The sequence below is a fragment of the Trachypithecus francoisi genome, unplaced genomic scaffold (genome assembly GCF_009764315.1).
Source record: "Trachypithecus francoisi isolate TF-2019V2 unplaced genomic scaffold, Tfra_2.0 Lachesis_group12, whole genome shotgun sequence".
In the NCBI taxonomy this organism is placed as follows: domain Eukaryota; kingdom Metazoa; phylum Chordata; class Mammalia; order Primates; family Cercopithecidae; genus Trachypithecus; species Trachypithecus francoisi.
Window position 1 is genome coordinate 111,726,898 of NW_022681457.1, and position 71,884 is coordinate 111,798,781.

Sequence of the window (71,884 nt, forward strand, 5' to 3'; positions counted from 1 at the left end):
TCATCATTAACAGTTCGGAATAAGTTGATTCCAACCCTCATGGATGACTCTGAGGGGTTCATGACTTCAGTGGAAGATGTTAACTGCAGATGTGGTGGAAATAGCAAGAGAACTAGAATTAGGAGTGGAGCCTGAAAATATGACTGAATTGCTGCCATCTCAGGAACAGACTTGGGCAGATGAGGAGTTGCTTCCTACGGATAAGCAAAAATCGTGATTTCTTGAGATGGAATCTACTCTCGGTGAAAATGCTATGAGCACTGTTGAAATGGCAACAAAAGATTTAGAATATTACATAAACTTAGTTGATAAAGTAGCATAGGGGTTTGAGAGGACCAACTCCAGTTTTGAAAGAAATTCTACTGTAGGTAAACTGCTATAGAACAGCATCACTTGCTACAGAGAAATCTTTCATGAAAGGAAGAGTCCACTGATGTGGCAAATCCACTGTTGTCTTATTTTAAGAAATTGCCACAGCCACCCCCACCTTCAGCAACCACCACCTGCAGCATCAACATGAAGGCAAGACCATCAACCAGCAAAAAGATTATGACAATTTAGACATTCCCATGAATGTAATATACACATCTTTGGAATTTGGGAGAAATCTGGAGGACTCAGAGAAAACCCACGCAGACTTGGGCAGAATGTGCAAACGATATAGACGGTAGTAGCCTAGGCTACTGCAATCACTGAAGGCTCAGACGATTGTTAGCATTTTTAAGCCACAAGGTATTTTTAAATTAAGGTATGTACATGCTTTTAAAATACATAACACTATTGCACACTTAATAAACTAATATAGTGGAAATGTAACTTTTATATACACTAAGGAAAGAAAAAATTCATGTGACTTGCTTTATTGCTGTGGTCTGGGACTGAATCTGCAATATCCATAGGTATGCCTGTACCTACTCTGTAAGATTAATATGAGGAACATAAGAGGTGGCAAATTTAAATGGTCCAGTACAGTGCCTAGCATGTAGCTGGCCCTGGGTGAACATTCATTCCTATCCCTTTTCCACTCAGTGAGTCTCGTGGATGGATTGCAGGAAGGATAGTGGTGATGTGGTAAAGGAGAGGAGTGGAGAATTTCATCCCAAAATCAATCATCTAGCCATTAGGTGAAAGTGCTTGATTTCTCCCATGATCTGCAGAAGGAAGCTGCCATGGGCATGAGCCCAACCAGGGGTGCTCTCAGCCTCTTAAAATGTTATACATTCCTCCCTACTGGGCACGGCCCAGCAGTGCCTCAGCAACTCCTCGCCAACCTAACTTCCCAGAAGGTCAGCTCATGTTCCTCCACCCATCTCCAGAGGCAGGGGTGAAACAAGAAAAGCAACACTCCAGGGAGGGAGCCTCTCCCAGCCTCAACTCAGAGGCCTGTCTCAGAGGCGGCCTCACCCCTTGGACTCCAGTGCTCTTCAACAGTTGAGTGGCTACCACAGTGTGTGTTTTCAGGGGATGGTTACTGTTTCTCCAACAAACCATCTGCTGGTCAACTGTGAATAGAGCAAGGAGTCACCCAACAGGATTCCTCTCTGTCTCATAGTTCAACCCAAATATTCAACTGAAAGCAAGTTAAGGGCATGCACAGGGTTTTTTGTGCAATGGCCTTGACCTTGACCTGTAAAGACCACTAACTAACCAAGATCAGAGCCTCCAGAAGACCAGGTGGGGCCAGCACGGGAGCCTGACCATTCCTTTCAAATGAATTTTCATTCCTAAGGAACAGTTGGCCAACTTGCCCAGTGGTCCTTGATACCTCTTGCCACTTTCACATATCCTGCCTGAGGGTTCAATTTAGCTTCTGTAGTAGAATAAGTGTTGGAGTCCACCCAACAACAATTTACCCTTCAATTAGGGAAGTTGTCACTTACCACCCCATGTTTAGTCCAAGCACCAAGGTGAATTGACTCCACCCTCCACTCTCAAGATGGCATAGGACTTGGGAATGGTCAGTTAGATCATTCCATTCCCTTGGCTGTGGCAACTGGACACATTGCTCAGAGAGCCAACAAAGCCATTAAGTTGCAATGAGTTTTTTTTCTGGGACTACTGAGAATGAGGCAAGTCCATGATAATGAACTTGACCCTGGGAGAAGGTAAGCATCAAGCTGATCAGTGCCACCATATGGAGAGGTGAAAGTGGCATTAACACAGAGGAGAGAAGAGCAGAGCAGAGAAGACAGGACAGCTGATGGCACTGTGTGAGTTCCTGGATCAAACCTTGCCCAATGTATGCCTAGCATGCATCGCTACCTAAGCCAATCTATTCTCTTTCTAATGGAGGCCAATTTGAGTTGGTTCTATGTCTTAAAAAAGAAATAGTTCTCACGAATACATTTTCTGTCCCTTTGGCTATCTTGACTTTGCACTGTGGACAGGGTTATCCAGTTAGACTCAGCCTTCACGGTTCTCTAACTGAAGACCCCACTTCCCTCCCAACTTCTCTCCTCAAACTCTTAGAACATTGTTTTGGGGCTTCTGGTTAGAAGCCAGGCTTTGATTCCAGGAGCTCCAGAGCTCCCCAAGTCGGGCAGCTGCAGGCTGTCTTCATCCACCACTCGATGCCAACAACTGTGGAAGCTCTATCCATTCTATCTTAACGTTTCCAGCCCAGGCAGTCAAGACTCTGATCCCAGAGGCTGAGAAACAGCAGGAAAAGTCACTACTGTTCACAGAAGAGAAGGTGGTGAAGCCAGTTTCTCCACCACCACCACTACCTCACAGCAGCCGAGAGCATCAGAGCTCCTGCCTCTGAGCCACAATGGGAAAGCCCCGTGAGGTTGTGCGTGATGCCCTTGTGCTATTTCAAAGTCCAGCCAAGTGGACACAAGTCACACACAGTCTGGATCAATCTGGAGAGCCTGAACTGCCCCATAGGAAGGCTGAGAACAGCTCTTACCTGCTGATTCACTCCCACAAATGGCCACTGAAGATTGTCAGCCTGGATTTTCCCAACAGAGAACAGAGACAGAGACCCCCACTCCCACCCCCAAACCTGTCTTTTCTACCACATCCTCTGGACATCAGGAGCATGCATTGTGTGGTTCTAGAACCTGGACTAGAAAGGTGACAGCAACCTCTACCCCTTCCCTGGCCCCACTATGCACCACCTAAATCATCAACAGAGAGCCCTGTGGGAGGCTGGATGCCAGTGGAATCCACACCGCAGTACCAGCAGAGAAGAAAGATGGTCACAGCCCCTTCATGAAATGGACTAACGCATTCAGAATTCTCGTGGAGCACGGAAAGTGAAAGAAGCTCATGTCAATGGTGCTGAGCACTCCATGGAAACCATCCTTCATATGGCGCCAGGTCACGGGCACTCCCAGGTCTTCCAGCCTCTTCTTGTACAACAGCGAATCGTCCCGGAGAACATCATACTCACAGCTCACGATGCAAGTTTCCGGGAGCTGAGACACTACGTCATCTTCTGCAATCAGAGGCGAGCACATCACATCCAGGACAACACTTACTTCCAAGTAAGCAGCTTCATTTACAGGCTCACGGGGCATCGGTTGGTAGCCCCTCTTCTTAAATCTCTCGGGGATGTTTTCTGGGCCCAACCACTTTCTGTACTTTTCCCAGACTTTGGCAGGCAAATGGGCGCCTTTCATGATGACCTCTTGCCAGGAGGAACTGAAATCCAGGTATCGAGAAAAACAGTAGCAGCCGAAGCTCCAGTTGAGCAGGGGGATGTTTTTATTCTGTTGAAAGGAAGGGGTTTGTAAATCCAGGGCTTGGAGACCGGCGTATATCAGGATCTGAGCTCGGATCCGGGGCAGATCTGGCCTGTCCACAAGTTTTTGACAAACCACCGTGGCTATTCCCCCTCCCAAACTGTCACCACAGACCACAACCCGAGCTGGATCCACTCCGTATGCATTCAGGGACTTCAGGAAGTGGATGGTGGCCACCAAGCAGTCTCTTACTGGCACTGGAAACTTATGCTTAGGTAACTGGCGGTAACTAAAAAGGAATCAAGAAACACAGTTGATACCCAACGCCCCAGCAGATCCAAAAATATCAGCGTCTAGCATCATGTAGCCCAAATTAGTTCATTCACTTTCCTTTCTGAAACTTGAGCAGGTAGTTAGGTGTGAGGCTTAAATGAGACGAGACACATAAAGCCCACATACCTAGGCAGGTGCCATTCCTACTGTCTCAATGCCCTAATGGGGGACTTGTGTCACGAGACATCCACCAATTGGCCAACAGTGTAAATATCACCCACACTAGCCCCATCTTCCTGAACCTATCTCATGTTGCTTCCCTGACTCACCTGCTCCTGCTTCCTGTTTCATGATTCTTGTATGAGCAAATTCAAGGCCTGCTTGGGTTTTTAATTAATCATGCCATACCTACAGATTTTGTTAGGGGGGATCTTATAGACTTAAATACAGCAGGTCAGCCAGGCCGGTGGCTCATGCCTTTAATTTCAGTACTTTAGGAGGCCGAGGTGGGCTGATTCCTTGAGTCCAAGAGTTCAAGGCCAGCCTGGGCAACATGGTGAGACCCCATCTCTACAAAGAATACAAAAAATTAGCTGGGCGTGGTGGTGGATGCCTGTAGTCCCAGCTACTCAGGAGGCTAAGGCAAATGGATCGCTCGGGCTTGGGAGGTTGAGGCTACAGTGAGCTATGATCACGCCACTGTACTCTAGCCTGAGCGACAGACAGAGTGAGACTCTGTCTCAAAGAAGAAAAAAAAAAACAGCCCTCAAATAATGTCATTTCGTTTAACATTGTTTCATTATATTGATGAAAGAAAGAAAAATGACTCCAGCCTAGGCTACTACTGTTTGTGTGGAGTCTACACATTCTCCTCACGTCTGTGTGGGTTTTCTCCCGGTCTTCCAGTTTCCTCCCACATCCCAAAGATGTGTATGTTACATTCATGAGCATGTCTAAATTGTCCTGGTCCAAGTGAATGTGGGTGTAGGTGTGAGTGTGCCCTGCGATAGGAGGGTGTCCTGTCCAGGGCTGGTTCCTGCCTTGTTCCCTGAGCTGCAGGGATAGGATCCAGCCCCCCATGATCCTGAATTAGAATAAGTGAGTTGGAAACCGAATAGATGAAGGAATATACATTATTGCAAAATGAAAATGCATAAAGCCAGCCAGGTGCGGTGGTTCACGCCTGTAATCCCAACACTTTGGGAGGCCGACGCAGGTGGATCACCTGAGGTCAGGAGTTCAAGACCAGCCTAACCAACATGGAGAAACCCTGTTTCTACTAAAAATACAAAATTAATCGGGCATGGTGGCACATGCCTGTAATCCCAGCTACTCAGGAAGGCTGAGGCAGAAGAATCCCTTGAACCCGGGAAGTAGAGGTTGTGGTGAGCTGAGATTGCGCCGTTTTACTCCAACCCGGGCAACAAGAGTGAAACTCTGTCTCAGAAAAAAAAAAAAAAAAATTTATAAAGTCAGCCAAGCACAGTGGCTCACGCCTGTAATCCCAGCAATTTGGGAGGCCAAGGCAGATGAATCGCCTGAGCTCAGGAGTTCAAAACTAGCCTGGGCAACATGGTGAAACCCTGCCTCTACCAAAAATACAAAAAACTAGCCAGGCGTGGTGGTGTGCATCTGTGGTCCCAGCTATTCAGGAGGCTGAGGCCCAAGAATCACTTGAGCCCAGGAGGCGGAGGTTGCAGTGAGCCGAGATCGCACCACTATACTCCAGCCTGGGTGACAGAGGGAGAGCCCATCTCAAAAAAAAAAAAATGCGTGAAGTCTACAATAATCATACATCTGCACAAAAATAAATGATGCAGTACAGAAGCTCTCAGTGAACCTGCCACATTTGTGAGTGCTTGGTTTTGAACTGGGAGATGGTCAGAGGTACTCCTGACAATTTTCACCTTGCAAACATTTATTCCTAGATTTAACCCACCACCGGAATGATCACCATCACTCACTGATTCACCAAGAATTGGGTAAACAATTATCTTTTTGTTTTTATCAATCTTTTAAAAATATATGTATAGCTCACGTTTATTTCAATTTTTAATATTAGCAGGTTTTGGTCTTTATTTAGAAGCTTATGGCAGGCATAGTGGCTCACGCCTGTAATCTCAGCACTTTGAGAAGCTGAGGAAGAAGGATTGCCTGACCTCAGAGGTTTGAGACCAGCCTGGGCAACACGGCAAGCCCTCATCTCTACTAAAGAAAATGATAAAATATAAAAGTAGTAAAATACATTTTTAAAAAATTTAATACATTTGCTGGTGTTTTGTGACCAGGATTATACCATCAGAGCTTAATTCTGTTTATATCAATTAGCCTAGGTTTTGTAATAGGTAAAATTGGTTTTACTCCAAGTCATAGTTCCAAGAACCTGTCAACAGGGTTGAGGACTGACTGTACCACCAGAGGCCAGAGATATACAGCACTCTTCCAAACAAGCTATGCACACTCAACACCATTGCTGCCATGCCTACCTGATATTGCTAAGAGATTCCAGAAATCCAGATTTTGTGAGAAAGTTCACTATTTTTCAATGATGGCCACAAATAAAAAAGAAAAAGAAAAAGAAAGAAAGAAAGAAAGAAAGACAGAAAGAAAGAAAGAAAAAGAAATACAGACAGACTCTACGGGACTAACAAATGGCTGATGCTATTTCCATTCCATACCCCATTTCAGGCCACCTGGGAATAGGAAGTCCTGGAGAGCAATGCCCTTAACTCCAAAATCCTGTCTACCTTGGATTTAGAAAATAACTTTCTAGCGGAGACTTGCTAGCATGTTCTACTGACAATCTCTTGGTTTGGCACAACCAGAATGATAATGTGTCCAGCAACATCCCATGGTAGAAACCCTTCTGGAGCTAAGAATTGTAAAGTCAGGGAAGTCAGGGGTTTATCCAGTTCTCTTTCTCATCTCATCTCTTCATTTTGTTTTTCTTTTCTTTTTTTTTTTTTTTTTTGAGACGGAGTCTTACTCTGTCATCCAGGCTAGAGTGCAGTGGCACCATCTCAGCTCACCGTAACCTCTGCCTTCCCAGTTCAAGTGATTCTCCTGCCTCAGCCTCCTGAGTAGCTGGGACTACAGGTACATGCCACCATGCCTGGCTAATTTTTGTATTTTTAGTAGAGACAAGGTTTCACCATGTTGGCCAGGCTGGTCTTGAACTCCTGGCCTCAAGTTATCCACCCGCCTTGGCCTCCCAAAGTGCTGGGATTACCAGCATGAACCACTGTGCCCAGCTTCATCTCTTCATTTTCTACTCTCCTCAGGTAGCTGTGCCATAAGAAAGTTGGCATGTGTACCCCCACTGAGACGCAGAGAACTGATATTTCTTTAGAGCGTGTATCTTTACATGAAACTACAGGGAAACTTAACCAGGAGGAACCACATGTGTGATGCTGCGTCAGGCAGCAGGACAGGGGACCCAATGCCCACCACGCCCTCTTTGAGGCTCCAGGCTGGGTGGTGACTGTCAGAGATCCGTTAGGAGAGACAATGGGTTTGTTTTTGTTCTTGTTTTTCTGGCTTTCTTCAGTGGGTCTCTGCCAGAGGGACCTCCCTTTTGGGAGCACTTGGAAGTGGATGTGGCAGCATTTCGGGTTGTTTGAGTGATGGTACAGGGTACCACAGGCATTTAGCAGAGGGAGGCGCAGGGCTCTTTTACTCAAAGAAGAGCTATGTCGCCCAGGTGTTCGTGCAGTGAAACTCTGCACCTGATCCGCTTAAAAAAGACCACCTCCTACCCAGCTTCCAAACGCACAAAACGCCTCTGTTTAAACAAACCCAAGGCCCACATGCGCAGAGGAAGGGGTTCCCCATTCTCTGTCTCTCCATCTGTCTTCACCTCCCCTTATTTTTCTCTCACTCTCTTTTTCTTGTTTTGTTTTGTTTAAGACAGGGTCTTGTTCTGTCACCCAGGCTGAGTGTAGTGGTGCAATCACGGCTCACTGCAACCTCCCAGGCTCAGGTTCTTCTTCCACCTCGGCCTCCCAAGTAGCTAGGACTACAGGCATATACCACCACATCTGGCTAATTTTTGTATTTTTTGTAAAAATGGGATCTCACTATGTTGCCCAGGTTGGTCTGAACTCCTGGGCTCAAGGATTCTACCCGCCGTGGCCTCCCAAAGTGTTGGGATTACAGGCGTGAGCCACCGCACCCAGCTGCCTTCTCTTTCTCTCTTCACTGGCTTCTCCCAGCCCATTCTCACCTCTGGGCTTCCTCCAGCACCAATCTGCTCCCACCCCCCACCCCCATTTCTTCTTCCCACCCCATCTCTCCACATCAGAGCCTTGCTCCCTGCTGGCTCCCTGGAATCTCCCCTTTACTCACCCAACTGCCAGAACCACAGAGTCACTCTCCTTGCACAAACGAGAGCATATGCCATGGTGGGTTTCTAGAAAATAAATGGTTTTTAACATTCACTAGGGAGGCTTCCTTTGCCAGCCATTGTTGCTGTCTTCTTCTTATAGACATAGCCCTTGGGCCAACGGTGACTAGGTTTTCCTCTACTCCAGCAAAGCTCCGGTCAATCTTCTCACTGATTCTCCTTTGTGGTACTGCCTGAACAACTTTCTCTAAGATGCCCACCCTCTGATCCATCCTACAAGTCATTAAAAATATCTGCAAGCCGGGCGCGGTGGCTCAAGCCTGTAATCCCAGCACTTTGGGAGGCCGAGACGGGCGGATCACGAGGTCAGGAGATCGAGACCATCCTGGCTAATACGGTGAAACCCCGTCTCTACTAAAAAATACAAAAAACTAGCCGGGCGAGGTGGCGGGCGCCTGTAGCCCCAGCTACTCGGGAGGCTGAGGCAGGAGAATGGCGGGAACCCAGGAGGCGGAGCTTGCAGTGAGCTGAGATCCGGCCACTGCACTCCAGCCTGGGCGACAGAGCGAGACTCCGTCTCAAAAAAAAAAAAAAAAAAAAAAAAATCTGCAAAGCTGTTTGACTATAGAGTGCGGAGGTTTAGGGTGTGAGCTCTGGATTCAGACAGACTGGAGTTCAAATCTCATCTTTGCCTCCTTCTAGTTTGAGATGACATAGTGCCTAGCATGCCTCTTAACCTCCTGAGGCTTGATTTCCTCATCTGTGAACCGGGGTAATGATAATATCTAACTCATAGAGTGCTGGAGTTAGAATGAGATCATCCACATATAGGGTTCTCACAGTGCCTGCCTGTAATTAGTAATATTAATAAATATTGCTTAATGAATATTGGCTGTTACTATCATTCTCATACAGACAAAACCAACATCACCATTGCATTAAATCCTGTATTCTCAAAGGCTGCCATACTGGGACCCTGGCATTCCACAGGTTAGAAAGCATATAAAGATGTTTCTCCTCCCCCAATTCCCTGGGAGTAATAATTAAGATAGTAAACTTGTCTCAATAGTGACTTTTTCCTCTCGTTGATTTTTCTCAAATCTTCCTATTTGTCTGTACCAGAATTTGTCTTAGCAACACCTGATGTGAAACAAAATGCTGTGTTTTAATTCTTTTCATTTAAAATATCCTTATTTCCAACTAAATAGAGGTGGTGATTATAAGTAAAGTAGTGATATATACATGTATATATTTATATGTATATACATATGTACACATATAAATGCAAGTAAGGGTACATTTCAGGCTCTTTGCCTTACAGTATCCTTCCTTATATTACAGTATTATTACATTTAACTAAGGATTACGTTTAGGTAAATAAGAGATACATAAGAGGGCAATATACTCCATATTTTTGCCCCCTCAATGATCTGTAGACCATGAACTGCCCTGGTGTTCCCTGGTAATAATGGCAGACTTTAAGCCCCAGGAAGATGCCCATTCTTTCAAGTCATGTTAAGGCGTGCTACCACCCTTTGGGAGGTCTGAGAAAAGGGTTCTTACTCAAGCTCCCCATGGCGCCCCCGCCACCATGGTAGTACACGATGCCAGGCTTCAGGGTGCAGGTGGGTGCCTTGGGCTGATACAGCTTCACAGGGATTGTCCCAAAGTGGAAATCTGTGACCACAACATCGGGGTCGTACTTGAGCAGCGGCAGATCGTGCACGAAACGGATAAATTGGGGCGTAGAACAGATTCTGAGCTTCTCAAAAATCATCCCCTGTTGGAGAGAGAAGAAGAAATCTGTCGAGATGGGTTTCTTCACAGGCCATCTGGAGTCTGGCCTTCCAAACCTACCCTCCACAGGTGACGAAAGGAGTTTTTGGAAACTGCGGTCAGATTGGATCCCAGCCCTGCTCAAGCCCTCAGTACCCTCAGGACACCTGCAGGAAAACCCACTCTCATGCAGGCCCAGGTGACCACAGCACCAGCCAGCTCCTCTCAACCCACTCTCCTGACACCTTCTACCGCAGCCACTACAAGCCAGACTTCTGGGCACCCCCGATGGCCCCTGTACTTGCAACACCCACCTCCATCACAAGGCCCTGTTCCACCTCAGCCTGGGCACGACCACTGTTTCCAGGAAGGCCTTCCTGTGCCATCCCAGCCAATCTGGCCACCCCAAGCCTGTGTAGCTAACTATAGTGTGGGTACATCTTTTAAAAACAGGAAGGGGGAGTTCCTATCTTTTGAAAATGCCTACTGAACAATTTTAGGATAAAATAATATGATGTCCAAAATTGGCTTCTTGAATAAATGAAAATGAGGGAAAAGTTAGGGACATTTAGGGACACAAGGAAGGGAGATGGGCCAGGAGTCGGTGACGGCGACACTGGAGAGTGGGCACCCTGTTCCCCTTTGGTATATGTCAAGGTTTCATAAAAAGTTGAAAATACAGCCGGGCACAGTGGCTGACGCCTGTAATCCCAGCACTTTGGGAGGCCAAGGCGGGTGGATCACTTGAGGTCAGGAATTCAAGGCCAGCCCGGCCAACATGGTGAAACCCTGTCTCTACTAAAAATACAAAAATTAGCCAGGTGTGGTGGTGGACTCCTGTATTTCCAGCTACTTGGGAGGCTGAGGGGGAAGAATCTCTTGAACCCGAGAGGAAGAGGTTGCAATAAGCTAAGATCATGCCATTGCACTCCAGCCTGGGCAATGAGAGTGAAACTCCAGCTCAAAAAAAAAGTTAAAAATACGTAAATAAAGAGGGCTCTCCCTCTGGGTACGCTTTCCAGTGTTTCCTAATCCTTGTCTGTGCCACAGCAATTTTGACCACGGGTAAAAGACTGCAGGCCTCCTTTGAGAACTTTTGTTTTGTTTTGTTTTGTTTTGTTTTTCTGGAGAGACAGAGGCCTCACTATGTCGCCCAGGCTGGTCTCAAACTCCTGGACTCAAACGATCCTCCCACCTCAGCCTCCCAAAGTGCTGGGATTACAGGTGTGAGCCACTACACCCAGCCCAGAACATTTTTAAATACATAAAATAAATACATGGGATTATAAAGAAAAGCAGTTTTATTTAAATATAATTATCAAAATATAAAAATGTATGACATAATAACATAGGTGCTTCCTTACTAGCACATAGAGTAATAAGATCTAACTGCTGCCTGACGCTACCCTAGTTTCAAAGAAATGAGGAGAATACATGAGTTTTCACAATATCTAATAGGCTATGCAAATATGTCTGACTCCTCTTTGGTGACAAAGTCGAGGTCTGGCTTTCAGAGCTGTGGTTTGTTGCCTTCATTCCTCATAGAAAGAATTTCAATTGGAAGTTAGTTGTGAAAATGGGGTAATTTTGACCCCATCCAAATCCATGACCCCCTTGTGTTCTGTGACCCCAGAGGCTCAAGGAGCCCAAGGAGAGAAGCCCTGCTCGACTCCCCTGATGGGTTTTGCTGTCCTCTTTGCATTCTCCACTTTGGGAAGCTGTTTATCTGTAGCTTGTTCACTTGTGGGTTTGGTCCTTTATGGACCACTTCCCCGCCCCCCCACTGCCTGGACCCTACAAACTCCCTCAAGGCAGACCTGTGGGAACTTTATCTCTCTCGCCTGTCATTGGCCCTAGGGCCCAGAACTGGAACAGGACACACAGCAGTTGCATGACACATCTTTGCATAAAAAATAAATGAATCAAGAAAGAGTAACAATGGCTACTATTTAGAGAGGGCTCCCTCTGCGCCAGGTGTTATAATAAGCCCTCTGGAGAGGGTTATTCATGGAGTCCCCACAAAATGCTGTGAAGCAGGGCAATTTTCCCTACTTTGTAAAGGAGGAAATCGAGTCACTGTGTTTGGGAGCCTGGACTACAGAATCTGAGAGTCAAGGGCAGGAAAACCTAGGACCTAATCACTGCATCTTATAAAAGCTGACTCTGGCGATCAGAAGACTTGAGTTCCCGGGATCTTCTCTTTTAGATAACAGCTACATTCTTTTGAATAGCATAGAAGTTATTTTGAATAACGTAGAAGAAACACCTAGGGTATCTCTTGAGAAGAGACGCTGGCAATTGCTTTTCGTTATGTAAGAAACTTACAAAAAATATTTTGTGTATTCAATTTCTGTCAAAGTACAAGAAATCCATACTGGCAAAACCTACACAGTTCCATTTACAGGTATTTGAACAAATTACACCAGATATTACCTAGGCAGCTTTCTAGCTCTCAAAAGCAACAACATATTTTTTAAGTCATATTCTGTAGTTTTGCTCACCGACACTAATTTACTCATGTGCTATCTGTTTACTTTGTGGCTTGCTGACTCTAGCTAGCAGGCAGATAGCAATGGGGGCCCAGAGACTCAGGAAAATTCATTCGTATCTTCACAACTTCAGAGAGTGGTGAGTGCTGTGAATAATATGGACGCATTTATGGACACATGAACTGTACACTTAACAATGGGAAAGGTGGTAAATTTTATATGCATGTTTTACCTCAATTTAAAAAATAAAAGAAACCAGCAACAAAAAAGAAATTCAGATGGGAGACACACAGGTGGATAGAACCAGACTGGTTTTCTCCTTCTGTTAACTGAGAAAGCAGATCATTCTTCGAATTTTGTGGATATTAGCCAGGGCCAGCTTCAGAAATACCCAAAGAGGCTGAGAACCACCTAACAGAGATTATGCAGGTTTCAGAAGGTGCAATCCCCCGTCACTGCGGGCCCCATGATACCGGTGTTCATTCAGCTAGAAGCTTCTGGTGTGTGATTTTTCCTGTTCCCTTCCTTAATGCTCAGCTGGAGGGGACACATAAAACACAAAACTCACCCATGTCACCAGCAGCTGGAAGATGCAATGCAGGACTCTCAGTTTCACAGGGTGGCCAACCGCTGCCGGGATGTGCACAACAAAAAACTGGCTGCAAACGACCCACAGAGTGACCCCTAGTGAGAACACACAGGCTGCTGCGAGGAAGATCAGGGCCAGGACCCACATGCTGCTTCCAGCTCAGAGCGGGCTGAGAGGAAGCTGTGCGCAGTGTAAACCATTTAGGACACGGTTCGGAGCCGCAGAGCTCTTCCATTTATAAGTCACACCTGCCCTTCCCCACCTCCCTCCGTCCCACAAACCCTGACCCAGCCCAGGTGAGTCACAGACTCAGGTGAGGATGTGGTTCTAGGACAGGGCCCATGCAGAGGAGAAAGTGGCCCATCCAGCCTGATCCAGCCAGAAAAGAAAGTTCTAGAGTCTCAGCTTACAATCTGGCACTGCTAACTAGAAACAGTCTTGGGTAAGCCACCAAGTCACAATGGACATCACAAACACAATTCCTCCCACCGGTCCTTAGACCTCATCCCCCCACTCCCTGATTCAACTCCAGCTTATCATCCATCCATCAGCCTGTGGAGGAGGTCCCAGAGCTGTTGTATAGCAAGCCATTTTCTGTATGCCATTCTTCCCCTAGACCTTGGCTAGGCTCCCCTCTTGCTGGTCTCTGCTCAAATGTTGCCTTCTCAGTGAGGGCATCCCTGGCGATCTTATTTAAATTAACGCCCGCCAGCATGACTACATCCACCTTCCCCATCCCCCACCTTCCCCATCCGCCACCTTCCCCCATCCCCCGTCTTCCCCATCCCCCACCTTCCTCGTCCCCCCACTGCTTGGTTTTTCCCTGTGACCTTTATCATCACCTGCCTCACTTGTCTGCTTATTGTCTGGGAAGACAGGGATTTTGTTTTTGTGCCATTTTATCACCGGAGGCTGGATCAAGGCTTGGTACTTTGTAGGTGCTCAGCAAATGCCTATGGAGTGAGGGAATGAATAGACAGGCTTTGTCCTCTTTCTTGCAAATCCAGGAAACTGTGCTTGCTTGCCTTTCCAGGTCAGGTCAAATGTTGATGTCACCATTGGAAATCTTCCCCTAACAACCAAGTCCCACATCTGCAGTAACAATAGCAATATCTGCTGTGTCTCCCACCTCCCTGCTTGAGTGAGAGAGCAGTGGTTCTCAGACAGGGGAGATTTTACCTCCCAGAAGATATGGGAATATCTGGAAACATTTTTGTTGTCCCCACTCAGGAAGGGGCAGAGGGCTGGTGCTGGAGTGCCATAGACAAGAGGTCAGGGACATTGTCAAACATCCTGCAATGCACAAAGACTTATGCAGTGCAACAAGCTGATAGTAAGGTGGTTGAGAAACCCTGCGTTTGCAACACTTGGATTTAAATCCTGGCTCTGCCAAATGCCAGCGTGCTGATCATGAGCAAGTTATGTGCACTCAGCCTCAGTTTCCAAGTCTGCCAAATGGGTATAATAATAGTACTCCCCACTCCATAGGACTGTTGGCTGCCTCAAGAACACCAGCCTGTGTCAAGCACTAGTATGAGTCTGACACGTGGGAAGACTTAATTAGATGTCAGGAAGCCAGCCTGAAGCTTTCTTTCTTTTCTTTCTTTTCTTTCTTTTCTTTCTTTCCTTCCTTCCTTCCTTTTTTTTTTTTTTTCTTTTTTAGAGATGGGGTCTTTTGCTGTCACCCAGGCTGGAATGCAGTGGTGCAATCTTGGCTCACTGCAGCCTCCATCTCCCAGGCTCAAGTAGTCCTCCCACCTCAGCCTCTGGAGTAGCTGGGACTACAGGCATGCACTACCATGCATGCCCATCTAATTTTTATCATTTTTTCTTATTTGTGTGTGTGTGTGTGAGACTGAGTCTCACTCTGTCACCCAGCTTGGAGTGCAGTGGCACAATCTCGGCTCACTGCAACCTCTGCCTCCTGAGTTCAAGCAATTCTCCTGCCTCAGCCTCCCAAGTAGCTAGGACTACAGGCGTGTGACATCACGCTGGCTAATTTTTTGTATTTTTAGTAGAGATGGGTTTTCACCATGTTGGCCAGGCTGGTCACGAACTCCTGACCTCAGGCGATCCACCCGCTTTGGCCTCCCAAAGTGCTAGGTGTCACGCTCGTCCATTTGAAGAGACCACCAAACAGGTTTTGTGTGAGCAACAAGGCTATTTATTTCACCTGGGTGCAGGTGGGCTGAGTCTGAAAAGAGAGTCAGCGAAGGGAGATGGGGTGGGGCTGTTTTATAGGATTTGGGTGGGTAGTGGAAAATTACAGTCAAAGGGGGTTTTTCTCTTATGGGCAGGGGCAGGGGTCACAAGGTGCTCAGTGGGGGAGCTTCTGAGCCAGGAGAAGGAATTTCACAAGGTTAATCACTCAGTTAAGGTGGAGCAGGAACAAATCACAATGGTGGAATATCATCAGTTAAGACAGGAACCGGCCATGTTCACTTCTTTTGTGATTCTTCAGTTGCTTCAGGCCATCTAGATGTATACGTGCAGGCTTGGGCTCAGAGGCCTGACACTGGGATTACAAGCATGGGCCACTGTGCCTGGCCTATATTTTTAATAGAGATGTGTTTTCATCATGTTGCCCAGGCTAGTCTTGAACTCCTGGACCCAAGCGATCTACCCACCTCAGTCTCCCAAAGTGCTAGGATGACAGGCGTGAGCCACCTTGCCTGGCCAGGACTGAGCATCTCTATGTGTTCTTCAAACTCCCTCATTTTTCTCATCTGCACGCAGAAAGACAATGTTCTATCCCCTAAGGCATCTAGGTGGGACCAAGTAATGCATTCTGTCCACTGGAATGTGAATGAGAACACTGTGGCCATTCCCTGGCTATATACCATGTCCATGTGATCCCCCAATGGCTGGCCACAGAGTCTCCACAGAATCTTCTGTGCTCCCTTGCTCCAGAGTACATGACAAGGACTTCAGAGGGTTGAGCCTCACAATGGCAGAGCTCAGATCCTTGTATTAGATATGAATTTTAAATTTCTCTTCAAAGAATCATATGTCAGTATGTTCAGTTCTTTACCTTCTACTTTTAAACTTAACTTCCTCAGAAAGCAAACTTTTTCGATCACCTGCTCCACCATGACTCATTCGAATTACCTTCTCTGCCCTAACTCATTCTGATAACCTCCTCCACCCTGACTAATTCCGATTACCTGCTCTGCCCTGACTGATTCCGATTACCTGCTCCCCCTTGAATCATTCTGATTACCTGCTCCATGCTGACTCATTCATTTTTCCCGCCAAACCACTCACCCTGTCACTCTCTTTAAATTAGCCAATCAGAACTAGTTAGCCTGTGTGGTCTAACCCTAGCCAATAGGGCGATGCCACAGCAGCAGGGGCCATGTGAGTCAGGGATAAGAACCTCTTCCCCTCCCTTGTCCGAGTGTGCGCTCACCATTGTTCCATTTGTAAGGGCGCATCCTTCTATACAAGTAAATCACCTTGCTGAGAAGAAAACATTTGTATTTTAGTGCTATTTCTTTTGCAGCACCAAAACTTTATGTATAACAATTTTGGGGCTCGTCTGGGATTACATTCCCCTCCAGGAGCGGTCTCTGGTTCTCTCTCAGGAGGAGGTGCACCCTGCCCCCTTGTGACGGCCTCAGGAGTGAGAAATCAGGACCCACCCAGTGTAAGAAATAACCCGAGCTCAGTAATATGGAAAGAAACCGGCCAGCAACCTGGGGTAAAGGATCCTCCATAATGGCCAAGCAAGTCTGTGCATGGACTGAGCAAAAGACACCACAGGAGCTGGTAAAGTATTTCCTTGTTGGTGGGCACCAAGGTAAGAAAGCCACAGGGGGGCAGTGAAGTACTCCTTGGTTGGGGTGGTTTAGAGGTTAAAAAGAGGTGAGACATCCCCATTAGTGGGGATTGAACCTCACACAAACCTCCAGTAGTAGAAAAGGCAAGAAATTTCCAATAGGGGAAATTGAGCCTCACCCCAAAAGGCAAGAAATTTCCAGTAAGGGAAATTGAACCTTACCCCAAAACCATCAAGATGGGAAATACCCTAAGCAAGACAGGGAGCAAGATGGATAAAGATGGTAGCAAAGATATCCCCACCGGATAGCCCCCTAGGTCTCATGCTAAAATACTGGAAGGATAATGGAAGGACTAAACATAGGAAAAAGCAAAAAATGATAAAATGTTGCTATTTGATTTGGACTCAGGGACCCATCCTCAAACCCTCAATCTTCTGGCCAAAATTTGGGTCGAATGAGGATGTAACATGTCAGCTTCTAATCCAAAATGTTAATTATAAAAGTCCAGTGTCTCAAGAAGAACTAGGCTATGCTCTTTGCTGGAGGCAAGGGCTTGCCCTCCTTTTTCCCTTAAAAACAAATAGGGAAGAACCTAATCTGGCACTCAAAGTGAAAAGTCAGAGGAGCCAGCTCTCACACCTAAAGATTCCAGTGTGTGGGATCCCCTAAACTATCTTCCCCTGCTCAGTATCCCCAATCCTTCCCCTCAGGCAGCCACTGCCGCCTCATATCCCATTCCAAATCCTTCCTCTACTCACGTTATCCCTCCTCCTTATAACCCTGACCCTAGGGAATTACCATCCCACCAGCCTGTTTCCTCCCAACCTAAATACCCCTCTCTAAAAGGAATCCAGTGTGAAATAGAACAACGTAAAAAAGATATTCAGAATTTCCCATTTCCCTCCATACCTAAGGGGTCAGCCCCGATTCTCTTCCCTTTGAAAGAGGTACCACAAGGAGGAGGGAGTCATTGACTTTGTAAATGTTCCCTTAACCAGTTCATAAGTCCGGAATTTTAAAAAGGAGCTTAAACTGCTACTAGATGATCCTTACAGAGTGACAGACCAAATTGACCAGTTCTTAGGACCTCAGTTACACACTTGGGTCAAGTTAATGTCCATCTTGGGCACCCTTTTTTCAGGGGAAGAAAGGAGTATGATTCATAGGGCTGCTATGGTAGTTTGGGAATGTGAACACCCTCCCGGTGAAAACATTCCTACAGCAGACCAGAAATTCCCTGCCTGAGACCCCCAGTGGGACAATAACAATGCAGATCACCAGGAAAATATGCAGGACCTAAGGGAGATAATAATAAAAGGAATTCAGGAATCAGTACCCCGAACCCAAAATCTTTCTAAAGCATTTGATATACAACAAGAAAAGGATGAAGAGCCTGTGAGATTCCTGGACAGACTGAGGGAGCAAATGAGGCAATAGGCATGCCTCAATTTGGATGATCCCCTTGGGCAAGGATTGTTGAAACTCAAATTTGTCACTAAAAGTTGGCCAGACATTTCAAAAAAAGCTACAAAAGATAGAGAGTTGGGAAGACTGTCCCCTAAGTGAGCTTAGGGAAGCTCAGAAAGTATACGTGAGAAAGGATGAAGAAAAATAGAAACAAAAGACAAAACTTACGTTATCCACCTTCCAACAGATGGCTCCAAACCCAGGGACTTCTAGACAGAATTTCCAGGGAGCCAGAAACTATAAAGGGTCCAAACCCTCCTTTAAAGGACCCCAGCCTCCATCTGGAGGACCAAGGCCCTCTCTACCAGGTCCTCGAAAGAGTATGGGGGAGCAGGGTTAAAGAATCCCAAAACTAAGAGCAAGGAAAGGAAAGATAGGTGCTATAGATGTGGAAGAACAGGCCTTCAAGAGAGGATGTCCTGAACTAAGAAAAGAAAAAGAAGTCCTTCCACTCATGACTTTTGAGGAAGAATAGGGGGATCAGGGGCTCTGTCTCTTTTTTCTTGAGTCCCACCGGGAGCCCTTGATAAATTTGGAGGTGGGACGCAAACATGAGCTTATCGCCTTTTTAGTCAATTCAGGGGCCGCTCGCTCCTCTGTTCCCCCCCATCTAATGTCTCCTCCTCAGAGGAACTTTTAATCTCTGGGGTAGAAGGGGAAGGATTTAGAGCAAAAAATTTAGAAGTTAGGAACCAGGATCACTCAGCTCATATTCAGTTCTTGTTAATCCTTGAAGCAGGAACTAATTTATTGGGAAGGGATTTAATGTTAAAGTTGGGCATAGGTCTACAAGTCAGCCCAAGAGGATTCCTCACCTCATTAAACCTACTCACCACTGCAGATGAAAAATATATTAATCCTAATGTGTGGTCCAAAGAAGGGAACCGAGGGAAACTGAGTCCCTCCAATCCACATCAAGTTAAAAACCCCTGGAGAAGTAGTAAGAAGGAAGCAATATCCTATTCCCCTAGAAGGTAGGATAGGGTTGAAACCTGTAATCGAAGGCCTTATTAAAGATGGGCTTCTCGAGCCCTGGGTGTCCCCTTATAACACCCCAATACTGCCAGTCAAGAAATCAGATGGGTCATACCAACTAGTAAAGGACTTTAGAGCTATTAACAAAATGGTCCAGACTACCCACCCTGTTGTCCCCAATCCTTACACCATTCTCAGCAAGATTCCATATAATCACCAATGGTTTACTGTAATAGATTTGAAGGATGCTTTGGGGACATGTCCCCTGGCTGAAGATAATCAAGATATATTTGCTTTTGAGGGGGAGGATTCCCACTCGGGGCGGAAACAACAATATTGATGGACAGTCTTACCCAGAGGATTCACAGATTCCCCTAATCTTTTTGCCCAAATTTTAGAATAAGTATTAGAAAAAGTTGTCATCCCAAAACAAATACACCTTCTCCAGTATGTGGATGACCTTCTTATATCTGGTGAAAATATAGAGAAAGTAACTAACTTCACTACACATATTCTTAACCATCTGCAGTTTGAGGGCCTACAAGTCTCAAAAGGAAAGCTTCAATATGTAGAGCCCAAAGTTAAATATTTAGGCCACTTAATAAGTGCAGGTAAGCAAAGAATAGGGCCTGAATGAATCAAGGGAATCATGTCCCTACCCTTGCCTCAAACTAAACAAGAACTCAGGAAATTTTTAGGCTTAGTCGGATACTGCCGCTTACGGATTGACTCATATGCACTGTACAGTAAACTGTTATATCAAAAACTTGCCCAGGAGAAGCCTAACTGTCTCCTGTGGACTTCTGAGGAAGTTGATCAAGTCAAGGAGCTGAAAGAAAAGCTCATAACTGCCCCTATTTTAGCCTTACCCTCCCTAGAAAAGCCATTCCACCTTTTTGTTAATGTGGACAGTGGTGTAGCTTTAGGAGTGCTGACTCAAGAATACGGAGGCCTCTGGCAGCCTGTGGCCTTCCTATCAAAGGTCTTAGATCTAGTCACTTGTGGATGGCCTCAATGCATCCAGTCCATCGTGGCTATAGCAATTTTAGTTAAGGAACGCAGAAAGTTAACCTTTGGAGGAAAATTGATAGTAAGTACACCTCACCAAGTTAGAACTATCTTAAACAAGAGAGCAGGGAGATGGCTTACTGACTCAAGAATCTTCAAGTATGAGGCCATTCTGTTAGAAAAGAATGATTTAACATTAACCACTGATAATTCAGTCAACCCAGCAGGTTTCCTAACAGGGAATCCAAATTTAAGGAGGGAACACACATGTCTAGATTTAATTGATTACCATATAAAGGTTCAACCAGACCTAGGAAAAACTCCCTTCTAGACTGGACAGCACTTATTGATAAATGGTTCCTCCCAGGTGGTTGAGGGAAAAAGACACAATGGGTATTCAGTGATTGATGGAAAAATTCTTGTAGAAATAGAGTCAGGAAAATTACCCAACAGTTGGTCTGCTCAAACCTGTGAGCTGTCTGCACTCAGCCAACCCTTAAAGTACTTGCAGAACCAGGAAGGAACCATCTTATACAGATTCAAGATATGCCTTTGGAGTGGCCCATACATTTGGGAAAATTTGGACTCAACAAGGTCTCATTAATAGTAAAGGTCAAGACCTTGTTCACAAGGAGCTGACACCCAAATATTGAATAATCTTCAGTTGCCAGAAGAAATAGCTATTGTCCATGTTCCCAGACACCAGAAAAGCCTTTCTTTCGAAAGTCAAGGAAATAACCTAGCAGATCAGGTAGCTAAGCAGGTTACTGTGTCTTCTGAAATGCATATTTTTCACTTAACTCCCTACCTGCCTCCTCCTACCGTAATCCCCATTTTCTCTTCCACTGAAAAAGAAAAACTATTAAAAATAGGTGCTAAAGAGAATTTAGAAGGAAAATGGGTGTTGCCAGACCAGAAAGAAATGTTGTCTAAACCCCTTATGAGGGAAATCTTATCCCAGCTACATCAAGGGACCCATTGGGGGCCCCAGGCCATGTGTGACACAGTTCTCAGAGTTTATGGTTGTATAGGAATTTATACTCTGGCCAAACAGGTTACAGATAGTTGCTTAGTATGTAAGAAAACTAATAAACAAACTATAAAAAGATTACCTCTCGGGGGAAGGAATCCAGGCCTAAGGCCATTCCAAAGTATCCAAGTTGATTACACAGAAATGCCTCCAACAGGGTCGTCTAAAATATTTACTAGTGGTAATAGACCACCTCACTCACTGAGTCAAAGCTATCCCCTTTTCAAATGTGATAGCCAATAATGTAGTTAAGGCCCTAATTGAAAATATAGTACCCAGGTTTGGACTAATAGAAAATATTGACTCAGACACTGGGACTCATTTTACCACACACATTATTAAAAGGCTATCCCAAACATTAGACATTAGATGGGAATACCGTATTCCCTGGCACCCGCCCTCATCAGAGAGAGTATAAAGAATGAATCAGATTTTTTTTTTTTTTGAGACGGAGTGTCGCTCTGTCGCCCAGGCTGGAGTGCAGTGGTGCATTCTCAGCTCACTGCAAGCTCCGCCTCCCGGGTTCACACCATTCTCCTGACTCAGCCTTCCAAGTAGCTGGGACTACAGGCACCCGCCACCATGCCTGGCTAATTTTTTGTATTTTTAGTAGAGACAGGGTTTTACCATGTTAGCCAGGATGGTCTCGATCTCCTGACCTCATGATCCACCTGCCTCAACCTCCCAAAGTGCTGGGCTTACAGGCGTGAGCCACTGCAGCTGGCCAAGAATGAATCAGATTTTAAAGAACCACTTGACCAAATTAGTCTTAGAGACTCCATTGCCATGGACCAAGTGTCTTCCTATCACCCTGCTGAGAATTCCAACTGCACTATGGAAAGATATTGGTCTTTCTCCTTATGAGATGCTCTACAGATTGCCTTCTTTAAACTCTACTACTGATATTCCTACCTTTGAAACAAAAGATCAGTTTCTCAAAAATTATATACTTGATCTATCTTCTACTTTCTCTTCTCTTAAAACTAAAAGTCTATTAGCATAGGCGCCACCCTTGGAGTACCAGGTGCATCAACATCAGCCTGGGGATCACATCCTCATCAAAAGCTGGAAAGAGGAGAAGCTTGAGCCAGCCTGGGAAGATCCCTACTTAATGCTCCTAACTACTGAAACCACAGTCCACACGGCAGAGAGAGGATGGACTTACCACACCCGAGTCAAGAAAGTGCTGCCCCCTCCAGAGTAGTGGGTGACAGTCCCAGGGGAAAACCCTACCAAACTAAAGCTAAGAAGAATTTAACTCTCTTTCATCTATTCTATTACTCCTTCTTTACCCACTCTATTGCTGACCATGTAGTGATTAACATAACCAAGTCAATTTCGCCTCAAACTACTGCATTCGATGCTTGCCTTGTTATACCCTGTGGGGACTTGCCAAGTCAAAGACAGCTCTCCACTTCAGAAAAGTACCTCTGTCCCTCCTGGCTCTCCTCAGACTCGGCATTAGTGAATTGGGACCATATAATCCAGGGAGAATTTGGAAAGACCCCAGTGTCAACCAGGAATGTTGCCCCCACAATGCAGAGCTTTTATGCCGTAGTTGGTCCAACGTTCTGTGGACCACTAAAGATCAAGGATGGACTGCCCCAACCGGTTTTTGTAACTTCCTAAAACCATACATTCGTTTTACTAAAGGGACAGCCCCCCTAACTGTCAGCTAAACCAGTGCAATCCTATACAGGTTATTATCTCAAACCCTCAAAGGTTTTCCCCTTTTCTAAGCCAGTTCCCTTCTTTAAGCTGGTTTTAGGGTATGGGGGCTGAGGTTTTAGGGACAGACCATACTGGATTCTTTGAAATGCATTTTTTTGATCCCCTGCCACCTGCACCTTCCTCTAAGCCTTCTTCCAAAATCTCTCACAACAGAACAACTGCTCCTCCTCCATCTCACGACAAGACCAAGGTAGCTATCATAGAAGTTAAAGACTTAAAACAAACTTTGGCAATTGAGACAGGACCAAGATGCAAATGTCTGGTTGGAATGAATCAAATATTCCATTTGCATGTTAAACAAAAGCAACTGTTATGCTTGTGTGCATGGCAAGCCAGAGGCCCAGATTGTCCCCTTTCCACTAGGGTGGTCCTCCAGTCGACCAGGCTTGGGCTGCATGGTAGCTCTTTTCCAGGATTCTACTGCCTGGGGTAACAAGTTGTGCCAAGCTCTCACTCTTCTGTATCCTGAAGTTCGACAGCCTGCGGGTCAGCCCCTTAAGGCCATCTGGCTTCTGTCTTCCAACACTAGGTTCACTTCCTGTCTCTTAAGACAAGGAGAAACTTAGTGTTCCTTGGAGACCTGTAGGGACGCAGTGAGCTTCAGAATTTTCAAGAGCTTACCAATCAGTCAGCCCTTGTTCATCCCCGAGCAGATGTGTGGTGGTATTGTGGTGGACCTTTACTGGATGCTCTGCCGAGTAACTGGAGTGGCACTTGTGCTTTAGTCCAATTGGCTATCCCTTTCACCCTGGCATTTCATCAGCCAGAGGAAGGAAAAATAAGATATCATAAAGCAAGAGAAGCCGCTTATGGGTCTTTCAACTCTCATGTCTATTTAGATGCAATTGGAGCCCCACAGGGAATACCAGATCAATTTAAAGCCAGAAATCAAAAGCTGCAGGATTTGAGTCAATATTTTGGTGCATGACAATTAATAAAAATGTAGATTGGATAAACTACATCTACTACAACCAACAGCGATTTAGTAACTACACTAAGGATGCTGTTAAAGGAATAGCTGAGCAATTAGGGGCCACTAGCCAGATGGCTTGGGAAAATAGGATAGCCTTAGACATGATATTAGCAGAAAGAGGAGGAATTTGAATCATGATTAAAACTCAATGTTGTACCTTCATCGGAAACAACATGGCCCCTGATAGAAGTACAACAAAGGCATTCCAAGGTCTGACTGCTCTGTCCAATGAGTTAGCCAACAACTCAGGGGTAAATGACCCCTTTACAGGATGGCTAGAAAAGTGGTTCGGTAAATGGAAAGGAATAATAGTCTCAATTCTTACTTCCCTCACAGCCATAATGGGTGTACTTATTCTCGTCAAGTGCTGTGTCATACCATGCGTCTGGGTATTGGTGCAGAGGCTCATAGAAACAGCACTTACTAAAACTTCCCTTAACTATTCTCTGCCTTATCCAGAGAAGCTTCTTCTTTTGGAAAATCAAGCAGAACAACTTAGCCAAGACATGTTTAAAAAGTTTGAAGAGAAATAACTGTAAGGAAAATGCAAAAGGAGGGAATTATTAGATGTCAGTTCTAAATTTATCTTCAATTAATCAATATGTCAGTATGTTCAATTTTTTACCTTCTGTTTTTAAACTTAACTTCCTCACAAAGCAACCTTTTTAGATCACCTGATCCACCCTGACTCATTCCAATTACCTGCTCCGCCCTGACTGATTCCAATTACCTGCTCCACCCTGACTCATTCCGATTACCTGCTCCGCCCTCACTCATTCCGATTACCTGCTCCGCCCTGAGTCATTCCAATTACCTCATTCATTCTGATTACCTGCTCTACCCTGACTCATTCATTTTTTCCACCAAACCACTCACCCCATCACTCTCTTTAAATTAGCCAATCAGAATTAGTTTAGCCTTTGTGGTCTAACCCTAGCCAATAGGGGGATGCCACAGCAGCAGGGGCCACGTGCATCAGGGATAAGAACCCCTTCTCCTCCCTTGTCCAAGTGTGCACTCACCATTGCTCCATCTATAAGGGTGCACCCTTCTATAGAAGTAAATCGCCTTGCTGAGAAGAAAAATTTGTATTCGAGTGCCATTTCTTTTGTGGCACCAAAACTTTACATGTAACACCTGCACCATTCTTGAAGGTGATTTGTCCAGGAGAGGACCCAGCTGGAAGCATCTGTGTGAGCTGTGGCAGGATGGAGTTCTGCAAGTTTGTTGTGTGAAGCTAACTGAGATGCAGAACTGTGTGTTAGGCAGAAGGCCTCTCCTGATTAATATCGCTACAATGACAGCAGGAAGGCTTTGAGGGACTTCTGCAACACACAATTCTAAATTTAGTTTAAATCTGCATAACCATGGCTTATTCCTTTTTTGCTTTTATCTTCTGAGCACATGGCAGACTATCTATCTCCCAGTAAAGCTGCTGATTCAGATCCTTGAGCTGTGTGTTCCCACCGAGAGGAGAGACAATACAGTGAAAAGAACACAGATGCCTGTGCTGCCTTTCCAACTTCTGCCCCCAAAGAAGCACTATGATGCTGACAATTCACTCGCCTTCTCTCTCCGATTTCAGTTTCTCCATCTGTGCAAGGAAGCTGAGATCCCTGCTTTGTGTGAGGTGTTGTGCCAGTCTTTTCACATGTGTTAACACACTTTGTTCCACATCAACCCTTAGGGAGATCCTATTCTTGTGCCCATTTTATGGATAAGGAGACTGAGCTTCACTGACGTTAAGTAGTTTTCCCAAGGTCAGAAAACTCTTAAGTGGAAGTCGTAGGGGACCTCATCTCCAAGAAAGGCCTTCTTGGGGCCTCTTATTTCGCACAGTGCCAACATTTCAATTGGCAAAGAAAACTCTCAGCCCTCAAAGGGCACACTATTGACCTGCCTGCCATCCAGCCCCTACAGAAAACGACTTAGCAGGGGTAAACCTGCTCCAACTCATTGCACAGTGGACACCTGGGTCACAAATCTGGGTTAGGGCTAAGATTTTGCTTGATGACCAAAGAAAAGAGTCATCTATCAGCTCTTTATACTTTCTGATTTCTAAAATTATTTTTTCTTTAGTTGACCAAATAATACGTGTTCAGTTTTGTGTATCACTGTCCTTTTTTATTCCCGTGTGAATAAAACTAAAGTTTTGGGGTCCCTCACCTGTAGTATAAAGCTGTGTCAGGCATTTAAATCTTACTTTTGGAATTTTCATAATGTTTGTAGTATGCTCAACCTTTAAAAATGTATAATTGGCTATGATTTCCTTCCGTGTCCTAAGCATACATTCAGGCCGGACATGGTGGCTCACACCTAAGCTCTCACTCAGACATACCCACTGCCCAAACCTTTTGGAAAGGCAAGGACAAAGGAGGCTGCCAGTGGGGTCCATCCAGGTTGGCTTCCCAGGGCACACAGCAGGTGGAAGGAGGACAGAGGGACAAAGGGACCCGGGGGGGCAGAGGGACAATGTCCAGCCCTGGGATAGATTGGTCTCTAGCTCCTTGTCTCCTGTTCTGTTTCTGGATTAATGTTGAGAAGTACATAGAGGAAAGGAGGTGGGACATTATATTTGTTTCCTTTTTTTTTTTTTTTGAGACAGAGTATTGCTCTATCACCCAGGCTGGAGTGCAGTGGTACGATCTCTGCTCACTGCAACCTCCGCCTCCTGGATTCAAGTGATCCTCGTGCCTCAGCCTCCCAAGTAGCTGGGACTACAGGTTACCACGCCTGGCTAATTTTTTTTTTTTTTTTCTAGTAGAGATGGGGTTTTGCCACATTGGCCAGGCTGGTCTCGAACTCCTGACCTAAGATATTCTCCTGCCTCAAGCTCCCAGCCCCCTGGGATTACAGGCATGAGCAACTGTGCCCAGTCTATATCAGTTTCCTCTTGCTGCTGTAATACATTACCACAATCCTAGTGGCTTAAAATATATTTTCTTCCCATTCTGGAGGTCAGAAGTCTACAGTCAAGGTGTCAGCCAGAGGCTGGGCCTGGTGGTTTATGCCTGTAATCCCAGCAGTTTGGGAGGACAAGGCAGGTAGATCACTTGAGGTCCGGAGTTTGAGACCAGTCTGGCCAACATGGTGAGATCTCTATATTGAAAACCATGAAACATTATTGAGGGAAATTGAAGAACACTAAAAGACATGCAGAATACTATTTTCATAGACTGGAAGACTTGATAATGAAAAATATAAACTCTCTCCCCAGTTTGATCTTTTAATTTAATTCATTCTCAATCAAAATTTTAGCTGCTTTTTTTTGCAGAAATTGACAAGTTTACTTTAAAATATATGTGGAAATGCAAAGAACCAAGATTTACACTATCAGACATTAACATTATTAGAAGGCTACTATAATTAAACAGTACACTGTCAGTGCAAGTGTAGCAAACCAGCATAGCAGAAGAGGAATACAGAAACTCATTCACACATACGTGGCCACCTGATTTATGGCAAAGATTGTACACAGTGCAAGGCTGTGAAGGAAGCATGACATTTTCAGTCCTACACTATACACAAGAATAAATTTCAGATGGGTTGCAGATGAAAGAATGATAAAGATTTCTTAAGGAAAACTAAAAGCACTAACCATAAATGTCAGGGAGCAGGGGAGAGAAGGATAAACGGGGCCATATTAAAATTGAGAACTTCTCTGTTCGTCAAAAGATACCATGAAGGGCAGGGAACCATGGTTTACATTTGTAATCTCAGTGCTTTGGGAGATTGAGGCGAGAAGATCACTGGGGCCCAGGAGTTCGAGACCACCCTGGGCAAAAAAGCGAGACACCATCTCTACAAATAATAAAAATAAAAATAAAAATTAGCTGGGCATGGTGGCACGGGCCTGTGGTCCCAGCTACACGGGAGGCTGAGGCAGTAGGATCACTTGAGCCTGGGTGGTGAAGGCTGCAGTGAGTCATGATCACTGCATTTCAGCCTGGGTAACAGAACGACACTCTGTCTCAAAAACAACAACAACAACAACAACAAAAAACAAGTTAATTTAAAAAAGAAGATACTATGAAGAGAAGAAAAAGACAACCTGGCCGGGCGCGGTGGCTCAAGCCTGTAATCCCAGCACTTTGGGAGGCCGAGACGGGCGGATCACGAGGTCAGGAGATCGAGACCATCCTGGCTAACACGGTGAAACCCCATCTCTACTGAAAAACACAAAAAACTAGCCGGGCGAGGTGGCGGGCGCCTGTAGTCCCAGCTACTCGGGAGGCTGAGGCAGGAGAATGGCGTGAACCCGGGAGGCGGAGCTTCCAGTGAGCTGAGATCTGGCCAGTGCACTCCAGCCTGGGCGACAGAGCGAGACTCCATCTCAAAAAAAAAAAGAGAAAGAAAAAGAAAAAGACAACCTGTAGAGTGGGAAGATATTTGCAATACAATACCTATTTCCAACAACTGAAACACACTCAAAACATATAAAGAACTCCTACAAAACAAAAAGACTGAAAATGTAATAGAAAAATGAGTAAATATTTGAAGAGGCCCTTTACAAAAGAGAATATTCAACACATATCTGTCATATGTGGCCAATACACGCAGGACAATTTCAATTTCATTAGTCATTTGGGGAATGCAAAGTAAAACCAATGTGATGCAAAGGAAAAAATACTGTAAAACTAAGCATTTGAAGTGATGTGGAGCATGCCAAACTCTCACACACTGCTGGGAATTCGTACAAGAACCGCTTTGAAAACTGTTTGGAAGTATCTACTCAATCTGAACACAGGCAAACCCTAGGATCCAGCAAGGATGTATCCAACAGAAATTCATGAATGTGTGCACTAAAAGAGACAGAGCCAAATATTTACAGCAGCCCTCTTCATGATAGCCCACAACTGAACAGAATCCAGATGTCCATCAAGAGGAGAATGGATGAATAAATGCTCACTTATTCACACAGTGGAATACTAAACAGCCATGAGAATAAACAAACTACAATGACATCCAAACATAGATGAATCTCACCAATATAACCTTCAGCAAAAGAGACCAGATGTGAAAGAGCACATTCCATTGTATTAAGTTCAAATTAAGGCAAAAGAGATCAAATCTATGGCATAATGACCAGAAGAAGGAATGAGGGAGGCTTCTGGGATACGGCTATGGTGTGAATATCTGCCCCTTCCCAAACTCATTTTCAAATTTAATTGCCCGTTATATTAATAACAATATAGTGGCACCTTTAAGAGGTGGTTAGGCCATGAGGGCTCTGCCATCGTAAATGGATTAAAGCCACTATTGTGGGAGTAGGTTTGCTATCACAGAAGTGAGTTCCTTTAAAAGGATGAGTTCAGCTCCCTTTCATCTCTCTCTCTCCTGCTGTCTTGTCCTCCCACCTTCCACCACAGATGACTTCACAATTTCAGAAGGTTCGTTCTTACTGTAGATTTTAGCAACCTCAGCATATGATTTCTTTCTCTCCTTATTAAATCAGGAACTTTCACCTTTTCACTTAAAGGAAGCACTTTATGGCCTCTCTTTGCCATATCTGAATTGCCAGCATCGCTGCTCTTGCACTTTGGGACCATCATGAAGTAAAATAAGGATTCCTTAAACACAAGCACTGTGATACTGTGACAGTTGATGCGACACTGTGACAGTCGATGCGACACTGTGACAGTCGATGCGACACTGTGACAGTCGATGTGACACTGTGACAGTCGATGCGACACTGTGATAGTCAGTGTGACACTGTGAGCATCAACGCGACACTGTGAGAGTCGATGCAACACTGTGACAGTCAATAAGATAACTCTCAACTCCCTGGAAACATTTTTATCTGTCATTGAAAGGGGAAAAACACACCTACTAATCTCTATTTATGGGCCAGACACAGAACCAGGCACTTAAGTGATTTGTTTCCATCATCACAGCATCATCTGTTGTGGACACTGCTTGCTAAGAAGCATAGAGAAGGCCAGGTGCGGTGGCTCACGCCTGTAATCCCAGCACTTTGGGAGGCTGAGGTGGGCAGATCACTTGCACTCAGGAGTTCGAGATTAGCCTGGGCAACATAGTGAAATCCCATCTCTACCAAAAATACAAAAAATTAGCCGGGCGTGGTGGCGCATGCCTGTGTCCCAGCTACTCCAGAGGCTGACATGGGAAGATGGCTTGAGCTGGGAGGCAGAGGTTGCAGTGAGCCGAGATTGTGACACTGCACTCCAGCCTAGATAACAGAGTGAGACCCCTACCTAAAAACCAAACCAAACAAACAAAAGCATAAAGAGGACTTATCGACCACCTAAAATTGAAATGCTTCATGCTGGTCACTGAGTTTAAACATGGGAGACTGGGAGCATTTCTGAATCCATTTTCTTCTCCCACTCACCTGTGTTAGAACTCAGGGCTACCTTTCTCTAGTCAAAATTAAAGGAAATTGAGCTTTCTCTTTGTTCCAAATGATTTGTTTGTAATTAATCTTTGTGCTTATCTTGTGTTTCATGGCTTTCTTGAAAGAAACTCAAGTTATTTTCACATGATGAATAAAATCTATACGATATTAATTTTTCTATATGCCCTGGGGCAAGAAGATTCTAGCCAAGACCTGTGTGTTGATCTTGTAAACCACAGACTGTCCAAAGACTGACTATTTCTCCTCCACCTCCTCCTCCATCTTCCTTCCAAATGTTGGGCTTTGGGATCAGAACTCCCTTCCTTCTCTTCCTCAACACGCTTCACTCCCATAGCTATAAGTTTGCCCACAAAGCTTTCTGTCTTCAACTCTGTGCTCTCTCCAGAGTTTCAGGTGCAAAAATGCATCTGCCAAGTACTCTTCAGCCATAAAACAGAATGATATCCTGTCTTTGCAACAACATAGATGGAACTGGAGATCACTGTGCTAAGTGAAATAAGCCAGGCACAGAAAGACAAGCATTGTGTGTTCTCACCTATTTGTGGGATCTAAAAATCCAAACAATTGAACTCATCAAGATAGAGGGTCGTTTACCAGAGGCTGGGAAGGGCAGTGGTGAGGGTGAGGGGGAAGTGAAGATGGTTAGTGAGTACAAAAAAGTAGTTAGAAATAATGAATAAGGCCTACTATTTAAAAGCACAACAGAGTGACTGTAGTCAATAATAACTTAATTGTACATTTAAAAATAACTAAAATAATATAATTGGATTGTTTATAACACAAAGGATAAATACTTGAGGGATTGGATACTACCCCATTCTCCATGATGTAATTATTATGCATTGCATGCCAGTATCAAAACAACTCACGTGTCCCATAAATATATATACCTACTATGTACTCACAAAATTTAAAAATTTTTTAAAAGCAACTGCCTTCTTGATATGATATGATCTTTTCTGCCTATTTCTCTCCCAGGCTTCCACACCTAAGCAAATCACACTACCATCCCTTCTGCCAGAACTGCTGGAGTTATCCATTACTCTTCCTGCTCCCACAACCTTGCACCCAAGCCATCCCTGGGCCCTCAGATCCTGTGTTCCAAACACATCTATATTGATCTCTGTTCATTATTCTTTTTCTTTTTTTTTTTTTTTTTTATACGGAGTTTTCCTCTTGTCACCCAGGCTAGAGTGCAATGGTGCAATCTTGGCTCACTTCAACCTCTGCCTCCCAGGTTCAAGCAATTCTCCTGCCTCAGCCTCCCGAGTAGCTGAGATTACAGGTGCTTGCCACCATGGCCAGCTAATTTTTGTATTTTTAGTAGAGACGGGGGTTGCACGATGTTGGCCAGGCTGGTCTCGAACTCCTGACCTCAGGTGATCTGCCCACCTAGGCCTCCCAAAGTGCTGGGATTACAGGCGTGAGCACAGCACCCATCCAGCTCTTCATTATTTTTGATGATGGCTCCCTGCTCTTCATCTTCTGCTCACTGTAGAATTTGGATAATATGTATTTGTGATTCTGCTGATTTTCTGTCTCCCAAGTGAAATTACAATTCTAGCAAGGGCAGGAATAGCTCTTTCACTCCCTGTGGTATCCCAGTGTCTAGCACATACTGTAGGTGCCCAGTTAATCACCTCTGAACAAATGATAAATGATGCCACGTAGACTGGGGGCAAGGGTAGCATGAAACCTCATTCTCTTGCTCTTCTGATTATGTTTATTAAAGAATACAGGCAGGGGTGGAAATGAGAGGTAGTAGAAGGTCAGATACTCTGGAGACAGCACACATAATGTTTGTGTGAAATTTATTTCTTTGAAACCAGTTTAAACTCATGTCTCATCAGATTTTGCAGCCTCTGCCTCCCTCTATGTTACCCCAGAACCCAAAAGGCCCACGTATTTATCTTCTCTTGCACTGCTATAAAGAAATGCCTGAGACTGGGTAATTTATAAAGAAAAGAGGTTTAATTGGCTCACAGTTCTGCAGGCTGCACAGGAAGCATAGCAGCTTCCGTCTCTGGGAGGCCTCACGAAGCTTCCGGTCATGGAAAAGGCAAAGGGCGAGCCAGCACTTCACATGGCCGGAGCAGGAGGAAGAGAGAGGCAGGGAGATACCACATACTTGAAACCACCCCACTGATACAATCTCCTCCCATCAGGTTCTACCTCCGGCATCAGGGATTTCATTTCAAATGAGATTTGGTGGGGACACAGATCCAAACCATATCAGCCCATGACTGCTGGGGAGGGAGAGTTCTGAGACCACTATTAGATCCCTTTTTATGGATGAGGCCACAGAAGCATATAATGAAGCAATCTGTCCACATTTAGCCAGCTGGTAAGAAGCCAACAGAGCTGAGATTCAAATCCAATTCAATTCAAATCCAACATGATTTAAATGCAGTTCAATTCAAATCTGACTCCAAGGCCAAGGTCATGTCTTTTCAACCACCACAGTCCACATATCACAAAGCTTGCAGCAGCCCCCAACACCTCTCCTTCCACTTCCTTTGACTCACCCACATTTTAATGATGCCCTACCCTACCGTTCTTGAAAAGATTGGAAAGGGCATTTCCGGGAGACAGACTGGGCAACAACTGGGCAAATAATTCTTACTCATTGTAAAGACAGAAAAGCAAAAGCCTGGTGTATAATGAATGTATTTAAGAATATTTGGCCAGGCACGGTGGCTCATGCCTGCAATCGCAGCACTTTGGAAGGCCAAGGCAGGCGGATCATCTGAGGTCAGGGGTTCGAGACCAGCCTGGCCAACATGGTGAAACCCCCTCTCTACTAAAAATATAAAAATTAGCCGGGCATGGTAGTGGGAGCCTATAATCCCAGCTGCTTGGGAAGCTGAGGCAGGAGAATCGCTTGAACCTAGAAAGCGGAGGTTGCAGTGAGCCAAGACTGTACCACTGCACTCTAGCCTGGGCAACAGGCAACAGAGCAAGACTGTCTCCAAATATATATATGTATATATATACACATATATATATTCAGCCTTTTTCACAAGATAAGGGGAAGAAGAAAGCTCCTGTCCCGCCTAAAGCTGAAGCCAAAGCGAAGGCTTTAAAGCCTTAGAAGGCAGTGTTGAAAGCTCACACAGATATGTCAGGACCCAGCTTCCCCATCTAGATTCATGAACTTACCCGTCTCCACTTCCCTGATCACCTGGCTCTGAGACCAGCCCTGGCCCCCAGCAGGCTGTGGGCACAGGACTTGTGCCTCAGACATACTCTGGTTTGTCATCAAGCCTTTCTTGCTCCTGAAACACAGTAGATACCCCCTGGACCCCTCCTGACCAACACCCTCCCCATCTTCCCTCAGCCCCTGCTCTAGCTGGGTTCCTGATCCCTCCCTCAAATGGGCTTTCTGGACTTGACCCCTTTACCTGCTTGGCCTCCAGTGTACCCCTTCCCACTGCCCGCTGGCCTGGCTGAGCTTCCGGAATTTAACTCTTGTGCCTGATCATCTCTGCCTGAATTGGTTTTGTCTTCATCTAGAACAACTTATCTGGGATCGACCACTTTGCCAAGTCATCTCTTTTCTGGTTTTGCTTTGCTTTGTTTTTTTGAGATGGAGTCTTGCTCTGTCACCCAGGCTAGAGTGTAGTGGCGCTATCTCAGCTTACTGCAAGCTCTGCCTCCCAGGTAAGAGTGAGACTCCGTTTTAAATTTAAAAAAAAAAAAAACCTACATTGTATTGTTTTTCTTAGTGTGTGTATTTTTTAATTTACATAAATGTTCTATCATTGCTCTCATTCTGTTTGTTATATATATTTTTAATTCAACACTGATTTTTAAGGTCTGTGTTGCTGTATGTACTTCAGATGTGTTCTGTAAAATTATTGAATAGTATTTCATAATATCAATGCAAGCAGTCTACTTTTCCATTTTCTTAGGAATGAAAGCAGGTTGCCTCCAGAAACACTCTGATGGATGTCCTTGTGTGTGTGTTCTGTCATGGTCCTCAGTAGCAATTGATATGGAGTACACACCCAGAGGAGGGGCAGCTAGAATGTAGGGTAAACACAGGTGTAATTGAAGAAATGCTGCCAGCGTCTTTCAAATGCCTGGCAAGCACTCGTCTCTTACCAGCAATGAGCAATTCATTTCTTCCCATCCTCCACAGTGGCTGTTTGTTCTGATTCTTGCCAATCTGAAAGACTGTCAGTGCACACTGTTGTTTTATATTTTTCATTTACAGTGGGTTTGAAGATTTTTTTCATCTGCATGTAGCATTAACATTTCCTACTCTGAATTGCCTGGTGACATTCTTTGCCCACTCTTAGTTAGGGTTTTTTGTCTTTTCTGTTGATTTTCAGGAGTTCCTTATGTATTCCAGATTTCCTTGTTCCTTTTAGATATTGCATGCTTTTTCTCCAAGACTGTCATCTTTCTGGTAACTTTCTCTGCGGCGTATCTTTACAGCGAAAGTATAGATAGTGTAAGGCATTAGTCCATCTTATTTCTCTTCATGAATTGAACAAGATTTCACACCACCATCTCCTAAACTACCATATTTTCTTCATTGATTTGTGGTACCTTAGACCTTTATTCTGTCAGTTCCTACATAGGCAGCATATTGCTTTTATTATTGTGGCTTTTTATGTTTTATTATTTTATTTAATTATTTTATTTATTTATTTATTTATTTTGAGATGGAGTCACGCTTTGTCACCCAGGCTGGAGTGCAGTAGCACGATCTCGGCTCACTGCAACCTCCACCTCCCTGATTCAAGCGATTCTTCTGCCTCAGCCTCCTGAGTAGCTGGGATTACAGGCGCACACCACCACACCCGGCTAATTTTTGTATTTTTAATAAAGATAGGATTTCACCATGTTGGCCAAGCTGGTCTCAAACTCCTGACCTTGTGATCCGCCCACCTCAGCTTTTTATTGTAGCATGTTGTTAATATCTGGTAAGGAGAAATCCCTCCTCTTCATTCTTTTTTTTTTTTTTTCTAAATTGACTTAGCCATTATTTCCTAATTTCCTCCTTTTTAATGATTTTTATCTGCTGTTGTTGATTTCAGGGTACACAAGACCAGTTCACCTCGACACAGGACTCAGATGAAAAGGCCTAAGACCCTTCTTCCCTCTCTTACCATTCCACCCAATGCACTTGTACACTCTCTCTCTCTCTCTCTCACACACACACACACACACACATACACATTCACCCAATCAATTGAAGTACAGAATCGCACTCCTTGGACAAATAGCCACACAGTTCCAGAAAACAACAGATAATCAATAGACACAGTCGGGTTTTAGTCAATCCTATACCCCAGAACTAGGACACCTGCTGGCCTTGCATAAATATTTGTTGAATGGTTGACAACATAGCAAAAATAAGTGATTTTACTCTCACATCAAAGCTTATATCTGTTTTCTACCTACAAGCTTCTTCCACCAACATCTGAATAGAACCTCACCTCAGCTTTCTCTTACAGAAGATGTTTCTCAACTTTAATGGACTCTATTGCAGCCATTAATGAGGAAATAGAATTTACGTTAGAACCACAGTGGTTATAAGAGGAACTGATGAGGAACCAGCACCGGGTGAAGGGAAAAGGTGCTACTCAAGACACAGCCGGCCGGGCCCGGGGCTCACGCCTGTAATCCCAACACTTTGGGAAACTGAGGTGAACGGATTGCTTGAGCTCACAAGTTCAAAACTAGCCTGAGCAACATTGCAAAACCCCATCTCTGCCAAAAATACAAAAATGTTAGCCAGGCATGATGGTGCACGCCTGTAATCCCAACAACTCAGGAGGCTGAAGTGGGAGGATTTCTGGGGCCCGGGAGCCAGAGGTTGCAGTGAGCAGTGATCACACCACTGCACTCCAGCCTGGGTGACAGAGAGAGACCTTCTCTCAAAAAAAAAAGAAAAAAAGAAAAAAGAAAAAACAGCCTTTCACTGGAGTGGCCTGGGGCTTAGTTATTAAGAAAAAGGTAATAAGCTGATGAGAATTTACAAGAATCTGTGCTAATTGCTGATGGTGACCGGGGAAAGGAAGGCCCAAAAGTCGAGATCATCAAACACTGATTCTTTTCAGGAAGGCCGTGTTTTTGTTGCTCTGTGTTTAGGTTATATATTTTTTAATATCTCCATTGCTTGGTTTCCAAGAAGAAACTCAACTTTGTTTTCGGAAATCTTCCCGAACACTTACTCTACTTTTCCCCCATTAAAAGAACTGTTTTTATAAAATAATTTATTCAACCAAAATTTTTGAGCTCCTTGGCACAGTGCGGTGGCTCGCACCTGTAATCGCAGCTCTTTGGGAGGTCAAGGTGGGCAGATCACTTGAGCTCAGGAATTTAAGACCAGCCTGGGCAACATGACGAAACTTAGTCTCTACAAAGAAATACAAACATTAGCCAGGCATGGTGGTGCGTGTCTGTAGTCCCAGCTACTTGGGAGGCTGAGGTGGGAGGATCATTTGAGTTCAGGAGATTGAGGCTGCAGAGAGCCAAGCTCATACCACTGCACTCCAGCCTGGGCAACAGAGTGAGACTCTGTCTCAAAAAAAATTATATATGAGATATAAAATTGTATATATACAACTAACATTAAATTGTGTATATCATATACAATTTCCTACCTCTCATATAATCTTTGTATTTATTATTTTAATGGCTGCATAATATTCCAGAGTTAACTAACATACCCTGATTTGCATGACCCAGTTGGGGGACACTGAAGTCGTTTCTATGCTTTTGTTATTTAGCATTTTCTCCTTTTGAGCTGTTCTTTAGGATGAATCTCCATGAGCACGATTGTGGCAACAAAGGCTATGCAAAGTCTCATACCAGCTGTCCCCCAGGAACGCTGAGCTCATGCACGCCACCAATACCGGCACATGGTCATAGCCCCTGTCACCAGCATTGTGGTGCTTAGCACTTCTTTGTGTTTCTGGATTTTTTTTGTTTTTTGGTTTTTGTTTTTGTTTTTCGTTTTTTGTTTTTCACTTTTCATTTTGAGATCATTGGAGATTCACCTGCAGTTTTAAGAAGTAAAGCAGAGAGATCCTATAAACGCTTCACCAGTTTTCCCCCAATGGTAGCATGGGACATAACTATAGGATGTCACACCCAGGGACTTGATGTTGGTTACGTGCATTTGTGTGTGTATGTATGTGTGTGTGTGTTTAGTTCAGTTCTATGTAATGCTATCTTATGTGCACAACTCACATAACCCCCAACCATTGCAGTCAATATACAGAACAATTCTGTTACAAGCAAACTTGATCTACTCTTTTATAGCTACATTCACCTCTCCTCTTCCCCACCCTTAGCAACTACTGTGTGTTCTCCATCTTTATAACTTGTCATTTCAAGAATATTATATAAAAGAATCACATAGTGAGTAATCTTTGGAGATTGGCCTACTTCACTTAGTGTCATTCCCTGGAGATCTACCCGAGTTGTTGCATGCATCAGTAGTTTATTCCTTCTTTTTACTGAGTAGCATCCTTTGATCAGCATGGACCATGGTTTCTTTAACCATTCACCCTTTCAGGAACGTTTGGTTGGCTTCTAGTTTGGGGTTGTTATAAATAAAGCTGCTATGAACATTCACATGCAGATATGGGCATAAGTGAATATAAGTCTTCAATTTAATTTATGTGAACATAAATCTTTTTTTTTTTTTCCTTTTTGAGATGGAGTCTCCCTCTGTTACCCAGGCTGGAGTGCAGTGGCGTGATCTGGGCTCGCTGCAACCTCTGCCTCCTGTGTTCAACCAATTCTCCTGCCTCAACCTCCTGAGTAGCTGGGACTACAGGCATCTGCCACCACACCCAGCTAGTTTTTGTATTTTTAGTAGAGATGGGGTTTCACCATGTTGGCCAGGCTGGTCTCGAACTCCTGATCTTGTGATTTGCCCACCTCAGCCTCCCAAAGTGCTGAGATTACAGGCGTGAGCCACCGCACCCAGCCATAAGTCTTTAATTTCTCTGGGATTTGCCCAAGAGGGCAATTGCTGGGTCATAGGGTAAGTGTATGTTGAGTTTTGTGAGAAACTGCCATGCTCTTTCAGTGAGCTTCACCATTGCACATTCCCACCCCCAAATTAATGAGTGATCCAGTTTCTCTTCATCCTTGCCAACATTTGATGCCATTCCTTTTTTTTTTTTTTTTTAGCCAGCCTATTGAGAGTGTGGTGATATCTCATTGTGGTTTCCTACATGTTTGTGATGGTGTAACAGCTATAAAGAGATAATATGGGCCAGACATAGTGGCTCACACCTGTAATCCCAGCATTTTGGGAGGCTGAGGCGGGTGGATCACCTGAGGTCAGGAGTTTGAGACCAGCCTGGCCAACATAGTGAAACCCCGTCTCTACTAAAAATACAAAAATTAGCCAGGCATGGTGGCAAATGCCTGTAATCCCAGCCACTCAGGAGGCTGAGGCAGGAGAATCACTTGAACCCAGAAGGCGGAGGTTGCAGTGAGCCGAGATCACACCATTGCACTCCAGCCTGGGCGAAAAGAGTGAAACTTGCATCTCAAAAAAATTTTTTTTAATTTAAAAAAAGATAATATGATACAAAAACAAACACACATCAGCCCAGCGAGACACTGGAAAATATTCCATTATTACACACATTAACAGTTCTGCAGCAAACCTATGAACACTCACATAAGTGGAATAAATAAAGCATAAATTATGTGGAATAAATATGGACATAAAATGTGGAATAAATACATAAGTGAAGCCAGGTGTGTTGGCCATGCCTGGAATCCCAGCACTTTGGGAGGCTGGGATGAGAGAATTGCTTGAGCTTAGGAGTTTGAGACTAGCCTGGGCAACATTGTAAGACCCCATCTGCAAAATAATAATAATAATAATAAATAACTGGAATAAATAAGTACTCTTGTTTCAGTTTAAATCTGAAGGTACCAACAAATGAACTCAGGTCAGATTTGGCGGCCAAGCAAGTCATGAAAAAATTCTCAGTTTTCTCAAATTTCACCATTGGAATTGCAGATATGGAATTTTGGGCCTGATGATGAACAATTCTAGGCAGCCTCATGCCATTAAATCATGACTGATATAGACTCCCTGGACAGTAGAAAGGACAGGCCAGGAGAAGACGCTGTTTGTTCATCACTCATGCATTCAGCTGGCAAACCCTGTTGAGAGCTGACTGTACACCAGCAAATGAGAACTGTCCCTTAGGAAGCCACAGGGAAGCCCCTTACCCAGGCTTCCCAACTCCCTGCCCACTCCGTGGTAGAAGATGATGCCTCCCTTGAGCTGCAACAGCCTCATGGGTGTCATCCTAAAACGCAGGCTGGTCACCACCAGTTTAGAATCCTTCTTTATTTTCATGCTGTCGTGTATAAAGCAGACAGATCTGGGCAGGGAGCAAGTTCCCAGCTTCTCAAAAATCTGCCCCTGTTTGAAAGGTGGAAGGAGGGAAAGAGAGAGACCAGTTGATTGATTTTAGGACCAAGTGATTCTTTTCACCCAGCCGGGACTGCCCAGACTTGCTGCCTGTCTCAGTTTACGTTTCTGTGCGAAACTGCTATTTTGGATGTTGATATAGTTTTGATGTTTGTCCCCTCCAAATTTCATGTTGAAATGTGGTCCCCAGTGTTGGAGGTGGGGCCTGGTGGGAGGTGCTTGGGTCATAGGGGCAGATCCCTCATGAATGGCTTGATGCCATTCTTGTGGGAGTGCGTGTGAGTTCTTGCCCTATTTGGTCACAAGGGAGCAGACTGTTGAAGAGGAGCCTGGCACCTCTCTCCCCTCTCTCTTTCTTCCTCTCTCACTCCACAATGCCTGCTCCCCTTTGCCTTCCGCCATGACTGGAAGTTTCCTGGGTCTCTCCCCAGAAACAGATGCTGGCGCCATGCTTCCTGTACAGCCTGCAGAAGTATGAACCAAATAAACCTCTTTTCTTGATAAATGACTCAGCCTCAGGTATTCCCTTATAACAATCCCACAAAAATTAGTTGATGAGGCCGGGCGTGATGGCTCTTGCCTGTAATCCCAGCACTTTGGGAGGCCAAGGTAGGAGGATTGCTTGAGCCTAGGAGTTTAAGACCAGCCTGAGCAACATAGTGAGACTTTGTCTAAAAAAAACAAAACAAAACAAACAAAAAAAATTAGTTGATGCGTTTCATTACCAGCCAGGGCGGGCACTGAACAACTGAGTTCAATCAGGTGTTCTACAAACAGATTCATCCATCCAAAGGCAATACCTAGGAGAAGACTCTGGTTGGCAGGTGATATACCTGTGGGCCCTCCCTGTGGCACCCCCATCTCACTCAAGGAAACACCAAAGACTTTATAATATCCTCAAGGCCTTACATGATCCCTCATCCCACATCTTCTCTAGTGCCATCTCCCCGGCCCCCTGCTCTCTCTGTCCCAGCCACACTGGCCTCTTACAGAGTTCCTGCATTACACCCCCTCACCTCCTCCAGCAGTTGGCTCAAGGGTCGCTTTGATAAGGCAGGGTCCCCACGACTCCTGCTGGGCAGGTATTACCATCCCTCCTGCCTTTTCCTCTCCACAGCGCTCTCCCAGCTAGAGGCTTGTTTGTTTTAGTGGGATGCTGAGTGCATTCCACTGTTCCGTCTCCTCTCACTAGAAAGGAAGCTCCATGCAAGCCTTGGCCTTGTCACTCACCACCGTGTTGACCTTGAACAGTGCCTTGCCCAGAGCATGGGCTCAGTAGGTGTGTGTTGAGTGGCATCTAATTCTCCTACTCCACCGTCACACACTGGGACCTTCGTGAGGACTGTACATAGCTCTGCTCTAGCTCAGGGAGGCACATCTTTATATTTATTGAAAAACACTGGAAAACAGTCCTTTTCGTTTTTAATCTTCTTTTTCAGTTTGTGTTGAGGACACAGGATTTCCTGAGATTGTCCCAAGAATGGGCTGGGAAGGCCTTAGACCTCCTGCCACTTATTCCCAGATCTCCCCCACCCTACCCCTGCTTCAAGGCCCTATATTTAGCAGAGTTGCCCTGCACAGGCCAGATGCCCCGTCAATGTTTATTCAATAAAGACTAAGGAGCCAGGTGCAGTGGCTCATGTCTGTAATCCCAACACTTTGGGAGGCCAAGGCAAGAGGATCCTTGAGCCCAGGAGTTCGAGACTAGCCTGGGCAACCTAGGGAGACCCCATCTCCAAGAATTTTTTTTTAATTAGCCAGGTGTAGTGGTGCACACCTGTGATCCTAGCAACTCGGGAGGCTGAGATGCAAAGATGGCTTAAGTCTGGGAGATTGAGGCTGCTGTGAGCCATGATTGCACCACTGCACTCCAGCCTGGGCAACAGGGTGAGACCTTATCTTAAAATAAATAAATAAATAAAAATAAAATAATTAAAAAGAAAGAATAAAAGACGAATGAAATGAATCGAAATGAATAAGGTGGTGAACAGATATGCTTCCAAAGCAAAATAGCAACAAACCTGAAAAATGATATTTCAAACATCCCAGAAAGTAAACAGCAAAATGAAATCAGCTCCAGCTTAGGATAGTCCACCTTTTTTCTATCAAATTTAGAGACTTAAAAGACTAAAAAGGAACCCATTTTATGAGTGAAAACGCCATGGTCTAGAGAAATTAAGAAAATTCTAAGTCAGCCAGCTGGCTACCGGCAGATTTAGGGTTCAGTGGGAAACCTGAAGACTCAGGAAATTCTCTCTCCTCAGTACACCCTGAGAAAGAAGACAAAAATTGGCCATTTCTGGTATTTTTCAATAAATGTAAAGATGTGCATGACCCGAGCCAGGGCAATGCTGTGTACGGGCCTCACCAAGTTCCCAGTGCCTGGCTGTGGAGCAGCAGAATCAGATACCATTCAATGCACTCCTACTGAGTCCATGCTCCATGGTGTACGTTCTGCAGTCAGACAGCCTGCGTTCAAATCCCGGTCCTACACCTAACTAGCTGTTGGCTTTGGGCAAGTTATTTAGTCTGCCAAAGGTGGATAATAATATCCTACCAGACTCAGGAAATTAAATGAGATAAAACGTGAAGACTATTGTAGGGGATCAGAACGTGCTCCTCCAAAACATGCCACTTTGACACAAGGATTATTTTAAGCTGAAGACAACTGAGAAACAGCAAACACTTATTTGCCTAAAAAGCAAATATGTTCTATGAACATACATGCAAATATATACATTTATGTTCCGTAAATTCTCCTTTGTGAAAGCATCCTCTCCCCTCTTTTGTACCAGGAAGGGCAGAGGGAGATGACTCTAGACTCTCATCAGCCCAGAGACAGCACCTAGTGACATTTACATACAAAATTTACAAAACAACTTCTATCTTCCGTCTCCCCCCATATATTTACCTTCCCACAGTTTGCCACCCCTAAAAGCCTAAACCCCTTTTTCCTTTGTCTTCTCACTTCTCTATGAATTTAATGTTTATTGTCAAAATGGTATATAAGTTCTCCAGCCTCATTACTTCTTTGGGGGTTTGCACTTTCTAGAAAACCCCCGTGCCACATAAAAATACTAATATCAAATAAAATTTGTATGTCTTTTCTCCTGTTGATCTTTTGTCAGTTTAATTTCCAGGGTCCCAGCCCTAGGACCTAAAAGGTTTTTTTTTGTCCTCCTCTGCACGATGAAAGATAAACTTTTCACTGGTGGCAACACTTGCCTGGGAGCTATTAAAACACAGTGCTATGGTTCATGATCACTGATGCTAACCATCCAAAGCTGATAAACAACCACACACTCTTGAGCTACCTCAGCGTGCTTGACACTCACTTACCTAACTGAAGTCTCTTTCCTGACCAGTGAGCAATAGTACTTGTTTTAACCAACTGTCACCCAGGCTGGAGTGCAGTGGCATGATCTTGGCTCATTGCAACCTCTCCCTCCCAGGTTCAAGCAATTCTCCTGCCTCGGCCTCCTGAGTAGCTGGGATTACAGGTGCCCACCATCACTATGTTGGCCAGGCTGGTCTCAAACTCCCGACCTCAGGTGATCTACCCACCTCAGCCTCCCAAAGTGCTAGGAATACAGGCATGAGCCACCGTGCCTGGCCAACATTGACGGCTTTTATGCAACGGAGTAAGATGACCTGACTTATGTTTTTAAAAGTTACTTTAGGAGCCAGGTGTGGTAATTCACACCTATAATCCTAGCACTTTGGGAGAGCGAGGCACATGGATCTCTTGAGGTTAGAAGTTCAAGACCAGCCTGGCCAACGTGGTGAAACCCCATCTCTACTAAAAAAAAAAAAGAAAAAAAAGAAAAAAATTAGTCAGGTGTGGTGGCACACTTTTAATCCCAGCTACTCAGGAGATTGAGACAGGAAAATCACTTGAACCTAGGAAGCAGAGGTTGCGGTGAGCTGAGATTGCACCACTGCACCACTGAGTAAAGCACGACACTCCATCTCAAAAAACAAAAATATTACTTTGATTGGGAGGTCCCTCCAAAAGTTCAATGTATGACCCAGCAATTCCACTCCTAGGTATACGCCCAAAAGAATTGAAAACAGGAACTCAGACAGATACTTGCATGCCATTGTTCACAGCAGCATTGCTAATGATAGCCAAAAGGTGGAGACAACCCAAGTGTTATCAGTGGATGAATGAATAGACAAATTGTGGTATATTCATATAATGGAATGTTATTCAGCCATAAAAAGTAATGAATAGAATTACGGCAAAACTGATGAGATGTCACTTCCAAGATTAGGTTTTATAATGCACTTTTATAGTAACGACAAAGAGACTGGGGCTTCCCTCTGGGGATCTGGGGCACCCCCTCTCTTGCTTCCTCTGTCACTCTCTGGATCACTCACTGTGAAGCCAGCTGCTATGTGGGGAGCTGGGAAAGGCAGTCTCCCACACGCAATCTTTCCACCCCCACTTGGCCACGTAAGAATGGATGTTGGGGCTGGGACATTTCTTAACATGACCTGTGCTAGGCTTGCTGCCTTGTGTGGGAAGATCTTTCCCTGTTGCTAGTGTGTGCTCCTTTGTTCTGCCTGAGCATGGGCATCACATGGCACCTGGCCAACCCCACTGCTGTGTCTGTCTCCATGGGAGGGAATGGGGTCCTTCAACTGCAGCATGAGAGAGGTGCATGTAACCAATTGCCCTGTGTCAGTTGCCCCAGGAGAGACTCGCTGGCCATGGGGACTTTGCTGCCCATGGGGACATACTATTGATGCTTTTTTTTTTTTTTTTTTTTGAGACGGAGTCTCGCTCTGTCGCCCAGCCTGGAGTGCAGTGGCCGGATCTCAGCTCAGTGCAAGCTCCGCCTCCCGGGTTTACGCCATTCTCCCGCCTCAGCCTCCCGAGTAGCTGGGACTACAGGCGCCCGCCACCTCGCCTGGCTAGTTTTTTGTATTTTTTAGTAGAGACGGGGTTTCACCGTGTTAGCCAGGATGGTCTCGATCTCCTGACCTCGTGATCCGCCTGTCTCGGCCTCCCAAAGTGCTGGGATTACAGGCTTGGGCCACCGCGCCCGGCCGATGCTTTTTTTTTTTTAACTTTTATTTTAGGTTCAGGGGTATATGTGCAGGTTTTTTCTATCGGTAAATTGCATGTCACAGGGGTTTGGTGTGCAGATTATTTCATCGCCCAGGTAATGAGCACAGTACTTGACAGGTGGTTCGTCAGTCTTCTCCATCCTCCCATCCTTCACACTCAAGTAGGTCCCGGTGTCTGTCCCTCTCTCTGTGACCATGCGTTCTCCATGTTTAGCTCTGACTTATAAGTGAGAACATGTGGTATTTGGTTTTCTGTTCCTGAGTTTCACGTAGGATAATGGCCTCCAGCTCCATCCATGTTGCTGCAAAGGACATGATTTCATTCATTTTTATGACTTTGTAGCCTTCCATGGGGTATATGTACCACATTTGAAGCTGATCATCCTCTGCCTCTTCTCTATGTAAGTCAAGCCTTGCTCCATTCAGTGTTTAACTAGGTTGTGTCCCCCTTGACCATTCCGGTACCAAGATGCAATGGGCAGAAGTGTTTGGAGTTCTCCCCTGGAACTGGTAACTGGTGCACAACGTTCTCCTTCACACTGATGTCTTTAACCAACAGCCAGTGAAGACCTGAGGTTTGCCAACAGCCACATGAGGGGCCAAGGAAGCTGATCGTTCTCCAACTGAGCATTGAGGTGACAGCAGCCCTGGCTCACATTTGATTACATCCCATGAGAGACCCTGAGCCAGAGACTCCCAGCAAGGCTGTGTTCAGACTGCTACCCCACAAAAACTGGGAAATAATGAATATTTGCTGTTTTTAGTTGCAAAGAATCGGAGTAATTTGCTCTGTAGTAGTAGATAACCAATACCTATGTTTAGTACCCAAAGTAGGGGAGTACAAAAACTTTAAAATGTGGTGGTAATTTTTAATGTTTATTTATTTATTTGTCTGAGACAGGGTCTCACTCTGTCGCTGAGGCTGGAGTGCAGTGGCATGATCATAGTTCATTGCAGGCTCGATTTTCCAGACTCAGGTGATTCTCCCACCTCAGTCTCCCAAGTAGCTGAGACCACAAGCGTGTGCCACCATGCCCGACTAATTTTTTTGTATTTTTTGTAGCAACAGGATTTCACCATGTTGCCCAGGCTAGGCTAGTCTTAAATTCCTGGACTCAAGCCATCCTCCTCGGCCTCCCAAAGTGCTGGGATTACAGGTATGAGCCACCGCACCTGGCCAAAATGTGGTTGTAGACTTAACCTTGGGCTCAGTGGTGTGGCCTACATTTAATGACGTAGAGATGCCAGGGTTTCTCCAGCACTATTTGGAGAAGGAAATCCAAAGTCTGATGGAGATGGGACTGTTGGACTGGATTTCTCCTTTGCAAACTGCGTGATCACCCCACAACTACAAATGCCGAGAAGACACAGAAGACAGTTCCCTCACTGACACACCAAGAAACTCATTTTTGAGGAGGATATCTATACCCTTCAAAATGTCTGAGGCCAGGGGCAGTGGCTCATACCTGTAATCCCCGCACTTTGGGAGGCCGAGGCAAGTGGATCACCTGAGGTCGGGAGTTCAAGACCAGCCTGGCTAATATGATGAAACCCCATCTCTACTAAAAATACAAAAAAGTAGCTGGGCGTGGTGGCGGGCACCTGTGATCCCAGTAACTTGGGAGGCTGAGGCAGAAGAATCACTTGAACCCAGGAGGTGGAGGTTGCAGTGAGCCTAGATCACGCCACTGCACTCCAGCCTGGGCAACAAGAGCAAAACTCCATCTCAAAACAACAACAACAACCAAAAAAAAAAAAGAAAAATGTCTCTGATTGTTCTCCTTAGTAAGCAGGTATGACTGTGGAGGAGGCCACATTGAGATGGTCTTTCTACCTTTATTCAAGATAATGGTGTCTGTGATGGTTAATACTGAGTGTCAACTTGATTGGATTGAGAGATACAAAGTATTGATCCTGGATGTGTCAGTGAGGGTGTTGCCGAAGGAGATTCACATTTGAGTCAGTGGGCTGGGCAAGGTAGACCCACCCTTGATGTGGGTGGGCACCATCTAATCAGCTGCCAGTGCAGCTAGAATATCAAGAGGCAGAAAGACGTGAAAAGACGAGATGGGCCTAGCCTCCCAGCCTACATCTTTCTCCCGCACTGGACCCTTCCTGTCGTCGAACATTGGACTCCAAGTTCTTCAGTTTTGGGACTCGGACTGGCTCTTCTTGCTCCTCAGCTTGCAGACGGCCTATTGTGGGACCCTGTGATCATGTGAGTTAATACTTAATAAAATTCCCCTTTAGATGTATATCTATCCTATTAGTTCTGTCCCTCTATAGGACCCTGAGTAATACAATATCACAGAGCAATAGAGGGCTAGTGGCAGGACTTCATCACCAAGAGCAAAGTGAGTGCATTTACCATAAAAAGCAGGCAAGATGCTGGGCATAGTGGTTCACGCCCGTAATCCCAGCACTTTGGAAGGCTGAGGCGGGAGGATTGCTTGAGCTCAGGAGTTTGCAACCAGCATGGACAACATAGTGGGACCCTGTCTCTACAAAAAAAAAAAAATTATAATTAGCTGGCCATAGTGGCACATGCTTATGGTTCCAGCTATTTGGGAGGCCATGGCAGGGGGATCGCTTGAGCTCAAGAGCTCAAGGCTATAGCGAGTCATGTTTATGCTACTGCCCTCCAGCCTGGGTGACAGAGTAAGGCCCTGTCTCAAAAAAAAAAAGCAAGAGGGATGTCCCAGTAATCAGAACCCTCAGCCCACAGAAATCTAGGTGGTGGGTAAGTGATCATGGTGTCTCAGGAATGAAATATATCATCAGTTTAGTAGAGCGATTTTTTTTTTTAATTTAAAAAAGCTCCAGGTCTGGTGCCTATAAACCACTGAAGTCAGCACAGTAGAGCCATGACCTGTCATCCAGTTTCCAGACCTAAGTCAATCCACAGATATAGAAACCCTGGATTAAAGTAGAGGCTAGATCTCCCTGAGGAAGGACCCTCCAGCTTTGCCTCAAGTATACACTATAAATATTCCCCAAGCCCTTCCCAAAGGGATCTGCCATCATTTACCAGAGTGACTGTGCACAGGAGAAACGGAAATATTCAAGTTGTTCAGGAATAGGTACACATAGATTCTAAATTAACACTAGTCCCAGGGACCTGCAGTGCAGGTGGCTCTCTCAAAGCTGGGGCTTACTGTAATCAGGTGACAGATGAAATCTTGCCTCAAGTCCAACTCACATTGGGCCCAGTTGGTCCAAAGACACGTGTGTTTGTTATTTGTCTAGTGCCTCAATGTATCATTGAAATAGACATATGTGAAAACTCGCAGAATCCTATGTTGGCTCTGTGACCAAAGGGATGAGTGTCATTGTGATAGGAAGCAGTATGTGGAAGGCCCTGGACTTCCCTTCCCTACCAATAAGCCAGAAGCAGTGCTGCCCCACCCTACCCCCAGGAACTGGGGTAGGAAATTACTACTCATGAAATTACTCTTGCAGTAATTTCAGAATTCAATTGCAGCTGTTTTTCCAGCTGTAGCATCATATGGGAGCAAGTAAACACAGCTCCTGGCACTTGGTAAGCAGCTACTGACCCAGCGGATGCCTTTTGTTCCATAACAATTTGTAAGGAATACCAGAAGCCACCTGCCTTTATCTAGCAGGGCTAACAGTATGCCTTTACAGTTTTACCTAAGGGCTATGTCAATTCTGTTTTCTACCATAATATAGTCTTCAGAGATTAGGATCATGATATTCCTCTAAACATCACATTGATCTGATACATTGATGACATTGTGCTGACTGGATCATATGAGCAGAAAGTGGCAAGTCCTTTAGATTCTGTATTAGTCAGGGTCAACCCAGGAGACAGAAACGGAGTCACAGATATAAAGAACAGCCGCTGCTCCTGGGTCGAGATCTGGCCTTGTTTTAGAGGACGTGGTCATAGGTAACTAGAAAAGGTGCCAAAAAAGCCATTCATGGGAGAGTGCCTAGTTGGTGACACTCTGCTGCAAAACCATCTGAATGTTACCAAAGGAGGCTGCTGGTCACCGAGTGTGATGGCCGCTGGGTACTGTGGGAGCTAGGCATCAGAGAAGCCTTTCTCAGTGGGACCCACATGTTGGCAAAACTGGATGCTGCAGGAACCCATGGTAAAGAAAACATGAACTGCAGACATCTGGCAAGAAGAGCACACCAGAACTAAGACGAGAAGCCTGCCCTTTTCCGATATTTCTCAGCACCTTCTACTGACAAACCTTAACGTTGTTTCAGGTGGCAAAGTAGAACTATGTCAAGGATGTGTCAAGAACTAGGGAATAGGTCTGAGATTTTTATCCTACTTGCAAACTAACAAGTTAGACTGCCATAGTTTCATGGATACTGCCAGAAAACATGAGATGACAGGCTCAGATTCAAAGATTATTATTATGTATAGCATGACAAATGGAATGAACTTCACATTAGCGTTGGTTCTCCTTGCCTCCCAGATTCCATGGAAATGGCACAGAGAAGTCCAGGTAGTATGGTAGGGTTGCATCACAGCTGAGGAACTCTGACCTTCGGGGACTCCAAATTTATAAGCAAGCAAACCTGCCTAACCTTTTCCCTATTATCTTTTTTTTTTTTTTTTTAACTTTAACTTCTGGGATACATGTGCAGAATGTGCAGGTTTGTTAGTTAGGTATACAGGTGCCATGGTGGTTTGCTGCACCTATCAACCCGTCATCTAGGTTTTAAGTCCCCCGTGCATTCGGTGTTTGTCCTAATGCTCTCCCTCCCCTTGCCCCCCATCCCCTGACAGGCACTGATGTGTGTTGTTCGCCTCCCTGTGTTCATGTGTTCTCATTGTTCAACTCCCACTTACGAGTGAAAACATATGGTATTTGCTTTCCCGTTCCTGTGTTAGTTTGCAGAGAATGATGGCTTCCAACTTCATCTGTGTCCCTACAAAGGACATGAACTCATTCTTTTTTATGGCTGCATAGTATTCCATGGTGTACATGTACCATGTTTTCTTTGTCCAGTCTATCATTGATAGGCATTTGGGTTGGTTCCATGTCTTTGCTATTGTGATTAGTGCTGCAATAAACATAAGTGTGCATTAAGTGTGCATTAAGTGTGCATGTGCCTTTATAGTAGAATGATTTATATTCCTTTGGGTATATACTCAATAATGAGATTGCTGGCTCAAATGGTATTTCTGGTTCTAGATTCTTGAGGAATCCCCACACTGTCTTCCACAATGGTTGAACTAATTTACACTTCCACCAACAATGTAAAAGCATTCCAATTTCTCCACAGCCTCACCAGCATCTATTGTTTCTTGACTTTTTAATAATTTCCGTTCTGACTGGTGTGAGGTGGTATTTCATTGTGGTTTTCACTTGCATTTCTCTAATTATCAGTGATGTTGAGTTTTTTTCGTATGTTCATTGGCTGCATAAATGTCTTCTTTTGAGAAGTGTCTGTTCATATCCTTTGCCCATCCTCGTGGATAGGAAGAATCAATGTCATGAAAATGGCCATACTGCCCAAAGTAATTTATAGATTCAATGCTATTCCCATCAAACTACTATTGACATTCTTCACAGGATTAGAAAAAACTACTTTAAATTTCATATGGAACCAAAAAAGAGCCCGTATAGCCAAGGCAATCCTAAGCAAAAATAACAAAGCTGGAAGCATCATGCTACCTGACTTCAAACTATACCACAAGGCTACAGTAACCAAAACAGACACATAAACCAATGGAACAGAAGAGACCTCAGAAATAACACCACACAACTACAACAATCTGATCTTTGACAAACCTGACAAAAACAAGCAATAGGGGAAAGGATTCCCTATTTAAAAAATGGTGCTGGGAAAACTGACGAGCCATATGCAGAAAACTGAAACTGGACCCCTTCCTTATACCTTATATAAAAATTAACTCAAGATGGATTAAAAACTTAAATGTAAAACCCAAAACCATAAAAACACTAGAAGAAAACCTATTCAATACCATTCGGGACATAGGCATAGGCAAAAACTTCATAATGAAACACCAAAAAGAATTGCAGCAAATGCCAAAATTAACAAATGGGATCTAATTAAACTAAAGAGCTTCTGCACAGCAAAAGAAACTAGCATCAGAGTGAACAAGCAACTACAGAATGGGAGAAAACTTTTTGCAATCTACCCACCTGACAAAGATCTAATATCCAAAAATCTACAAGAAACTTAAACAAATTCCCTATTATCTTTATGATACTAGACAGTGAATAAATTTGTCCCATGATGCAAGAGAAAACACTATCTCTATCTTCCAAGGTTGATTACTCAACAAACATCCTCAAAACGACAATCTGGATCAAAAGCCATCAGTACTTCTGTTCACAAGAGGCCCAGAAATGTGAGAGACCCAGGGAGAATGGTCTTCCAGGAATCTTCACCACTCATTTGTACTTGATCTTGGCTTCTGGGAGATTTTTCCATTGAGTATCCCATGCCTTTAGGCACTCTGGTTAGTCTGACTGACAAAGGCTGGAGATGGAGGGAATCTCCAATGTATCTTATAAAGCATTTAATAAAGGCTACTATCTACAGGACTCTAAGCAGCAGGATCAGGCTAATCTATGGGAGAACTGACCAGTTGAACAAATCTGATCAACCATCTGGGCTTACCTTAGAGAAAGCTAGCTGGCTTGCTTTATAAGTATTTGTACTGATTTTTCTGCTTGGCCGGCAGCATTGATTCAGCCACAGCAAGATGTATTAGCAATTACACAGACTCCACCTTGGCCCATAACAAGGAAATCTAAGGTAATGCTAAGGTAAGGCAAGCAGGCTATGGGGAATTTTCTAGCTGGATGGAAATAGCTGGCACAAAGGTGCTATATGTTGCCTTCAAAATCTAAAAGCCCTGCCGGGCGCGGTGGCTCAAGCCTGTAATCCCAGCACTTTGGGAGGCCGAGACGGGCGGATCACGAGGTCAGGAGATCGAGACCATCCTGGCTAACACGGTGAAACCCCGTCTCTACTAAAAAAATACAAAAAACTAGCCGGGCGAGGTAGCGGGCGCCTGTAGTCCCAGCTATTCGGGAGGCTGAGGCAGGAGAATGGCGTAAACCCCGGAGGCGGAGTTTGCAGTGAGCTGAGATCCGGCCACTGCACTCCAGCCCGGGTGACAGAGCGAGACTCCGTCTCAAAAAAAAAAAAAAAAAAAAAAAAAAAAAAAAATCTAAAAGCCCTAACAAGCATTGTACATTTTTCTTTTCAACACCCAGTAACCCTGGGTGGTGAGGTGAGGCTGGCCTGGATGCCTCTCAGGGCCATAGTAGTGTTTCCTTAAATATGCAAAAAAACACATGCAAGGCTTTCTCCTCCTAGGAAAAATACAAGTTACTGTATTTGAGGGAAAGAGGACAAGTTAATACGTGGCTTCCACGTAAGAACTTCAGCCCCAGGGGCATACATGGTACTTCTTGAAAGAAAGCACTGTTTGCCAGGTGCTATGGCTCACATCTGTAATCCTAGCACTTTGGGAGGCTGAGGAGGGAGAATCACTTGAGCTCAGGAGTTTGAGACCAGCCTTAGCAACATGGCAAAACTCCATCACCACCAAAAATACCAAAAAATTAGCCTGGCATGGTGGAGCATGCCTGTGGCCCCAGCTACTGGGGAGACTGAGGTGGGAGGATGGTTTGAGCTCAGGGGGCTGAGGTTGCAGTGAGCCAAGATCACACCACTGCATTCCCTCTGTACTGCACTCTGGCTTTGGGCAACAAAGCCAGACCCCTTCTAAAAAGAAAGAAAGAAAGAAAGAAAGAAAGAAAAGAAAGAAAGAAAGAAAGAAAGAAAGAAAGAAAGAAAGAAAGAAAGAAAGAAAGAAGGAAGGAAGGAAGGAAGGAAGGAAGGAAGGAAGGAAGGAAGGAAGGAAGGAAGGAAGGAAGGAGAGAGAAAGAAAGAAAGAAAAAAAGAAAAGAAAGAGAAAGCACTATTTACAATTTTGGGATTCACTAAGTGGAGCCTATATCCACTGGAGGGCACAGGTTGACAGTGCCTCTAATGAATGTGCTGGCTGGCTGGCATTAATAGTATGCCAGTAATCCAGTCAATGTTAGGGTTCCCAAGTGGGCAGAGCAGCTTCTATAACAGCCTGAGCTTGCTACAGAGCCTTCTCTTGCTCTGTTCCCCACTTGCTCTGTTCCCCACTCTGTTCCCTGCAGGCAGGCAGGCAGGCAGGCAAGCAGGCTATGGGGAATTTTCTAGCTGGATGGAAATAGCTGGCACAAATGTGCTATATGTTGCCTTCAAAATCTACAAGCCCTAACAAGCATTGTACATTTTTCTTTGTAGATGGCACAAGTGCAGCAACTTGTCTTTCACCTTGGAACAAATATTTCAACATTCTCCACATCACTGAACCACCAGAAACTTCACTGATGTGGCTGTCCCTTAATTGTTTTGGAGTTTCTTTCACTTTGCATATGTCTTCCTAAGGTATTCTAAACTACATGCTACTTCCTGCCTAACAGATCGAATAAGCATAATGCCATCAACATAATGGATTATCATGATGCTTTCTGGACTATCAAAGCAATTACAATCTCTGAGGACTATATTAGAGTAGAAAGCAGTATTGGCATTGCCCTGAGGCAGGACTGTAAAGATATACTGCTGCCACTTCCAGATAAAGGCAGGCGGCTTCTGATATTCCTTGCAAACTGGTATGGAACAAAAGGTGCCTGCCAGGTCAGTAACTGCTTACCAAGTGCCAGGAGCTGTGTTTACTTGTTCCAATATGATGCTACAGCTGGAAGAACAGCTGCAGTCAAAATCATTGCATGAATAATTTTAGAATCACTCATACGCATTCTCCAAGATAGATCAGACTTCTGCACATTTCAAACTGCTGAATTAGATCAGGGTGTGATAGGTGCTTTTTTTGAAGTCTTCTAGGGTGGTATGAATCTCTGCAGTTCCCTGTGGGGTGCAGCACTGCTTCTGGCTTATTATCTTAGTAGGGAGGGGAAGTTCCAGGACCTTCCACATAGTTCTTCCTGCCATAATGACCCACATCTCTTTAATCATAGAGCCAATGTAGGATTCTGCCAGTTTCCATATATGTCTATTTCAACGATACATTGAGCCACTAGAGATATAATGAACACATGTCTGTGGAGAAATTGGGCCCAGTGTGAGTGGGACTTGAGGCAAGACTTCATTTGTCACCTGACCACAGAAAGCCCCCACTTTGACTGGGAAAGCCACAGAAACACTGTCCTCAAGATTGGTGTCAATTCATAACTAGTGTCTAGTGACTTTTGTGTTCACAATTTCTTATAAGTGTTCCTGGATATAAGTTTTAGCTAGGTTCTCAGAGGTAGAGCATGTCTTATGAAAATTTGATTGTACTTAGAGGCTGATAAAGACTTTCAAGAGAAAAGAAGAAGACTGCTGATATGGTTTCTTTCCCCTGATTGGACCCTTCCTCATACAAGTTCATACAGCTTATGTCATAAAAATATGCTGGGAATAGCTTAGAGGAAAGTGCAAATTACTCCACCCAGGGAAGGTCAAATGGGAGTAATGGGAGTGGGAGAAGGGAGAGTTGGGGAAAGATGAGAGGACGCTACTGGGGGAACCATTGGTCACTAGCTCCAGGTCAGGCCAATGGTTACAGACCATGCTCAGTTTCTCATTCTGAGAAGTTGGGTTGACTGTTTTTCCCAGCACAGCACCTTCTGGTGAGGCCTTCTGTGAAGGACATACTCTAAGGTGGCCTCATGGGCCCCAACCCCCAGTGGTCATACCCTTATGTAATCCCCTTGTGTGGACAAGGCTTATGACTTACTTCTAACCAATAGCATATGGCAAAGGTGATGGCATGTATGTGACATGTGTTTGTGATTACCTTACATTAGTTCTAGTAGCTATCTTGCTGGAGTCTGTCTCTCCCTTGCAGTCGTTCGGAGAATTTCATGTGTCAAGACACTGTGGATAACCTCTAGAAGCTGAGATTGACCTCTGACCACAGCTTGCAAGAAACTGAAGTCCTCAGTCTATAATCACAAGGAATTGAATTCTGCCAACAACCTGACCAAGCTTGAGAGTAGATCCTTCCCCAGTTGAGTCTCAGATGAGACCACAGCCCCAATACCTTGATTGTAGCTCAGCAGGAGCCTGCCATCCCAGCCCCTGACTAAGCCAATGACCCAGCCAAACTGTGTTTAGGCTCCTGACCCACAGAAACTGTGAGCTAACAAATGTGTATTGTTTTAAGCCACTATGTTTGTGGTAATATTGTTACACACTAATAGATAATTAACACACCCTTCCATCAAAGCTGCTTATACATAATTCATTAGTCACAATGTCTGCTCATGCCCCCAGGGGCCCAACCCAAATTGCCTGTGTGGATGCCTGCTCTTTTTGCAAAGAACCAAGACACCTGTAGGACCCCCTCCTCCATCAGTCATAGGTGAGGTCGTTGGTACCCACTGAGGCTATGGTTGGGAAAGTCTCCAGCTTCAACATTTGGGTGGGACTTTGGTGAGACTGACAGCACTGAGGCCCAGGGGTATTACAGGTATATCTAGCAAACATGGCCCAAGCAAAAACTAGTGTGGGTCACCTCTGACATGCAATGCAAAGATTCCCTTCCTTTTCTCTGTGAGCAGAGAAATTGGCATGGCTAAACAATGGCATGGTTCTTTATAAAAGTGAGAACAGTTGGGCGTGGTGGCTCATGCCTGTAATCACAGCACTTTGGGAGGCCAAGGCAGGTGGATCACAAGGTCAGGAGTTTGAGACCAGCCTGGTCAACATGGTGAAACCCCGTCTCTACTAAAAAATACAAAAATTAGCCAGGCTTGGTGGTGTGCACCTGTAATCCCTGCTACTCAGGAGGCTGAGGCAGGAGAATCACTTGAACCCGGGAGGCGGAGGTTGCAGTGAGCCAAGATTGCACCACTGCACTCCAGCCTAGGTGACAGTGTGAGAGTATGTCTCAAAAAAAAAAAGTGAGAACAATATACAAGCTCATCGAAGAAAAGAGGCTAGCACCTTACTCCCTTAGGAAATGCAGTTTCCATATTCCAGATGGCATTCAGAGGTTCCCAAGACATCCCCGACTTGGTGAACCTGCCTGTTAGTACCCAGTTGGAACTTAGGTTAAAGACTTGAGCCCAGGCAAAGCTCACAGCTCCCCAGAGCCCACTCTTTTATTCTGTTCCTTTCCTCTTGCCTCTTTCCCTGTCTCTCTCTTTCCCATAATCCCCTCTGAGATCTTCATTTAGTGCAGCCCAAGGGTGGCTGTGTCAAGGGTAGAATTTCATTGCAACAGCATTTCTCAGACCAGCTGGAGCCAATCAAAGTTGAGATTTGACCCAGTGACCTTTGACCGCAGGAACAATTAGATGCCCCCTCCAGCTATGCTTTATCATCATGGATATAGATTCACCACCAACAGTATGACCAGTTGTTGGCATTTATTCTGCACACATCTTATCTGTTGGGGCTTTGAGAAATTTTTAAAGGCATTTTGTTCTCCTTTTGATATTTATTTCACCTCAGTGGGAATGTTAGAGAATGTTGCTAGATCCAGCATTGGACATTGTTAGTACTGGAAGGAAACAGACACAGTTTGGATTTTCTTGAATACTAAGCAAGACTCTTAGCTTACTTCTCACCCTTCCCAGGTGACCAAGCATTGATGTAGCACCTCTTTAGTCAATAAAATAGAACTCACTAAAGCACCCAGTTTCTGGTAGAGTCCATACTTGCCCCCCCGCTTTGGGGCCCGGGGTTACCATCATATGCCCTTTACATAACTGACTACAGCATTCACAATCTTCAGGGAGCATGGGAAGGAGAGAGCCTTCTTATCAAAAAAGATAACGGATCCGTGAAAACCATCCTCCAGGTGGTACCATGTCACGCGGACCCCCTGGTCCTCCAAGCGCTTCTTATAGAGCAAGCTGTCATCACGGAGTATGTCATTCTCACAGCTCACCAGGAAAGACTCAGGCAGCTGAGCAATGACCTCATCATCTGCTATCAGGGGTGAATTTTCTACATCCAGCATATGTTTGGCTTCTAGATAGGCAGCTTCATTAAAAGGCCCGGGAGACCAGGGTTGGTAGCCTCTGTTCTTAAATTTCTTGGGGATGTTGTCAGGGCTGAGCCACTTCTCGTACTTCCTCCAGACATCTGGGGGTACACAAGTGCCGTTCAAGATGGCATCACGCCAGGAAAGGTCAATGGCCAGATAGTTACACAGAGAAGTCACCAAGAACTTCCGGGAAAGTAATGGGACATTCTGGTTCTGCTGAAAGGATGGCAACTGCAGACAGAATGCCTGGACAAATGGATAAATCAGAACCTGAGCCCGGATCCGGGGAAGATCTGATCTGCCCACCAAGGCCTGGGTGATGGCAGCCACCACTGCGCCTCCGATGCTTTCTCCACAGACCACAACCCTGGAGGCGTCCACCCCATAGGTTTCCAGGGCCTTCAGGAAGTGAATGGAGGCATTCATGCAGTCTTGGAAAAGGGCGGGGAAATGGTGGTCAGGAACCTTCCGGTACCTAAAAGGAAAACAAGGAGCAACAGGACACCAGTGTGGACAGTGTTGCTAGGGAGCTGTTTCAACAGAATCCTCAACCCCCTTACAAGACTGTGTCTGATTAAATCCTCAGAATAACCCTATGAAGTAAGGATTTCATCCCCATTGTCTTCCTATGAGCATGTGAAGAACCTGCCTAGAGTCATACAGGCCAGGATTCTTCACTCCAAACCTGTGCCCTGTCAGCTTCCCGTAAACTCCATATGAGGTGATGCAACTTTGTTTTCATTGAAACTATTTGCTTTGGGCGCAAAACAACCAGCAATGGCTGAAAAAAATGTCAAATGAAACCACTACCAATCCCACTGCCTGTCTGTAGAGAAAGGGAGAGAGATCACTAAAGTTAAAGTCAAGAGGAAGTTACTGTCAGGCAGAATTTTTTTTTAAATCAAAAATCTAGGCCGGGCGTGGTGGCTCACGCCTGTAATCCCAACACTTTGGGAGGCCAAGGCAGGCAGATCACGAGGTCAGGAGATCGAGACCATCCTGGCTAACACGGTGAAACCCCGTCCCTACTAAACAAAATACAAAAAATTAGCCGGGCGTGGTGGCGGGCACCTGTAGTCCCAGCTACTCAGGAGACTAAGGCAGGAGAAAGGCCTGAACCTGGGAGGTGGAGCTTGCCATAAGCTTAGATCGTGCCACTGCACTCCAGTCTGGGGGACAGAACGAGACTCCATCTCAAAAACAAAAAAATCTAATTTTAAAAAATTGACTAGGCATGCATGGTGGCACACATCTGTAGTCTCAGCTACCCAGGAGGCTGAGGCAGGAGGATTGCTTGAGCCCAGAAGGTTGAGGCAGCAGTGAGCTGTGATTACACCACTGCACTCCAGTGTGGGAGGCGAGAGGGGCAGGGAGTGTTCTGAAGGTGCAGTGTAGAGACAGAAAGCTAGCCTGGAAATCCACAGCTCAAGCTGCAGAAGACCCAGGTGCCAGTGGCTGGTGAATAACACTAGGGGGTTGGTCTTAAGTATCCTGAGGTTTGGTTTCCAAATTATGTCTCCTCAAATAAATTCAAGGGCAAAGAAAAGGAGCTTTAAAATGAGCCTTTAAAAACAGTAATGAACAAGCTAATTAATGCATAAATTGAGATTAAGATAATAGAAAGGAATAAAAAAATAGAAATAGTTTGGCTTAACTGATTGGAGCAGAGAGTTTATCTAAACAATTGTTCTCTTAAATGTTAATTTGAAGTTGTTGCTGATCATCTTTTCTATTCTTAAAATCTATCATTGAAAACATCAAGGCCGGGTGGTGACTCACGCCCGTAATCCCAGCACTTTGGGAGGCCGACGATCATTCACCCTCAGGAGTTCAAGACCAGCCTGGCCAACATGATGAAACTTCATCTCTACTAAAAATACAAAAATTAGCGGGGTGTGGTGGCGGGAGCCTGTAATCCCAGGCACTCGGGAGGCTGAGGCAGGAAAATCACTTGAACCCAGGAGGCAGAGGTTGCAGTGAGCCAAGATTGTACCACTGCACTCCAGCCTGGGAGACAGAGCAAGACTCCATCTCAAAAAAAAAAAAAGAAAAAGAAAAGAAAACATCAAAAAGGTGTATTTTAATTATCACATTAAATTTGGAAGAAGCTCATAAGGAAAAATAACATCTTGGACTAGTGGCTTTCAACTTAGAACAACAAAATTATTTTTTTTCTTAGAAGAAAAAAATGATGTAAGAGCCCCACTGTATAAAATAAACAAATGCAGTTGTTCTGGTTTTGCCCAAGGGTAAGGAACATAAGCTCTCATTCTGTCTCCTTCTTCTTTGACTTCCACAGCTGCCTCTAAGACATCACAGGGAACCCCAGGGCTCTAAAGAACCAGTTTGAAAACCACTGCCTTCCCTTAGACCTTGAATTTTGTTTCCTTTAAAAGTTCATTTAACACCTCATCTTTCAAAATAGAGTTTGATTGATTGCAGTATAGTGTAGTACCCATCTAGGAAACAATTATCACCCAGTTATCTTATTGCCCATTTCCTAGATGGCCAATATATTGATAAATCTATCAATGTTATCAAAGCAGGTTCCCATTTAAGCTCGGGCAAAACACATGCCTCTCAGAGGGTCCTTGCAGGGAGGTAGCCCCTGCACCTGGTAGCAGTGAATACAAACCTCAGCTTTCATTTTCCCATTTCTAGAAATGAATACTCCTCACTAAATGTTGAACATATGACTCCAACATGATGAAGGGGATAACAAATATTAGGTGCTTTCTATGGGCAAAGTCTCTGACCTGCCAGAAAGAGGCAGAAATTCTCCTGCGCCTCCCTGCACTCCTCTCTTGCTCACTGTGATAGACTGAATGTGTGTGTCCCCCTAAAATTCCTGTGTTGAAATCCTACACTGCAATGTGAGGGTATTAGGAAGTGGGGCCTTAGGAAAGTGATCAGGTCATGAGGGTGGAGCCCTTGTGAATGGGATGAGTGCCCTTGTGAAGGAGGCTTTAGAGAGTTCTCTGGCTTCTCTTTCTGCCATGTTAGGATACAAGGAGAAGCTGGCAGTCTACAGCCTGGAAAAGGGTCTTCACCAGAGCCTAACCATGCTGACACCCTGATCCTGGACTTGTAGCCTCCAAAACTATGAGAAATCAATGTGTTGTTTAAGCTACCCCATCTATGGTAATTTATTATAGCAGCCCAAACTAAGAAACTCACCCAGAGGTGAAGGCTTCGCAGAACCAAAGATCAAAAGACCCATCTTCTCCAAGAGCTCGGGTAGGGAGTCCCAACCAGGCCTTAGACATCTCCCTTCCTTCAGTGTGTCTCAGGGTGTCTCCTCCCAGCTACTGTCTCCCTGCAGCCTCCTAGAAGCCCTTATCTGTGTGCATGCAGCTCCATCAGCCACTCTATCAAAACTGCCCTGGCCCGTGCACCAGGTCTAAGTATCTGGGATAATGGTATCCTAAGGAATTTTCTACAATGTATTAATGCAGGTGCTTATTGATACCTTTATGTGCTACCTGTTCAAGGGATGCTTTTATTATCACAAAGGCCTTTGGTGACATAGACTGTAATGGTGGAATTTCAGACACAATGGTAAGCCACCTGGGAGGTATGTTGACAAATACTAGAAAGTGCTGGCTTCCTCAATCTCATCAGAGAGGACCAGAGATGTTAAGTGACTTTGTTTAAGTCACACAGCTATTCTGTCTACCAAAGCCTAAGGGCAGCTAAGGTTTGAGGAGGTCCATTTTAGAGGTAGAATCTAAAAAAGCAGATTTCAATTTATCTCACTGGCCTTCTCTAAACTCTTTCCCAGTGATGTGAAATCTCTTGGGCCAAGAACCAGAATCCTAGTGAGTAGCCCTTACTGGCCCCTCCATCCACTCTAAAGATGCCCCCATCTCCCTTTTATTTATATAGGACCAGGGTTGTATCTTAAGACACTCTCAACACTAGTTCCTGCAGGATCAGAAACTTAGTTAGTTTTTAACAATGCAATAAGCACCTGCAGAGCCATCACCCCAAACAACAGCTAGAATCTTGACCATCGCCTTCACCAAACCCACCATCATGCCATTTTGCTTCTCCCCCAACTTAATGAATGGTTACCCTGAATCCTGTATCTATCATTTTTTCTTTCTATGTTACATTGTCTTATTGTGTCTATGTGTATTCCTCGAAAGTATTCTTTTGGTGTTGACGTTTTTACCTTTGCAAAACGAGTATCAGCCTTTATGTAATTTTTTGAAAATGTTTCACTTAGTTTTATACTACTAAGATTCATTTGCAATATGGTACACCTTTCTAGTTCATTTATTTAAATGGCTATGGAACATTCTATAATATCTTCATGGCTATGTAATCTAACAGTTGCTATAGTGTGGTTTATTCATGCATGCCCCTGTTCATGGATAGGACAGTTGTTTCCAGGTTTTTGCTCTTTTGAGCACTGCCGCACCCATCTCTGTGGATGCGTGTCCAAGAGTTGTCTCTTGGGAGTTAGGGCCTCTCTGATCTACAAATCACCCGTGAACTTACCCTATCTCCTCTCACCCCTGTTGAACCTACCAGCTGTCTCCAGCAACTCACCCAATCATCAGAAGTACAGAGTCAGTCTCCCGGGCCAAATAATTGCACAGGCCATGGTAACAATCTGCAAGACAAAAACAGTCAGAGCAGCAGCCCATGAGTGGGACCCAGACCATCTCACCACAGCCCCCAGGAAGAGCCAGCTGACAATCTTGGTGTAGGGTGTGGCATACTCTCTGTTTCTGTCCTTGCCTCCTCTGCCTGGGCAGAGCCAACGAGCCAGGCCAAATCAGACATCTGTCCCCAACCTCCTGAATTTGGGGGCTCAAATGCACCTTGGGGCTCACTTTCTGCAACATTTATTTTACAGTGGAGGAAATCAGGAACCTGGTAATCTTAGTGATCTGAAATGGACAAAACCAAGGGAAGTTAGGCACGACTGCCCTGGAATATTAATAATAACTATCTATTTATAGTGATCAAGAAATAAACAAGGGTTGGACGGGATGGTTCTATTAGTAGAGTGGTGCACGTGAAGTTCTCAGAGGCAGGTCCATTCATATGAGTACGTAGAACATACTAGCACAGTGGCAGACATAGAATCACTGCCAAATACACTTCTAATTCAGTCATTCTCAACTTCAGCCATACACAGAGGTACCACGGAGTTTTTACAAGTCCTCAGGCCCAGGTTAAACCTCAAACCAATTAAATCAGAATCTCTAGGGTGGAAGCTCAGGCATCAGGATTTTCTAAATCATACCAGGTAATTCCAGGGTTTGGGGGAGATTGCTGAAGTGGGTACATGCTTCATTAATGCTCTTTGAGGGAGGTGACAGTGGTTCTGCATGGAGCCAGAGGCACAGAGGGGTCTAAACTGAGTCGGAGCAGTCAGCCCCTAAGTTGAAGTTTCCATGCTAATAGGTCTCAGTCCTGGGCGCACATTGCAGTCATCTGACGAGCTGTTTAAAAATACTAATGCCCTGGCTCACGCCTGTAATCCCAGCACTTTGGGAGGCCAAGGCGGGTAGATCATGAGGTCAGGAGTTTGAGACCAACCTGGCCAATATGGTGAAACCCCATCTCTACTAAAAATACAAAAATTAGCCAGGCATGGTGGCACATGCCTGTAGTCCCAGCTACTCAGGAGGCTGAGGCAGAAGAATTGCTTGAACTTGGGAGGCAGAGGTTGCAGTGAGTCAAGATCATGCCACTGCACTCCAGCCTGGGTGACAGAGCAAGATCCCATCTCAAAAAAAAAAAAATTGCTGATGTCTGGGTCCCGCCCATTTAGCCTGGGGTAAGACCTGGGTGTGGATATGACGTTAAAATTCCCAGGTGATTTTAAGGCCCAGCCAAAGTGGAGACCTCTGCTAGCCATGATCGGGGCCAACCTGGGTGTCATCTTCCCAGTGTAACCCAGACATTCCTCCTTTCCCAAGCATGTCAGGTCATCCCTGTTTCAGAGATTTGCGCTTGCTGCCCCTTCCACTTAGACTTAATAGGGCCAGGACTAGGGTGAGGTAGGCAAGATATCTGCCTTGGGTACACAATCAAGGGGGGTCCCACAACACTCAGCCATACAGAAAAAATAACATTTGGAAGCAATTAAGAAATCACAATTAATGCCCAAAAATTGCAAGATGACCAAAATATCAACATTTTAAATAGGCTTAGCTGGGTGCAGTGGCTCACACCTGTAATCCCACACTTTGGGAGGCCAAGGCAAGAGGACCACTTGAGCCCGGGAGTTAGAGACCAGGCTGGGCAATACAGCAAGACCCTGTCTCTGTAAAAATAATTAGGCCAGGCACAGTGGCTCACTCCCGTAATCTCAACACTTTGGAAGGCCAAGGTGGGGGATCACTTGAGCCCAGTAGTTCAAGACCAGCCTGGCAACACAGGGAGACTCCATCTCTACATATAATTTAAAACTTAGCCAGGCATGGTGGTACATGCCTGTGGTCCCAACTACCAAGGAGGCTGAGGCAGGAAGATCACCTGAGCCCAGGAGGTTGAGGCTGCAGTGAGCCATAATTGCATCACTGCACTCCAGCCTGGACAACAGAGTGAGACTTTGTCTCAAAATAAATAAACAAACAAACAAACAAATGCATAATTACCTAGGGGTGGTCCCGCTACTTGGGATGCTGAAGCAGGAGGATTGCTTGAGCCCAAGAGTTGGAAGCTGCAGTGAGCTGTGATCACGCCACTGCACTCCAGCCTGGGTGACAGTGCAAGACCCTGTCCTTAAAATATATATATATGTATATAAACAGGTTTCTACTTTTCTTTTCTTTTCTTTTCTTTTTGAGAAGGAGTCTCACCCTGTCGCCCAGGCTGGGGTGCGGTGGCGCCATCTCCGCTCACTGCAAGCTCCACCTCCCGGGTTCACACCATTCTCCTGCCTCAGCCTCCTGAGTAGCTGGGACTATAGGTGCCCACCACCATGCCCAGCTCATTTTTTGTATTTTTAGTAGAGACGGGGTTTCACCGTGTTAGCCAGGATGGTCTCGATCTCCTGACCTCGTGATCCGTCTGCCTCAGCCTCCCAAAGTGCTGGGATTACAGGCGTGAGCCACTGCGCCCAGCCACAGGCTTCTACTTTTCACTTGCACATTTGCTCTACCCTGTTGGGTCCTGCCTGTGTATATATTTTGACATTTTGTTCATCATTAATTGTTTTGCATTAATATTTGGTTTTTTAAACATTGCATTAAAATATTACTTATCTTGATGAATGAATGTTCTGGCATCCTCTGAATTTGAAGCCTGAAGCAAGTGTCTCCCTCTAGCCCCAGCCCTCTCTTGGAAGGCTCTTCTCTGGCTCCCAAAGGGCCAGATCCTCCTCATCCATTGAGCCTGAGCTCGAATCTGACTTCTCTGATGAGAAGAGCTAAATCGGAATGATGCTGTGAGTCATTCTCCATGCCACCTGTGTAATCATGATCTGCAGTAACTTCAGTGTCCGGCTCCCTCAGGTGACAGTCAGGTCCATGAGGCCAGGGACTGGGTTCTGTTCCCATGACAACAGATCCCGCTGGAGAATGTCCATCATCACTTCCACCACTAGGTGTCAGTACATCCTAATCTCCGGGAAGTTATGTGCCGGGAGAAGCCCGCCTTTTCCTATGGGCAAATTTTTCTCGCGTGTGTCCATGCATCCGTCCATACATCCATATCCATTTGTTCATTCGCGAGCTCATCCTTTCATCCACTTATTCCCCCATCCATCTATTTATTCGTGCATTCACTCATTCAATTCAAAAAATGAAAACAACAGGCACTGGGGATCCAGCAACAAACAAAACTTCCTGCACTCTTCATTTTTAGTGGGGGGAATCAAGTACTAAATAAGGAAACCCATGAAAGAACAAAATGAGCTCCGACTGTGTCAAGCACCTGAAGAAAATTAACAAGGATGAAGCCGGGGGTGGAGACAGGGGTGCAGGCAGGGCAGGGCAGCGTCAGCACCGGGGGTGGAGACAGGGGTGCAGGGCAGGGCAGCAGTCAGCAGGGAGAGTTCTTAGATAAGATGTCCAGGGAGGGTGAGACAGGAATAACACAGGGTGGTTACAGGAGAATAGAAAATTCCAGGCCAGGCGTGGTGGCTCACACGTGTAATCCCAGTACTTTGGGAGGCCAAGGCGGGCAGATCACCTGAGGTCAGGAGTTTGATACCAGCTTGGCCAACACGGCGAAACCCCGTCTCTACTAAAAAGACAAAAATTATCTGGGTGTGGTGGCACGTGACTGCAATCCCAGTTACTTGGGAGGCTGAGGCACGAGACTCGCTTGAATCCGGGAGGTGGAGGTTGCAGTGAGCTGAGATCGTGCCACTGCACTCCAACCTGGGAGACAGAGTAAGACTCTGTTGAAAGAGAAAAGAAAGGGAAGGAAAGCGAAGAAAAGGAAGGAAGGAAGGAAGGAAAGAAAGAAAGAAAAAAGAAAGAAAGAAAAAGAAAGAAAGAAAGAAAGAAAGAAAGAAGGAAGGAAGGAAGGAAGGAAGGAAGGAAAAGGAAGGAAGGAAGGAAGAAGAAAGGAAGGAAGGAAGGAGAAGGGAAGGGAAGGAAGGAAGGAAAGAAAAGGAGGGAGGGAAGGAAGGAAGGAAGGAGAAGGAAGGGAGGAAGGAAGGAAGGAAGGAAGGACAGGAAAGAAAGAAAGAAAGAAAGAAAGAAAGAAGAAAGAAAGAAAGAAAGAAAGAAGGAAGGAAGAAGAAAGGAAGGAAGGAGAAGGAAGGGAGGAAGGAAGGGAGGAGAAGGAGAGGGAAAGACAGAAAGGCAGAGAAAGAAGAGAGAGAGAAAGAAAGAAAAAAAGAAAGAAAGAAGGAAAGGAAGGAAGGAGAAGAAAGGGAGGAAGGAAGGGAGGAGAGGGAGAGGGAAAGACAGAAAGAGAGGCAGAGAAAGAAGAGAGAAAGAGAGTAAGAGAGAAAGAAAGAGGGGAAGGAAGGAAGGAAAGAAGGAAGGAAGGAAGGAAAGAAAGAAGGAAGGAAGGTGAGAGAGAAGGGGAGAAGAAAAGAGAAGAGAAGACAAGACAAGACAATTCCAGGCAGCAGTTTCACACAATGAGCAAAAGGAAACTTGAAATGACTGCAGAAGCTAGAGACTGATAAAACCCTGAAAAGCCAGGGTGTGAACCAAGCTGGCTAAGACCGACTAGACCCAACATGGCACTGGATTTGACCTGAGTCTCTCCTAGGACCTCCTTCTATGCTCATCAGCATACACACACCCACTAGTACCATGGCAGTTCTGGGACACCCATATTTGGTGTACAAACGGGTGCCACCACAGTTCCGAGAAAACACCATTTTCCAGGAATTTTCATGAATATTCCACCCCTTGGTTAAAGAAACCTATAAAAGTAGCCGCCCCAATCCTGGCGCGTGTCTCTCTTGAGTCTGCCTGCACTCTTTTCTTGACGATGTGTTTTTCCCTTTGCAATAAATCTCTGTATTTTCACCATTTTCTGACTCGTCCTTGAATTCGTTCTCATGATAGTGTCAAGATCCTGAACACTGGGGAGGGTCCATGTCCCACCGGCGTTTGGGACCCTCCCGCAGCCCAGCAGTGTCATCTTTGTGGCACGCCAGCCAGGGACATCATCACTCCCATTTTAGAACCACTGGCAATTGGTAAGCCCCGCTCCAACCTTAGTTGGAGTCCTCTTGTTCTCTGGAATTACTACTTTCTTCCTTGTTTCTTGGAGCTAACTATAGCCTGCCTCCCCACTGCTCCCTCAGGCTGGAAAACCCAATTCACCCTGATGAGCAACAAGCAGAGATGAGACATTGTCAACCTACACAGAGTAGTTTGGGTTTTTGTTTGTTTGCTTTTTTTTTTTTTTTTTTTTTAGACAGTCTTTCTCTGTCACCCAGGCTGGAGTGCAGTGGTGTGATCTTCGCTCACTGCAACCTCTGCCTCCCGGGCTCAAACAGTCCTCTTGCTTCAGCCTCCTGAGTAGCTAGGACTACAGGCATGCCCCACCAGCCCAGCTAACTTTTGTATTTTTTGTAGATAAGGGGTGTTTCACTATGTTGCCAGGGCCGGTCTTGAACTCCTGAGCTCAAGCAGTCCTCCTGTCTCAACCTCCCAAAGTGCTGGGATTCCAGGCATAAGCTGCCATGCCCTGCCTTACACTGAGTAGCTTTGAGGCACCATGGACCTCCCTGACATGAGGCTAATGAGGGTGGTAGGATAAAAACCCATACCAGGCAGTGGATGGATGGTTTCCAAGGAACACTATGACTTTTTCCTGGGAAGGGTCTTCTGTTTTCCCAAGGGACCAGCTGTGCCAAGCCACTGATGCTAGTTGGGAAATGTTTTCTCCTTCTTGTCTTTCTTTAAACCCTACTGTTGTGATTTTCTCTTCTCATGCTTCTTCCTCACACTTCACCCGACAGCTTAGTGAACTCTTTAGACACAGCAGGATAGGCCCCTTAGATACTATTCTCTGGAATGCCAAGGGGGGTCCCTTCAAGGTCCCGATTTTTTGGCCATACTGAATCATCTCTACTCCCAAGCTTTACCCGGCGGTAAATGTTCAGATGGATATCGGCAAGCTTGCAGGCCCACAACTTGCCCTTCTCAACCCTCCCATTTCCAAAGCCCCAGGGGTCACGGATGCCTGGGCAACACTGAGACTCCAGGGATGCCTGGATGCCGAGGACAGTAGGGCTCCAGGGATGCCTGGACACTGAGGCAGCCAGCCAAGAGAAGTGGGATGCCTCTGGGATGCCTGTCTCCCTGGCATGGCCATGGAGCTGGCCAATCACGAGGGACATTTCATAAAATGCCAGGATCAGTCCATCCATGAGGGAACCATACTGTTATTTTCCCCTTCTCTCTCAAGTCATGCCAAGGACAAGCCAAGGCCATTTGAGACACATTCTTAAAAACTGCAATAATTTTAAACTTGATGGGCTTAGAAGAAACTCATTTCTTTCTGTAACACCATTTGGCCCCAATATAAGTTGGAAAATAGGGTGCAATGGCCAGAGAATGAAACCCTAAATTTTAATACCATTTTGCGATTACGTCTTTTTTGTGAATGTCAGGAGAAATTGACTGAAATACCATATATATAGGCCTTCATGGCTCTTTATCAGAACCCTTTATTAGCCAGTCAGTGCCCAACATCAGGAGAAAATTACAGAAATTGGCTTTGGGACTCCAAATGCCTGTTAATCAAATGCTTGATGTGGCTTTTGGGATATTCAATAATAGGGACAGGGCTGAAAAGGCTGAAAAGACCCGGCATGGCAAACAATGGGATAAAGAGCAGGCCCAAATGATAGCCGCCATTGTAACGCTGCAACCAGTGCCCCACAACCCGAGGGTCACCCAGATGGAGGCGTCACCCATGGGTCAAACAGACCTAACAGCAGACCTACAGGCAATGGCTACTGCTTCAGGTGTGAAAAGCCGGGACACTGAAGCAATGACTGTCCCAGCCAGGGAGCCCACCTAGACCCTACCCTCACTGCAAGCGGAAGGGCCATTGGAAAAGGGACTGCCCTGAGCTCTGAAGGGAGAGAAGGCACCCGATGCCGTAATGGCTGTAACTGAGAACTGAAGAGGCCTGAGGTTCCTGGCAGCCCCCAAAAAAGTCATGGTCATCACAACTGAGGAGCCTCAGTGACTCTTGACGTGGCTGGTAAAAATATTAATTTCGTAATTGACTCAGGGGCCAGTTACTCTCTCCTAAACAGCCATACTGGGCCCTTATCCTCCGAAAGCTACAGTGTCACAGGCGTTGATGGCACCCCAAAATCAAAGTGCTTTACTTTACCCCTGAGCTTCAGGCTAGGACACTATATAGTAACTCATGAGTTTCTAGTTATGCTAGAATGTCCCATTCGTTTATTGGGATGTGTGAGACCCTGACTCAACAACGGATGAATAACATGCACCGACAGACATTCTGCTTTGCCAGTCCGGCTGAGTGTCCGAGTCACTTGCAGACACCAAGCAAGGTACTGTAAAGAGTCAGCAGCCATGGCCCTAACCAGCCAGCAAGACTCGTATTTATTCAGTAAAGATTAATTGACAAAGGCTTCAGTCAACACACCTGTGGGTAATTAACCTGGTCGCCCCTACCCCAGAGAGGGCCGTCTTGCCCACGAATGATCAAAGGTTAGTCTTAGGACCACATGAGGAAACAAGCTATTTAGATAAACTATTCTATCTTCCTTTGTACCTACTTTAAGCTCTTTACTCAAGGTAAGGATTAGGTTGCCTTCAGCCATAACCTTATCCTGAGATTTTTGCAAGAACCTTCAGGCCTTCCAAGAAGGTTTGTAACTATTACAACTAAAATTTTTCCCACCAGTCCCCTACAGGGATGGGACTTCCTAGCCATCCCAGTAAATGAAGGCACTTTATCAGGCCCTAGAAAGCCCTCCTTATTGGCAATGCTTGTTGTTTCTAAACCAGCCTCAGAAAAACAAGAGACCCACACACACACCCCTTGGTTAAAGAAGCACATAAAGGTAGCGTTTCTTTGCGCCTGTCTCTCTTGAGTCCACCCCACTCCCTTTTCTTGAGTGTGTGGTTTTCCCTTTGCAACAAATCTCTGTATTTTCACTATTTTCTGACTTGTCCTTGAATTCATTCTCACAACAGTTTCAAGAGCAGGGACACCAGCTGGAGGTCCCACTGGCCTTTGGGGACATCCCCCAGCCCACTGGTATCAAGACCACTCTGGGGAGGGACAGTTGAGATGCAACTGAAAGAACCAGGGGTAGTCAGCCATGCAGTGTCAGGGATGGGAAGGGTATCTTTTGAGGCTGAGGAAGCAGCAGGTCGAGAATGGTGGTGAGAAGGAGCTGAAGTGTCTGCAGCAGATAGGCGCGTATCGAGACTGCAGCTGAGTGAACGGGTAAGGGCCACCACAGGTTACCCGGGCGAGGCTGTGGGAGGAGTTTGAGTTTCATGGAAGGGCACAGGAGAGATTTAAGTGCAGGACTGACAAGCTCTGACTTGTATTTGTAAAAGATCCCTCTGGCTGCTAGGTGGGGACCAGATATGAGGGGCAAGAGGTGAACCAGGGAGACCCATGACTGGGAGGCTGGGGTGCAAGGGGGCAGGCAAGCAAGGATCGGGTCTTGGGCGATGGCGATACTGCAGAGCTAGAGGGAAATACATGGGTTTGCGAATCATTGTTAATGAGACAGGGCAGGCCAATGACTGTGAGTAGAAAGGGGAGAGAGGAGTCCACAGCCTCTGTGACAGCCCCGCCATGACACTGCTGTCCCCATCTTGACTGAGACTATCATATTATAGAAAAGAAAAGGTTTCCCATGTAGGCTGCCACACCATCTACTGACCTGAGCCCAAAGCCCTTAGTCTGGGCTGTTAACGCTATAAAAATCTCCAACAACTGATTCCTTTAAGCTACAGCAGAAGGGTTCTTGTGGGAGGCATGAGCTAGGCTATGCATGCAGGTGAGGCCCTTCCTCTGCAAAGCCACAGGGAAGCCCCTTACCCAGGCTCCCAAATACTGTGCCCCCTCCATGGTAGAAGATGATGCCTCGCCGGGGTCTGGAGGATGCTGCCTTGGGCTGGAACAGCCTCACGGGTATCGTCCCAAAACGCAGGTCGGTCACCACAAGTTCAGGGTCCTTTTTAATTCTCACGCTATCATGTAAAAAACGGATAAATTTGGGCATAGAGCAAATTCCCAGCTTCTCAAATATATTCCCCTGTTGGAGGTAATCAAAGAAAGCCAGACGTTAGGAGAGGTTAGAATCCGGACGGTAGATTCCCTGACACTTAGAATTGTTAGGATGTTTTCATAGTTTCTCACCTGCCTCCTGTAGGTACAGGGGGCTCTTCAGGAATCCATGGGCTCTGGATTGTGTCCAGGTAGGGGGCTGGATTTTCCAACTTTTCTTCCCAAAGGCTCTTGATTAAATAATGATGTGAATTTGCCAAAGGGTAGCCTAGCTTGGGGCTGACTGGAAAGAAGTCACTGACTTAGAAAAGTCAATTGTTGGCTAGGTGTGGTGGCTCATGCCTGATATCCCAGCACTTTGGGAGGCTGAGGCAGACAGATCACGAGGTCAGGAGATCAAGACCATCCTGGCCGACATGGTGAAACCCCATCTCTACTAAAATTACAAAAATTAGCTGGGCATGGTGGCGAGCGCCTGTAGTCCCAGCTAGTCAGGAGGCTGAGGCAGGAGAATCGCTTGAACCTGGGAGTCAGAGGTTGCAGTGAGCTGAGATCGTGCCACTGCATTAGAGAGAGACTCTGTCTCAGAAAAAAAAAAAAAAGAAAAGCCAATTGGCCAAGGCAACTGGCCGGCAACTTCCCTCTCTATAGCTCTGTGCTGGACTCTCCCCAGCCTGGGATGCAAAGATAGTTTCTCACCTGTATCAACACGTCATTCTTCTGGGTTAGAAAGGATTCCTGACTGTGTCCGTGTTCAACGAAAAAGAGCAACGTGAGCAATTAGGGATGTCTGTTGTGGGCTCAGGTCAAGGGAGTAATGTGTTTTTAAACTAATATGGTCACTCTACTTACAAACAATTCAGCATCTGAATATTTCAAAATATAGTTACAAGGTGTCATATTTCATGTATTAAGTACATTTCAGTGATTCTGGATAATCTCTCCCACAGACCTCACATTTGGAGTGTGTCTTTGTCATAAGGAAAACAGCAAGGGATGATAAGAATGACAAGAACAAGAACAGCTGATACTTATTAGACATTTACAATGTGCCAGTACTGGCCCAAGTGGCTTGGATCATTAACATCATTAACTTGATTAAACTTCTCAGCAACCTTTCTAAGTCAGGCACAATTATCAGCTCCATTTTACAAATCAGGAAAT

At 45.3% G+C, this 71,884-nt stretch overlaps 2 protein-coding genes across 2 annotated transcripts in view; both read right to left on the bottom strand.

Moving 5' to 3' along the window:
• Window positions 1–443: 443 nt before the first annotated feature.
• Window positions 444–13,369, bottom strand: AADACL3 (arylacetamide deacetylase like 3). Its single transcript, XM_033228292.1, has 4 exons — window positions 13,135–13,369; window positions 9,865–10,081; window positions 8,304–8,367; window positions 444–3,975 (listed from the first exon to the last, which is right to left on the bottom strand). The coding sequence occupies exons 1-4, from the start codon at window positions 13,300–13,302 to the stop codon at window positions 3,201–3,203; spliced, it is 1,224 nt and encodes a 407-aa protein (XP_033084183.1). The 5' UTR covers window positions 13,303–13,369; the 3' UTR covers window positions 444–3,200.
• Window positions 13,370–56,406: 43,037 nt separating this feature from the next.
• Window positions 56,407–71,884, bottom strand: part of AADACL4 (arylacetamide deacetylase like 4) — a 21,213-nt gene continuing 5,735 nt past the window's right edge. The window contains exons 2-4 of the mRNA XM_033229366.1: window positions 70,532–70,748; window positions 61,607–61,670; window positions 56,407–57,527 (exon numbers count right to left, since the gene is read on the bottom strand). Of these exons, the coding sequence (XP_033085257.1) occupies window positions 56,753–57,527; window positions 61,607–61,670; window positions 70,532–70,748 (1,056 nt within the window). The 3' untranslated portion in view covers window positions 56,407–56,752. The remainder of the gene's footprint in view (window positions 57,528–61,606; window positions 61,671–70,531; window positions 70,749–71,884) is intronic.

What these genes read in the sequence shown, in the direction of transcription:
- AADACL3 (XM_033228292.1), bottom strand. Translation starts at nt 13,302, where the DNA reads ATGTGGGTCCTGGCCCTGATCTTCCTCGCAGCAGCCTGTGTGTTCTCA. An exon ending in GGGCGCCATGGGGAGCTTGA is followed by an intron (nt 8,368 to 9,864) that starts GTAAGAACCCTT and finishes TTTATTTTCTAG; the next exon opens with AAACCCACCATGGCATATGC. An exon ending in TCTGTGGTTCTGGCAGTTGG is followed by an intron (nt 3,976 to 8,303) that starts GTGAGTAAAGGG and finishes ATTCCTTTTTAG; the next exon opens with TTACCGCCAGTTACCTAAGC.